The 72089-nt window shown below is 32.9% G+C and overlaps 5 protein-coding genes, 1 long non-coding RNA gene and 1 pseudogene across 11 annotated transcripts; 2 read left to right on the forward strand and 5 right to left on the reverse strand.

The window, feature by feature from the left end:
* Nucleotides 1–17149: 17149 nt before the first annotated feature.
* LOC146950916 (uncharacterized) lies at nt 17150–27984 on the reverse strand (annotated as a pseudogene). The gene is made up of 12 exons (XR_015028086.1): nt 27726–27984; nt 27444–27611; nt 27037–27099; nt 25841–25957; nt 24960–25061; nt 24407–24685; nt 24258–24308; nt 20151–20345; nt 18953–19075; nt 17843–17992; nt 17451–17576; nt 17150–17378 (listed from the first exon to the last, which is right to left on the reverse strand). The product of XR_015028086.1 is annotated as an uncharacterized LOC146950916 (transcript).
* A 770-nt stretch (nt 27985–28754) lies between these two features.
* Nucleotides 28755–33369, reverse strand: LOC146950917 (uncharacterized). Of its 2 annotated transcripts, none has more exons than XM_085746865.1 (14): nt 33224–33369; nt 32758–32856; nt 32208–32367; nt 31844–32101; nt 31475–31649; nt 31161–31222; nt 30875–31038; nt 30604–30701; nt 30448–30506; nt 30206–30340; nt 29859–30109; nt 29606–29765; nt 29430–29505; nt 28755–29283 (listed from the first exon to the last, which is right to left on the reverse strand). In XM_085746865.1, exons 1-14 carry the CDS (start codon nt 33268–33270, stop codon nt 29018–29020), a joined length of 2010 nt encoding a protein of 669 aa, XP_085602991.1. In that variant the 5' UTR covers nt 33271–33369; the 3' UTR covers nt 28755–29017. The 2 variants fall into 2 exon arrangements, with proteins under 2 accessions (XP_085602991.1, XP_085602992.1); XM_085746866.1 differs by lacking the exon at nt 33224–33369 and adding an exon at nt 33058–33170.
* A 1975-nt stretch (nt 33370–35344) lies between these two features.
* On the forward strand, nt 35345–35734 carry LOC146950918 (uncharacterized). Its single transcript, XM_085748689.1, has one exon. The coding sequence runs from the start codon at nt 35345–35347 to the stop codon at nt 35732–35734; it is 390 nt and encodes a 129-aa protein (XP_085604815.1).
* Nucleotides 35735–35987: 253 nt separating this feature from the next.
* On the reverse strand, nt 35988–39938 carry LOC146950919 (uncharacterized). Of its 3 annotated transcripts, XR_015027739.1 has the most exons (7): nt 39523–39938; nt 38833–38917; nt 38491–38522; nt 37802–37906; nt 36719–36806; nt 36306–36382; nt 35988–36214 (listed from the first exon to the last, which is right to left on the reverse strand). It is a non-coding gene; the product is annotated as an uncharacterized LOC146950919 (long non-coding RNA). The 3 variants fall into 3 exon arrangements; XR_015027738.1 differs by lacking the exon at nt 36306–36382 and having other exon boundaries at nt 36637–36806; nt 39523–39937; XR_015027737.1 differs by lacking the exon at nt 36306–36382 and having other exon boundaries at nt 39523–39928.
* An 846-nt stretch (nt 39939–40784) lies between these two features.
* Nucleotides 40785–44202, reverse strand: LOC146950920 (ras-related protein RABE1c-like). Of its 2 annotated transcripts, none has more exons than XM_085746868.1 (9): nt 44122–44202; nt 43666–43783; nt 42846–42918; nt 42656–42756; nt 42385–42450; nt 42204–42304; nt 41412–41474; nt 41225–41311; nt 40785–41126 (listed from the first exon to the last, which is right to left on the reverse strand). In XM_085746868.1, the coding sequence occupies exons 2-9, from the start codon at nt 43736–43738 to the stop codon at nt 41049–41051; spliced, it is 642 nt and encodes a 213-aa protein (XP_085602994.1). In that variant the 5' UTR covers nt 43739–43783; nt 44122–44202; the 3' UTR covers nt 40785–41048. The 2 variants fall into 2 exon arrangements, with proteins under 2 accessions (XP_085602994.1, XP_085602993.1); XM_085746867.1 differs by lacking the exon at nt 44122–44202 and adding an exon at nt 43962–43981.
* Nucleotides 44203–45491: 1289 nt separating this feature from the next.
* LOC146950921 (small RNA-binding protein 11, chloroplastic-like) lies at nt 45492–48044 on the forward strand. Its single transcript, XM_085746870.1, has 4 exons — nt 45492–45699; nt 45795–45863; nt 45950–46056; nt 47706–48044. The coding sequence occupies exons 1-4, from the start codon at nt 45663–45665 to the stop codon at nt 47757–47759; spliced, it is 267 nt and encodes an 88-aa protein (XP_085602996.1). The 5' UTR covers nt 45492–45662; the 3' UTR covers nt 47760–48044.
* A 1547-nt stretch (nt 48045–49591) lies between these two features.
* On the reverse strand, nt 49592–50407 carry LOC146950922 (putative histone H2A.2). Its single transcript, XM_085746869.1, has 2 exons — nt 50109–50407; nt 49592–50015 (listed from the first exon to the last, which is right to left on the reverse strand). Exons 1-2 carry the CDS (start codon nt 50316–50318, stop codon nt 49764–49766), a joined length of 462 nt encoding a protein of 153 aa, XP_085602995.1. The 5' UTR covers nt 50319–50407; the 3' UTR covers nt 49592–49763.
* Nucleotides 50408–72089: the final 21682 nt, after the last annotated feature.

Raw genomic sequence — 72089 nt, forward strand, 5'->3', positions numbered from 1 at the left:
TATTTTAATTTTATTTTCTTTATATATAGTATATATTTTAGGGTTAATTAAGTTTTTAGTCCCTATAAATATTCACACTTCTGCAAAATAAAATCACACTTTTTAGTCCCTGTGTCATTTTTCTTAAGTATTTTAGGGACCAAAAATGTTGATGAAAATTTTTTATAGGGACTAAAAATACTGATGGAAAATTTTTATAGGGACGAAAAATGTTGATGAAAAATTTTATATGAACTAAAAAGTGTGATTTTATTTTGTAGGGACTAAAAACAAAATTCTAAATATTTATAGGGACCATTTACTTAATTAACCCTATATTTTAATGCTTTCAACACTTTTCAAAACATTTTCAAGGTAAAATTTGAGAGGGTGTACTTTTTTATAATGACTTAATGCACTTCTCAAAGTCAAAGGGTTTATTTTTTATTTTTATTTTTATCTTTCTTACACGTATAAGACCATTATTTTTATATTTTAATAAAGAATTTTTAAATAATTAAAGTAACACTAATAATCATTTTACGATTGTCTATAAAGAAATTTAAAAGTAACCAAAAAATAAATAAAGAAATTTAAAGTTTGTTTTCTTTCAAAAAAAACTTTAAAGTTAATTAATAGTATAGAAAAAATTTGTACCGTCTCTTTCACACACGCATATACACTTGTTAAACAACACAATGTGGACTATGATAAAAAAGGTCACTTGTTTTATTTATTCTTTTGTTAAAGAAAAAATAGAATAAAGAGAAGGTGTCTTAGACCAAAGGTAGAGGGACAACTTTTTAACTCACAAAAACACTTATAAATATTACATTTACCTCTTCGAAAACACTTATCTAATTTTAAGCGAATTATGTGTACCTCAATTTTGATGTAGAGAGAATTCATATCCTATATTGAGCCCGTTGTGCGTAGACAAACTCAAGCATTAAAAACTATAAAGTTATATTAGAAGATTTATAAGCATTAACAAAAATCATGACGACTGGATTTATATGCACCAACATAGAATTGCTACAACTATGGTTATGTAATTTGGTTGCGCGTCCGCATCTCCAAACACATCATGTGAACCCATGCTTTTACCGCGGTTTTACATAAGCTACAAAACCGAACTTCTACTTATAAAGTTTATTGTTGTTTTGACAAAACGTAGGAAACCATGAAACACGTTGAATCAAACACTCGTTAAAGGTCGGATGACTCATATTTCAAATTCTTACTCTATTGTTAGAATATGAACCACGATTGAAATATAAACCATGCAAACAAAGGTGTTGTCCACGACCCGTGTGTCTCTGAGTAGTCGGTGGGTAAGTTACGTTTACCCATGGTAAAGTTGTGGATAATGTAACAAATAGTTATAGATTTTCTTGTAGTGATCATCGACGAAGTATCAATAAAATTATCTGACCATTCCCATTCGATTTATTATTGTAGACTAATTTGATCTATTTCTAATCTCATAGAAAAATCACTCTTTCTTTAATGAAATAATGATTAGTTTTCTAATTTAATTATACAAATATAATGATTTAAATTAATTTTATGCTAGTTATTGTTTTTTGAAAGATTATTTTATAATAATAAAATTGTGATTGGTATACACATAATTGAATTGATTGTGGTCTATAAATACAATTTACTATCCTGTAAATTTATGAAAAGAAAACCACTATTTTACTCATGAATAAAAAATTCTATGGGAAAGCTCAAAGTGAATCTATGAAGCCTGGATATGGATACGAGTGCGGGTACGATACGATATGGATACGCAGATACGTGAATTTTTCAAAATTTAGGATACGATACGGCTAAGATTCGTTAACAACAAATTTATACTAAAACTTATATGTATGTAAAATACTTGAAAAAATAAACTTTGATTTTATCTAATGTTGAATAAGTGAATCACCTATCTCTCTCTCTCTCTCTCTCTCTCTCTCTCTCTCTCTCTCTCTCTCTCTCTCTCTCTCTCTCTCTCTCTCTCTCTCTCTCTCTCTCTCTCTCTCTCTCTCTCGTTATCTTCATCCACAAGAAGTATAATTTGAAGTGGTTCATCGAGAAACTATTCTAGTGATGCGTATCTAAAATTGAATCATATAATTTTCTAGTGAATGTTTACAACATTGTCTCACATTTTTACTCTTCATCTTTTTCTAAGACACGTATATGTGAAGTATCTTATAAGTATCCTTGTGTATCTGTGGAGTATCGTATAAGTATCTGTTAAAATATTTTTTAAAAATTCAAATAATTAATTCCGATACTTCGTGGGTGCGTATCCGTGAGTATCGGTGAAGTATCGGTATCCGATACGGGTAAGTCTCCGTTTTGGAGTATCCGGGCTTCATAGAAGTGAATCAAGCAGAAGAGATATCTCTAAGCTACGAATCTGTCTCTCTCTATTGACATGCTTTGATACTCTTTTCCTTCTACATAAGGTACACACACCCATATCATATCATATATTAATATCTCCCTCATCACTTCACATTGTCTTAAACCAACCCAACATAACATGTCTTAATGTTGTTATTGTTGCTGTTTCTTAAATTTTTCATCACTTACCTCATAACCTTAACCTTGTTGTTTTTTCCTTTTTTTTTTTTTCTCACTATAGTTATCTCCTTATTTGCATGCTACCATTGCTCTTATTGTTGTAACATCAAACATATATGTAACTAATGTCCATCATTCTCTAAGGTTTGTGCTGTTGACTTATAACTGTTGTGTTATTACTCTCTATATATGTATATATATTATGAATTTATGATAGTGATGAATCTTGTTTTGATTTTCTTTTGTCTTTGACCCTTTGAATTCTTTCTTGCAGATTTTGTTGCCCCTTCAAAACTTCTGATTCAATTAAGTTGTTGTGAATTGTGATGGGTCCTGTGAGAGGAATCAAAAAGAGAAGAAAGACAGAGAAGAGTTATGACAATAATAATGATTCTGCTTCTGGGTCATCTGAGAAAGAGGGTGTTGTAGATTGGTGGGATGAATTCTCAAAGAAGATAAATGGTATTTATTTTTCTTTTAAGAATTTCATTATCACTGTATTCAATTTATATAATTGATAAACTTTTCATGTCTGATATTTGATTTTTTGCTGATGAATCATGGTTTGCTATGATGAATGTGTTGGTTTTCAATTTTCATATTTATTTTACATTAAGATAAAGACCCCTTATTTGACTTTCAAGTTGATTGTCATTCTGATGTGTTATCTTACCAATCATGGAATATTTAATCAAATTGCATTTTGATTAACCTTGAACATAACTGTCAAAAAAAAAAGTTGAACATGTCTGTGTATCACATAGTACATTGTTTTTCTTATCAGCTAATGTTAATAGCTAGACTTTGAACCCTAAACCTCATTCTTAAACTCCTGCGGGTATCCTGAATTAACCACTTAAGTTACGCCATGGGGACTACATAGTACATTGTTGACAGTGTATGTTAAATTTCTATGGAGATAGAAGCTTTTTTCTTGGTTGTAATCTGTCTGTGATTTCTGGTTTATATGAGGAGCAATAGCGCGTCTATATTTCTAGAGTATCCAAATGTTTTCATACTAAATAACTCCAATTTCTTGTTTTAAAATAAAGAAAAGAAAGCACGTATATATATATATATATATATATATATATATATATATATATATATATATATATAGTTCAGTTAATCTATATTTATCTGATCACATTTTTTTACATATTTTATGAACTAGTTAATCTAAATTAATTGAATTGATATACTAGTTCAGTTTTTTGGCTCAAATCATTTTAGCCTACATATTCTGTATTGCTCAAGTGGTTAATTTAAGCCTAGGTATATCAGCCTGATGGTAGCAATTAGTATGCTTGTAGAAGGAAGCATGACAGAACAGATTTTAGTTTCATTGTATTTGATATTATATGCTTTGCATTTGTTTTATCTTTGAGGAATTTAGTCGGTTCCCGGTTTTGTTGGACGAATCAAAATGAGGAACTATTAGTTAATTATCACATCATGTCCTGTGGAGGAAATAGAATTCATACTAATTAGATTTCTTGAGAAAATAAGTTTCTAGAAAATTTATGTTATCAAGTCCAAGGAAAAAAGGTGCAGTCAACAAGCAATTCTTGTGTGATCGCAATATTTATAGACATAACCAATTTAAATTTTAATTACGATTAAAAAAAATCAGCACAATAGATTGTTCAAAACTGAGTTTGATGCAAACCTTGATTTTACAACATTGTTGTTCATTGGACAAAAGTCTTGACACTAAATTTGCATAGCGCTAAATCATACATTATTATTTAGGTTAATGACAAATCGACAATGAACCAAGGCTTTCAATTCTTGGTTCATTTTGTACGCTTGTATCATTGAAATTTTTCAGGGTGTTCTGTTTATCTGTACCAACTTGATGTTTTTTTGTAGATTTTAATTGACTATGCTATATTTATGAGCTCTTCCTTGTGACATATGATCATCATGGTGGCTTTAATCAAACCCTTAACTGAAACCAGACCATGTTTACTGAAAACCTTTTTCAGTAGAATTACTTGATATTTACTTCAACTTCTGCTGCTTGAGTTAGTCACACCCAGTATTCAGTTTTCAAATCTTGTCATTTAATCTAATAGCGTTAAGTGTAATTTTAGATGATTGATAGCTCGTATTTTAATAAATTTTGATTGGCTGCATGAATAATTGCAAAATTCATTTGAAAGAACTTTGAGAAATTTACCAGTTTGCAAGTAATTTGCTTTTTTTTTTTTTTTTTTTTTTTAACTGAATAAACCAAAAGGTTTAACAACTTACAATTCAAAACAGCATCAGCCGCTATACATGTTTATAGGTTATACAAAACAAATTGTACTACTGTGTAGGTTGGTTGTAGAAAACATGAAACTTGTTTAATAACCTTTTAGGACTAGCCATTCACATTTTTAGAAATTTTTTGGGATAAAAGTCAAACAAAAATACAAGGTAATACCATTTTATGCAGGTTTATGTTATGCTATTTAAGAACTCACATATTTAGTAATCTTTGGTGTTTTTCTGTTGTGTGATCATTAGTGATGTCGGTTGGTACATTTTTCAAGGATCATGTTATTTCTAGGAACAGGAATTGGATATAATACAATTTTAGAAGGCCGTCAGATGAGGTTTTCTCACAGTCGCTTTCTAATCTTATAATCTAAATGATTTTAGTATCATCGTTATGCATTGCTGCAACTCAGGCATGTTATTATTGTCTTAAACTATGATAATAACTTAGTTGTATGCTTGTTTTTCTCTTACTGTATTTTCTTCAGATTCGTGTATAAATAGTTTCCTCAAACCTTAGAACTTGTGTTGATTGGCAGGTCTTCAGAAGTCACCACCAATGATATCGAGAAAGACGTTTGAGTACATATGTTCACTTGTCAAGGACGATATGACAACAAAATCCGCGCATTTGACTTTTACAAACGGAAAGCCAATGTCTTTATTTGATCAAGTAGCCGTGGCACTGAGAAGATTAGGATCTGGCGACTCGCTTGTCACAGTGGGCGATTCATTTGGGCTAACCTACTCAACTGTTTCACAAGTAACATGGCGATTTGTGGAATCCATGGAGGACAGAGGGCTTCATCACCTTCAATGGCCTTCAACACAAGAGGAAATGAATGCAATCAAGTCAAAATTTGAGAAAATACAAGGCTTCCCGAATTGCTGTGGCGCTGTTGATGCTACTCACATCACAATGTGTTTACCTGCAACTGATCATTCGAGTGATGTGTGGCTTGATCATAGAAACAACCACAGCATGGTTTTGCAAGCAATAGTTGATCCTGACATGAAGTTCCGTGACATAGTCACCGGTTGGCCTGGTAAATTGGAGGACTGGTCAATATTCGAGAGTTCAAATTTCAACAAACTTTGTGATAAAGGAGAAAGACTAAATGGAAAGAAATTAAAATTATCTGAAGGATCAGAAATAAGGGAATATATAATTGGTGATTCAGGTTATCCTCTATTGCCTTATCTTGTTGTTCCTTACAAAGAGAAAGAACTCTTGGAGTCAGAGGCAAAAACTCATTTTAACAAGCTGCATTTGGCAACAAGGATGGTGGCACAAAGAGCATTGACAAGGCTTAAGGAGATGTGGAGAATCATTCGTGGAAATATGTGGCGGCCGGACAAACATCGGTTGCCAAGGATTATTCTTGTTTGTTGCTTACTTCACAACATTGTCATTGATATGCAAGATGAAGTGAAGGATGAATTGCTCTATTTGTATCATAATAATCATGACTCAGGGTACCATCAACTTATTTGTGAAGGTGTTGATGAGAAGGGAGTGGCACTAAGAGAAAGTTTGTCTCACTACTTGAATGGAAGGTTGCATCCATGATTTCTTTTACTTAGTCAACAAGTAAAGTTAGCCCCCAAATAGAAACCTTGGTCACCAAGATTATCTCCTCGACCGTATGTGCCTAATAGAAGGTATACGGATTATATGTTGTTTTTAGATGTGAAGGTGAGAAAAACACAATAGCGGGGTTGAGTTGTGTTACTAATTTTGCTATTTATAAGGTTTGAACATATTTAGTTAGGGTTTGAATTTTCTAAACAAAAGTAATGATAAAAACTTGAAGTAATTTACTAGAAGGTAAAAGATAAAGTAAAGAAAGAGGAGATATAAATGACATAGTATAGTATAGTATGTTTATATTGGTTTATTATCCAACGATAGCTCGTCCAGTCCACCCCTGGCAAATGCCACATGTCAGTTTTCCTAGAAGTCACTTGGTTGAAAATTAGATTTTCAACCATGGTGATATGGGTTCATGACCGGCACACCACAGAAAAAGACAAGTGCCATGTAGATTTTTTTTGTGACGTAACATTGTTGAGACTTTAAATATTATTAATTTAATATCATTTAATTTAACAATTAAATTTTTAACAATTTATCCTTAGTTTCAAATTAAGAATTATATAGTTAAATTATTAAGTTAATGATATTTTAAGGTATAAACAACGGTCACGTTAGTAAAAAAGCTATGTGGAGCTTATCATGGAACTCTTGTTAGACATATGTCATAATAGTTAATAGTGATGGCTAAATTTGGTAAATAAAAATCCAAGGACGAAAGTTTGTAGCAAACTTTTGTCAAGACTAAAAATGAAATTATGAGAAATGGAGAGCGTGAAGGTGACCTTTTATAATGTTAGGAATTTGGATTTAAACAACGTAGACCGTCAGATTAAAATTTATCTATGGTTCAATATCACTTATTTGACGATCCGTGTCTCCTAAAATGGACCAATAGGAGCCAAGTTCTAGATGATAATTAATTGAGTCAACAAATTTTGTGAAAGACAACAACAACAAGAACAACAACAATAACAACAATAATCAAATAATAACAAAGGTAATGGTATATATATTTGGAATTTTCAACTTAAAGAAAATATGTTCAAACTCTCGGATTAATGGTGAAATATTAGTAATTGGGTACAAAAAGTTTTTTTGTTACTATTTTATATAGCTTTTAAAAAAATGGGAATGGAAAATGATTACAACTAATGTGACTCTAAATACAATTTTGCAACTGTGTTCGAATATTGATAATGATTTCATTTTGGTTCAATTGATTTAGTTGAAACATGATTCCAATGTCTCTCAATTTGATATTCATTTAACTTTTTAAAACATATCTTTGTAGCATATTAAGTTGGAATATGAAAAACCGAATGTAAAAAACTTGTAATTGGCAAAAAATTGTTGTATCAAATATTTTTTTTATTTAATGAAAGGCTATGAATAAAAAAACTAATGAAAATTTGTTGACATTGAAATAAACACATTTTTTATGCAAATATTTTTTGTTGACATTGAAATATTTTTTATGCAAATATTTGAAAGTTCAAAGACACCGACTTACCAACATTTCAACTATATATTACTCCAAAAAAAAAAAAAACATTTCAACTATATTGGCATCCATAGTAAAAACAATAGTCATTTTTCATTTTCAATATATTTGACTTTTGCAACAAAAAAAACTTATAATAACATTTAAATATTTTTATTGATTCAACGATTATAATTGATTAATAATACTTAATTAATATGTGAAATTTGCTTATTGTCATGCTTAACAACACGATGCGGACTGTCAAGAGTTTCACTAAAAGAGACACTTGTTTAATTTTTATCAAAGAAAAATTAGAATAAGGAAGTGGTGCCTTAGTCCAAAAGAAGAGACAACTTTTAGACTCAAAAACACTTGTACAAATTTACATAAAAAATGTTAATGAATAATGAGTGTTATTGGTTAAAAATAAGTTAGTTTATATCAGAAAGTAGTGTAAAATTATTGCTAAGACAAAAATAAAAATTTATATTTTTAAGATAAAGTTTTTTATTAGTGAATTCCTTAAACAATGCATTTTAGACTTTAGTTTACCTCTTCAAAATATTTGTCTATTTTAAATAAACTAATGTGCACCTCAATTTTGAACGGTAGAGAGAATTCAAAGGCTATTTTTTTTTTACCCTATTCATTTCACGTGCGTCCTATTTTTCTTTATGAAAATGTCTATGAGATTTTTAAATTGTATAATTCGAATTGAGTTTTCCTTTTGTTTTAGGATGGAAAAAAAATGAGTTTTTCACCAATTCGGATTTTATAATCCAAACACCTCAAAAAATAGGGCGTTCCTTGTTTTTTTCTCTCTTCAAATTATTGAATTCGAGCACCCTTTAAACACTACTATTCAGAGGAAAAATAATTCGGATTATATAATATTAATGCTACACCGCTCAATATCATTTTATTCAACTCAGATTTTCTAAATTTGACTGTTGGATTGTAAGTTTATATCGTATAGATCATCCATGTAAATTTTTTTACACAAATCTAAAATTATTTGATATGATATTAAGATCCAACAAGATTAACGATGTTCAATAAAAGCACATAAACCCTTAATCTTGATGGATCTCAATAACACTTCAAATGATTTTAGATTTGTTTAAAGATTTGCAAGGATGATCTATATAATATAAACTTACAATCCAACTATTAAATTTAAAAAATATAAATCAATTAAAATGATATTAAGTGGTGTAGCATTACATTGATGTAGTTTTGATCCCTCCTCATTGATGTAAAATGATATGATTTTTATCCTTACTTTACCCTCTCATTTTGTTAAAAAAAAAAAAACGTAATTAAGAGAGAGTAAGATTAAGATAACGAGAGAGATGTGGAGAAGAATATATGAGAATATTTGATGTCTTCGATCAACATACATTGTGGAATAATGATCATATGGCCCACATTTCAAGTTCTTGTTATTGTTAGAACATAAAGTTGTCTCTGTGAGTATAAATCAGTTGGTAGGAACATCATATTATATATGCAAGGATCGATGTTCGATCTCCAAATTCCTCACTTGTTTATTTTAAAGGGTGAATTTCTTACCATTATTCTACTTGACTAAAAAGAGAATATAAGTCAGTTCTTTAAAAAAAAGTCATGGTTGAAATATATTTGTCTGATCTTCGTCAATAACATCCCATTCGTCATAGATTAAATTTACATATTCCCCCTCTCATTGAAAAATCACCCCTTTTTTTTTTTGTGAAAAGAAAAATTGAACATAACACTCAGTTTTATCTTTTGTAAAAAAATATGGTGTCAACCTCGATTGAGTTTGAGTTTGAGTGTGAGTGATTAGTTTTACATCGAATATGAATTGCATCAATGTTGGATATACAATAGAAGTAACTTATTCCTTTCAAAAGAAGAAGAAGAAAATAAGTAGATCATGTATCTCATGTTTTAAGATTTGGGATGTAAATATAGCGTTTGATCTCTTGGTGGTCTTGGACCATTGGTTCATTGTTAATCCCGACGCTGCTTCGGACCAGGGCCGACTCAAGGGTAAGGTGGTTCAAACCCCCACTTTAAGCATAAAAAATATAATACTTTAAATAAACGCGCTTTGGCCTCCAAATTTAAAAAAAAAAAAAAAAAAAGATTACCATTAATACAGGTATTTATATAGGTCGATTTATGTATTTATATAAATTCTCATACATTATTTTCTTAGATAGACACAATGACAAATAACTATTAAAACTAACAGAGGTGGGGTCCGAACCCATTCACGACGTCTGACCTAACACTTTCGATATTTGTACACGTTGAGTTGGGACTTTTGTGCATATACATATATTGTTCTTGTTATTGTTATATACATAATTAAATTGAATGATGTCGATATATGTATCTATAAATATTTACTTATGATAACTAAATCACTATTCTACTCATCAAAAAATAAAATTCTGTGGGAAAGCAGAAGAGAAGTCTCTAAGGTACGCATCTCTCTCTATTGACATGGTTTGATACTCTTTCTCTCCTCACCCGTATGATATATATTAATATGTCCCTCATCACTTCACTTGTTAACACATTGTGTTAAACCAATCTAACATATCTTAATGTTGTTATTGTTGTTGCTGCTTGAATTTTTCATCACTTACCTTATAACCTTAACCTCGTTCTTTCTTCCTCTTTTTTTTACTTCCAATAAGGCTGTCTCGTTTCTTGCATGCTACCATTGTTCTTATTATATGTAACTGTCCATCATTCTCTGAGGTTTGTGTTGTTGACTTATAAGTGTTGTGTTATTATTACTCTATATATATGTGTGTGGATATTATGAATTTATCATAGTGATGAATCTTGTTTTGGTTTTCTTTTGTCTTTGACCCTTTGAATTCTTTCTTGCAGATTTTCTTTCCCCTTCAAAATTCTTGCTTCAATTAACTTGTTGTGATGGGTCCTGTGAGAGGCACCAAGAAGAGAAGAAAGACAGAGAAGACACATGACAATAATAACGGTTCTGGTTCTGCTTCTGGGTCATCTGAGAAAGAGGGTCTTGTAGATTGGTGGGATGAATTGTCAAAGAAGATCAACGGTATATTTCTTGGTTTTGTTGATGTATCATTGTTTGCTATGATGAATGTGTTGGTTTTCAATTTCATCTCTATTTTACAGATTCTTGGTTTTGTTTCTTTTGTCATTGAAATTCTTTATCACTGTATCACACAAATGTATAAGATAAGGACGCCTAATTTATTTGACTTTCAATTTGATTGTCATTTTGATCCTGTTATCTTATCAAGAATGGAATATTTAATCAAATATATAATTGCACTATTATTAATCTTGAACAAGTTTCTGTATCACATAGTACATTTTTTTTATAGCCAAAATTTCGTGGTTAGTTAGTAGTCAGGGTTTGAACCCGGAACCTCATTCTCAAACTCCTTCGGGTGTCCTGAATAAACCACTTGAGTTCTACATTGGGGACCACATAGTACATTGTTGATGGTGTACCTTCAATTTCAATAGAGATCGATGTTTTGTTCTTTATTGTGATCTGTCTGTGTTTTGTACTTTATATGAGGTCTAGTATCGATTTTATATTTCTAGAGTATAATTTCGGGTTTATATTTCTGTTGATGTTTAGTAGATAATTTGTGCATTGCTTTATTGCACTTCTGCTTTCCAATCATTAGGGTTCTAACTTATAGAGAAGGAAACTAAATTTTGTTATCTGATAGCATGCTTTTTTTTACATATCTTGTGAGCTAGTTAATCTAGATTAATTGAATTGATATAATACCCTTCAATATTTTGGCTCAAAGTATTTTAGCCTACACATTATGTTCCGTTCAAGTATAACAGTTAGATGATTGCAATTAGTATGCATATAGCAGAAAGCATAACAAAACATATTTTAGCATCATTGTATTAGTTGTTATATTTTAGCATCATTGCCTTTGTTTGAGGATCAAAAGAATTTATATTCATTAGACTTCTTAAAAATATATGATTCTAGAAAATTTCTGTTATAAAGTCGAAAAAGGAAAAATATGCATCAACAAGCAACTCATGAAATATGCTCTTAGAACAATTCTTGTGTGTGCACAGTTTTTATAGACACAACCAATTAAAAGTTACAGATAAGATTAAAATAAACTCGACATAGTATATGATCCTAATGTTTATACACAGAATATTTTCAGTGGAGAGGCAAAGTTCTTTTTTATTTTGCATACCCTCAATAGATTGTTCAAAACTGAGTTTGATAAAGAATCATGTTTTTACAACTTTGTTCATGATTTGATTGGCTTGTTTCAAGATGTAGGGATTGGTATATAGTTTTTATTCACTAATTTGCATAGTGCTAAATGCATTATTTTTTAAGTTAATGATAACGAACCAGGGCTTTCAATTCTTGGCTCAATTTGTATGCTTCTGCCAGTGATTTTTTCATCTTCTGCCAGTGATTTTTTCATCTGTTTCTATACCAGCTTATAGATTTTACTTGACTGTGCTATATTTAAGCGGTTTTTGTCCGGTGCTCTTAGATAAACTACATCTATTCATCGTCTGGTTTTTCCTTGTGATATAGATCATCGACCATGTTTACTAGAAACTTTTTTTAGTAGAATTACTTGATATATAGTTCAATTTTTGCTGCTTGAGTTAGTCACAAACAATATTCAATTTTCAAAGCTTGCCAGTTTTGCAAGTAATTTGTTTTTCTTTTTGAACTGAACGCGCTAAAAGGTTTAACAACTTACATTTCAAAATAGGACCAACCACCATACATGATTATCTAGGTTATAGAAAATATGGAACTTGTTAAATAACCTTTTAGGACTAGCCATTCGTATATTTTGAAATTTTTTGGGATAAAAGTCAAACAAAAATACAGGCTGATGCCTTTTATGCTATTGTTTAAATCAAATTCAGATATCTCGCAAACTTTGGTGATTCTCGGTTGTGTGATCATTTGGCGATGTTAGTTTGTCTTGTTTTTTGTTATAAGTTAAAGATCATATTAGGAGACTTGTATATAACACAATTTTAAAAGTTTAGGATCATGTTACTTCTAGGAACATGACTTGGATATAACACAATTTAAAAGTCTAGGTTCAGACAATTTTTTCTTCACAGCCACTCTAATCATATAGTCTAAATGATTACAATATCATTGTAATGCATTGCTGCAACTCAAGCATGTTACTGTCATAAACTATTTAGTTCTTAAGTTTGTTAATATTAACATTAAGAACTTGTGTTGATTTGCAGGTCTTCAGAAGGCACCACAAAAGATCTCACGAAAGACGTTTGAGTACATATGCTCACTTGTCAAGGATGATATCGCAAAAAAATCCTCTCATTTCTCGTTTTCAAACGGAAAGCCAATGTCTTTAATTGATCAAGTGGCCGTGGCACTGAGAAGATTAGGATCCGGAGACTCGTTTGTCGCAATTGGTGATTCATTTGGTCTAAGCCACTCAACCGTTTCGCAAGTAACATGGCGATTCGTTGAATCTATGGAAGAGAGAGGGCTTCATCACCTGCAATGGCCTTCAACACAAGAGGAAGTGAATTCAATCAAGTCAAAATTTGAGAAAATACAAGGCTTCCCAAATTGCTGTGGCGCTGTTGATGTTACTCACATCACAATGTTGTTACCTGCAACCGAACAATCGAGTGATGTGTGGCTTGATCATAAAAACAATCACAGCATGGTTTTGCAAGCAATAGTTGATCCTGACATGAAGTTCCGCGACATAGTCACTGGATGGCCTGGTAAAATGGAGGATTGGTCGATATTCGAGAGCTCAAATTTCAACAAACTTTGCGATAAAGGAGAAAGACTAAACGGAAAGAAATTAAAATTATCTGAAGGATCCGAAATAAGGGAATATATAATTGGTGATTCAGGTTATCCTCTATTGCCTTACCTTGTTGTCCCTTATGAAGAGAAAGAAATCTTAGAATCAGAACCAAAAGCTAAGTTTAATAAGCTGCATTTAGAAACTAGGATGGTGGCACAAAGAGCATTGACAAGGCTTAAGGAGATGTGGAGAATCATTCGTGGAAAAATGTGGCGGCCGGACAAACATCGGCTGCCGAGGATTATTCTTGTTTGTTGCATACTTCACAACATTGTTATTGACATGCAAGATGAAGAGAAGGATGAGTTACTATGTTTCTATCGTAATAATCATGATTCAGGTTACCATCAACTTGTTTGTGAAGGTGTTGATGAGAAGGGAGTGGCACTAAGAGAAAGTTTGTCTCACTACTTGACTGGAAGGTTGCATCCATGATTTTTTTGTCCATCATTGCTAGCATTTGGTATAGCTTAAAAAATTTAAGTGGAATTGAATCATGAAAGATTATAAGAAAAGATAGTATAGTATGATATCGTTTCTCCTCTTTGATTTCTAGACTAAATAATTTGGATGATGCATGTTTTCATTTTACCAAATTATAATTTTGAGGATAAGGGGAGTGGTAAACTCACATTATAACACCGATCAGAGATTTCTTTCTGGAGTAAAGGTTGTCCATCATTACTGCTTATTATGTTAATTGCAAATTATTATGAATATTTCTGTGTTAAACCTTTTTTTTCAATAGGGTGTCCTTTTGCGTGCAAGACTAGTTTCAAGAGCCAAATAGTATAACAATGGGCAGGCAGTAAATTTCTCCCTCAAAAGTTTTAAGGTGAATGCATTTTAAAATTGAATTTGAATCGACGATCTTTATTAAGTTTGAAGCGATATGAACCGTCTCATCTAAGTACAGTTTTGATCATTTAAAACATTTTGATAAACAAGTAACCCCTCCATTTTTATATTTATTTTAAAACTCGGTTCATGAACTAAAAATCCACTGATCCGAGAGGTCCAAACTTTATTAGTATTCTTTAATTGAAATACATAAATAAGTAAACCGTGCTAAGTGTTGTTTAGATTTTGATTTTGTTTGAAATGTTAATTAATTAATTGGTACTTTTTAGTACTAGAATTTTTTGTGACACGTGATTAAACAATAGGAACTGTCAAAAGTTACCAACAATCATTGTACTGATTACCAATATCCAAAAGATTTTAGTTTGTTTGTGTGTAAGCATCCTATCATATTTAATCATTGAGTCATTTTTATTTATTTATTTTTTAATATCTTCCAAAGTATATATTATTTTTTAGACTAACTAAACCTTGTATTTTTCGGTGAGAAAAGGGGATAGAAGCCAATTAAACCTTATCTGAAAGTCAACAACAACAATATATATCTTCCGTCAAATAAAAACAATATATATCTTAAAAAAAAAAGTGTGTGTGTATACACACACATATAGATGTGTGTATATATATATATATATATATATATATATATATATATATATATACACACACACACACACATACACACACGTGAGTGTAAACTAATGGTTTAAGTGGGTGTAAATTAGTAAGGTGGTGTAAACAATTTGATAAAATTTATAAAAGTGAGTGTAAATAATCAAGTGGATGTAGATTGTTAACTTACTCTTCACTAGTTTTAGGTGGGTGTATGTTGCTAATTTACTTCTTAGGAATTTTAGGTGGGTTTAAATTAAAATATGGTCCTTCTTTAAAAAAAAAAGTAATATGCTACTTGCTACATAAAGTACATAAAACTAAAAAAATATAAAACAAATGCAAAGAATAGTAATATGTAGTAATCTATATGATAATATTTTTTCATGTGAAATATTCAGCCATATGTATAATTTTTTCTAAGTATTAATAAATTTGCATAGACATATAATACGTTTTCATGCATGTATACTTCAATGAAAAGAAGAAAAAATATCAACACCAATTTTCTCCGGTGATCGTATAAGAATTTAGTTAAAATCTAAATAAAAATCCTACTCAAACCATCAGTTCCACTTCCACGTACCACACATGAAAATGGAGCAAATCAATTGCTATGACCAGTAAATTTGATGACCAATTTTATACCACTCAAGAAAGGACTTCGTTTCAGCTTCAGGTACATTTGATATTCTAGCAAGTCTTATTTATTCACAAACATAAATTAAAAATATTTTAACACACATTCATAAATGGAAAAAAAAAATTAAAAGAGAAATAAATTAGTTGCATCATTTCATTATATTTTTCTTATCTATGTATGCATGTTCAAATGATTTCGATTTGTGTTTGTAACCAAGTGAGAATTACGACAAAGAAGAATTATTCAGTTTTTCTATCAGAAATTTAACACTTTGAACTTATTAGGATACATTGTGCTCCTAACATGTCACGACAAACACAAATGGTTTATAATCAACTTTAGACTTATCTATTGAGACTTATATGTTTTTTTTTTTAACAACAAAATTATTTTATTAGAAGAAGGCGTGAAAAGTGCAATAGATACTCAATCCACATGTCGGGTTTAAATATAAGGGGTACTTAAGCCACAAAAACAACCACTCTGCACTAATTGTTGGGGCAAAACAATGATTTGAACACGCATTATTCATAATACAAACAAGCACCCCACTTTTTTCTTAGCTAAAATTATTCTCCAAGAGACTGTTTTAATCTCATCCACTAGAAGAAAAAATAATCTCATTTCACGCTTCTCAAATCTTCCAAATACTAGCGTATAATGAAAATAAACTTTATTTATCTATTTATTTCAATAAGCACTCTAAAATAGTTTATAAAATCAACTTATATAAAAATAATTTAACCGCATTTTTCTTTAATTATTTATTATAGAATATCTTTCCCAAACACTGTTTTATAGCACACACTGTGTTTTTTTATGCTAAACGTGACAGCATGAGAGACAAAACCACAATATAAGACATTGGATAATTATTCATCTCTCTGTACAAAAGTTTTTTCAATCAAGCTAAACAAGCACTGGTCCCAGTCTTAAGACTGAAATTCAACGATAATGTTGAAACTTCAAACCTTTACCAGTTTGCCCCCCTTACAAGGTACTTGAAGGTGCAACCCAAAAATAAAATATTATTCCTAGAACCAATGTGACACAAAATCCCATTGAAATAGAATGATCTCACATGTATGCTACAATCAAAGCAACATGGTAACATCACTTGGTCACCAATATATCATGTCTTCTCCATTGTGAATCCTGCAAAGGTTGGGTGAAATCAAGTAACAATTGATATCAGTGCTTCTAACAGCACCAAATTACATGAAAACAGATATATATAACTTGGTTCAAGGTTACCTCAACTACTAAGTCTAGTATCCATTAATAACTCCTTCATTGAAGGATATTGAAAAATGTTTCGTTCCATTTCGTCTTTTCAGATGTTGGTACAATAGAATCATCTAGGAAAGGGCTCCAGAAGCCACCAGGACCAGACAAAACCCAGCTTACTTTTGTTGGTGGTTTTGTTAAGTTATGGATAGAACCTCTGTCGTCTTCCCCCGTTTTGATTTTCTTCTGAGAATCGGTTATTTTGGAATCCTTCAAAAGAAATTTAATTAGTTATAATGTAAGGTCAGTTATTGTAAAGTCTATTGCAGTTTTGAAACTCACCGTAGATTGAATAGAAGGTTCTGGAGTTGTTTGATCGTCGGCATCTGAAAAGCTTTTTTCGATAGGAATTTCATAACTTTTCATACTAGAAGCACTTCGCTTTCCAGAGCCACGTTTAAAAACTAACTGAAATGGAAGCGCAAGTTAGATAGTGGTGATCCATGCAAATAAGAGTTTAAAGACAATGCACTTAAAGTGTAAAACCTTTTTACACATTCATCCAATCAGACCTATCCGCATAGATATTTGTTGAGATATTTTATGAATTAGTACAATAGTGACATTATTGTGAAATCTGATTGATTGGTTGACCGAGTAAAATAAATTTACACTGTCAAGTACATAGTGTTAATTGTCAAATTGAAAGTAATTTGTTTGGTTGGTTTAGGCACCTTGGGTGTAGCTCTACATGTATTTTCTCCATTGCTTGGTTTAGGCACCTTCGGTGTAGCTCTACTTGCATTTTTTCCTGTTAAACCTCGGCCCTCAAAATCGCTTGTAGGACAACGAAATTTTTGCCTATTGCTAGACTTGATGAAAGTCTGCAGAAAATATAGCACAGATCAAGTCATTGAAAGACTAGTAAATTAGAAACAAAGGCATTTTTATTGCCAAAAAAAACTAAGGCATTTTTCAAAAACTGGTCAGAGGATAGTTTGCTACTATTGCACGTGTAAATTTTAGCTAATTAAATCAAAGACAAGTAAATTAAAAATACAATATAATTTTTTTAATTAAAAGCTTGCCCATTTGTCTGCAGTCTTACAAAGAGCTTATATTTCAGGGAATTGATTGTTATAGCGAAGCATATCTTCGCGAGGATTTCACGACTGTCTATTTCCTAGATACCTTTCCTAATATATACACCTGTCCTCCCTTGATTTCCAGCAAAAAAAAAAAAATTTAATTGGCTAAAAACTGTTCGTCATCAGCTCGGGATGATATCTGTCTAGATATATAGCAAACGCTCTATATTTCACCCGTATCCCAAATCCAAATCAAAAAAATGCAGAGACCTTAAAATTCAGATATTAAGATGTGAGAGCCTCCAGTATTGAAGAGAGGAAAGAGTGGTTCATCCAGAGAAAGTAGAGAACTTCTAATGCCTAGCCAATAATTATAGCATAAATGGGAGTCCTATTTTTCATTTTTAGAAACTATAGTATATACCTATGAGTCGAAGTAACAGAATCACAGACGGTAGTTTCTTATTGACTTTTGCTATTTACTTTTGCATTGACTATTTCATTATTTCATATCAAGAATGAATGTAATTTCCATCATATACACTAAAGAAAACACTGCACCATAAACTAATCAAGCAGAAAAACAATTTATATTTGGCTTATTGTCAAGAAACAGCTGAATAATTAAGAAAAACTTTTAGCTTCCTAGAATCTTATAATCCAAATTTATCCTTCTTTTTATATACCACTATGTTCCTCCTGCTACTGACTAAAGAGACATACTAGAAACTGACGTAAACATGAAATTGAACTCACAGTGTTCTTGTTTTCTGATATCATTCTCTCAGTAGGAAGATAGTCTCTTGTTTCTGCATTTAGATATCTATGAACAGATACCAAAGAACGGAATTTCTGTCCAGTGTGTGGCTCTATGTAACACTGAAAGATGAAAAAACAAATTCATAAACAATCAAATGCAAGGGGGAGGGGAAGAATATCCAAATGGTTATAGAAACAAATGAGTTGAAAGCAATAAGATGATGAAACGTTAAATAATAACAGAGAATCCAAACCTAAATAATGTGCTAAATGTAGAAATGAAGCATATATCAAGGGATCAAAACTTGATTTCTTAGCTTTTGTGTGTTAATTATTACATGGTTGAATCAAGACTAACTTCAACTAGTTCATATTGAATTATCTTATGTTGTTTTGACATATTGAATTATGTTATTCATCATGTGTCAAAACACCGACATTTCTCTGTTTGAGGATGAAAACAAACACTTACAACAGAATGCCATTTTAAACGCATATCAGAAATATATCATCCAAACTTTGATTTTATATTTTCATACTCTCACATATGGGTTCACATTTTCAAACATTGATGTAATGGAACTAAAGGGTCTGCACTTTCAGTGTAAAACAGTCTTGCAAATCAAATTGCGTGACTGGGAAAAATCGTGGCCTCCCATTGACATTGTACAACCATTAAACTCTTGTGCATTTATGTATAATAATTTCAGTTTAATGGAGGTGCATTACTGGTGTAAAACGATTTTACACCGACATCCAATGACAATTGGTCATAGTCAATTTTAAAAACGAGTTTAATGGGCATACACTTGATAGTGTGAAATAGTTTTACTGTCGTCCAATAAGGAGCCATCAATCTACCATAACATACAACTAACTTCAAAATATTTTTGTGATTTGACGGAATACAAGATGGTCATATTTAATGTCGGTGTAAAACTATTTTACAGCGACAATGCATCTTCTATGTTACACCAACATAATTAACAGAAAGGGTCTCAAAACACAATCAAAAGCAACAACAAATAGTAACACACTGTACGTACGTACGTACCCAACAAACACAAATTATATATGTGTGCATAGGGTGCATGTATGATATGATCGTATGATACATTACTATAAGCATTGAAAAGAAAGATGCATGCATGAATGAATGAATAATTAAATTAAGTGAAAGAAAAAAGAAGATTACCCTGTCAACAATGTCAGCGTGATTAGGGTTACGGTTAGGGCGGCTTCGTTGTTCAACCAGCCAACCATCAGGAACCTTTAACGGTGACCGGATCACAATCTGCAATTCTTTTTCACCTGAATTCGTCGGATTGTGAATGAGATGCTTCTTTTCAATATTCATTTCTGTTTTCGGCGACATGCTGTTACTTGGGACTCACTCACTCTCTCTCTCTCTCTCTCTCTCAGAGTCACACTCACAGTCACACACCTAGCTGAAACGTGCGTTGTTCACTGCAAACGGGATTTCATAGCATTTTAAGGATGTTTGGCAGCCAGTTAGAAAGAAACGTGATTCTTCCTTTCAAAATCGATTCCAGTTGAAGCTACCATGTGTAGCTTTTGCGTCTGGCTACAATCAATTTTATGGAAGTCTCATGATATTTTACAGCTTTACCCTTTTCATGTTGCGCTGATTTCTATCTGTTATGTGCTACGGTGCCATTGTCCAGAGGTTAGGGACGAGGAAAATAATGGACTTTTTTTTGGTAGTAATAAAAAATAAATGGCCCATTATTATGTTGATTGCCCTCAGATTTTTTTCTTTCTTTCTTTCTATTATTACCTTTTACTTTATCAACATATTTTTTATTTTTACTTACTACCCAATCAACGTATTTGACAGTATTTTATTTAATCAATTAACATAAAAAATAATCAAAGATGATGAAACAAGAAAAATGTCCCAAATGTATCAATTTACTCAATTAAATATGAGTAGTAATATACTCCCTCCGTCTCGCATAATGGTTGTTCAAGGTTTGTGCACGATTTGTAAAGAAATGATTAATCAGGTTGATTTCAATGATAAAATTAGTACTATCTCTGTTGCTTTTTAATTGTCACTTTTTGATATTTTACATAATTCAATACAATTAATAAATGTTACTACTTTTGATACAGTAATTTATCATTTTCTAATAATAGTCTCATTCATTTAATATCTTGTTTCATATACTTCTCTCTTTGTAATAAATAACTAAGGGTAATATTGGTAAAACAACATTTAATATTGCATTGAACTTTGAAAGTGGCAATTAAATAAAAACAAAAGTTTTCTACAAGAGACACTTAAAAAGGAACAAAGGGAGTATCATTTATTAAAATATATTTATTAATTGTAGTTAGTGGAGTAGTTAAGTTGGATGAAGTTCGATAAATAAGGGTATAATAGTGGAAAAAAAATAATAAATGTTGTATTTTTATTATAAAGTGATAATTATTTTGAGATAGAGAAAAAAATTCTAAGACAATTATTTTGAGACAAAGTGAGTATTAAATCTATGCTTCGAATGAAATTATAATTTTATTTACTTTTTCATAAATTTAAGGTGTGTTTGACTGGCACAACGTTAAGTATATTAAAATACAGGAAAGAACAGTGCATGGCATAAGAGAATTGCACCAGAGATAGATAATACTCTTTCGGGACACATTTATAAGTAAAAAACAACTTTTTAGATTCATTTAATAATTAATGTATCTAACTTTTATATAGACCGGATACATTAGCTATTCAAATGAACTTAAAAACTTATTTTTTACTTATAAATGCGACTGGATAGAGTATTTTTTATGTTAGAAAATAAAAAGAGTATTTTGGTTTTTTTATGGTACTTTCGACAAAAAGTTGTCTCGTGGTTTAGTTTAGTCGGGGACAAAAATCCTGGTTTTGTTCAATCTCATCGTATCTATTTTGTCCCGTCTCATGACACACGTTTCTAAATCAAAGAGAGTATTATAATTTAATAATGACAATGATTAATAAATTAATATTATAATTGTTATTGTTATACTCATTAAGATATTTATTTAAAAAAAATTGGTGACGCATGATTAAATCATAGAAATTTTCAAAAGTTACAAAAAATAGTGTACAAATGTATTACCAATATCCAAATAATTTAATTTTTTTATTCACGTAAAAAAAAAAATGTGCATCTAATCTTTTTTTTTAAATGTGCATCTAATCATATTTAATGATTATACTAATTTACTGTATTAGTTCCTAAAATGTCTTAACATATCTTTAAAAAATGATGTATGAAATACAACTTACTAGTATTTTTCTTTCAAAAAAAAAAAAAAATACTTACTAGTATTTAGCTATTATATTATAATAAAAATATATTTTTTTATTAGGAAATTATACTAAAAATAATTAAAAAATATGTTTTTTTGATTAAATCTGGTTGAACCTCTAAGCCTTAAACTCATACCTAGGGGTGGCAAAAAAATCCGTACCCGCGGGTATCCGCGGATAAAATCCGTCATGGGGACGGGGCGGGTAGCTAAACGGGTATCCGCGGGTATAATAAACGGGTATTTAACTACCCGTTAGTATATGGACACGGACACGGATTTGATGATACCCGTGCCCGCGGGTATCCGTTAATAAATTACGTAAATTACTAAAATATTCATGTGTGTGTCTATATATATATATATATATATATATATATATATATATATATAAGAGTGTGCTGTCTAAACAAAAACCCTAGTTTACTGTACGACTTAGTTTTCTCTATTATTTATCTCAAGAGCGTCAAAAAATTCTCTTCCTCTCCTCTACTTTTGCGGCTAGGTTATCATCTTCTCCTTCATCTCTTTTTTTTTCTTCTTCTTTTCCTTAGAATGATTATTTGTTTATGATTTTAGAATTTAGGGCATTCTAATTTTAGAGGGTATCTTATTTGGAGATTTCTACATTTTTTGGATGTTTATTTGGATTTTGGATGTTTTTATATTTTATTTTACTTCAAAAATTTGCATGGATTGTGTAAGAATCATATCTATTATGGTATGATGAATTTGCTTGGGATTATGTAAGAATCTTGATTTTTGATTGGATTATGGTATGGATTATGAAATTTGAATGGAATATGTTATGTATAGATCTTTAGAAGTTGAATTTTGTAGGTAATTAAAAGTTGAATTTTTCTTTGTACAAAAAAAAAATCAAAAATTCATGGCTACCCGAGGATATCTGTGGGTATCTAAATACCCGTGGATTACCCGTATAGAGATACCCGCACGGATATGGGGACAGTACGGGTACCATATTTATCCAACGGGGCGGGACGGATATCATACTACCCGTACCCGCGGATACCCATTGACATCCTTACTCATACCTACACTGATTTAATGTTCAGTCCGGTTTTGATTATTTAGGCAAATAGTTACTCCAATGATATGATTTTGCAACAACCATGACAAAATCTCCTTATGTTCTCACAAATCCTAGTCAAACCATCAATACCAATTTTACAGCTATCACAAAAAGAATAACTCGATCCATCAAAAAAAAAAAGGACAAAATCCTCTGAGTCTATCGGATACATTTGACATTGTATGGATAGATTTCTCATATGCACCTGACACATGAGAATAGAGATTCTCTCAATTGAAATCCTCTCATTCTTATTCTTTCTCAATTGTCACATCTCAACCATAAAATTCAATCTCTCAATTGGTTCTTTTCAATGTAGTTCGGTTTTGTTTTTGGTTCTTTCAAACATCCTAATATTAGATTTGGTTCAAATTTTTCTTTTCTTTCAACAGTCCTAATATTCGATTTAGTTCATGTTTAGTTTTTTTTTTCAATTACAATTTGGGTTTTGAAACTATAGTTCCTATTCGGTTTGAAGCCACATAACCTACACCAAACCTCTATCAATTCGGTTCAGAGCGAATAATTAACGGTTCAGTTCAGTTTTATCAAACTGTTGTGAGTTGTAACAGTTCAATTTGATTTTCCTCCTGAAACGAACCATTAACGGTCCTAGTTTTAGATATTAAGCATGACACTGATGACAGCGTGAAACATAGTCATATTAACACCAACCACGCAATAAAAGACACTACAAGATAGTTATTTATCTCTGTACAAAAGTTTTTTCAACATAGCTAAATCACTAATGGTCTAGTCTTAACACTGAAATTTGACAATGAGTTGAAACTTCAACCCAAAAATTATAGTTCCTAGAACCAGTATGACACAACATACACTACTGTAACCAGTGAAATAGAACGATCTCTACATATATGCTACAACATAAGCTACATCGTAACACGACATAGTCACCAATATGTCATGTCTTCTCCATGTTGAATCCTGCAAAGTTGGATGAAATCAAATAACAAGTGATATCAGTGCTTCTAAAAGCATCAAATTACATTCAAACATATTTAACTAGGTTCAAGCTTACCTCAATTATTTTCTCCACTAGTAGCTCCTTCATTGATGGATATTGAAAATGCTTCGGACCATTTCCTCTTTTCAGATGCCGGTACAACAGAATCATCGAGGAAAGCGTTCCAGAAGCCTCTAGGACTAGACAAAACCCAGCTTACCTTTGTTGGTGGTCTTGCTAAGTTATGGATGGAACCTCTATCGTCTTCCCCCATTTTGATTTGCTTCTGAGAATCATTTTTTTCGTAACTTTTCATACTAGGAGCACTTTGCTTTCCAGAGCCACATTTGAAAACTAACTGAAAAGGTAGCACAAATTAGATAGTGGCAATCCATACAAATAAGAGTTTAAATACTAAGCACTTAAAGTATAAAACATTTTTACACAATCATCCAATAAGATCTTGCCGCATAGATATTTGTTGAGATGATTTATGAATTAATAAAACAGTAACATCATTATTGAAATCCGATTGGATGACCATGTAAAAAACTTACACTATAAGTACATATTATTTAAACTCCATTGTTAATTGTCAAATTGAAAGTAATTTGTTTGTTTGGTTCAGGCACCTTGGGCGTAGCTCTGCATGCATTTTCTGCAGAAAAACTTAAACGTCCCTCAAAATCTTTTGCAGGACGAAGCTTTTGTGCAGTCCTAGACTTGATGCACGTCTACATTAAATATTGCACAGATCAAGTCATCGAAAGAACTTTGATTCATATGCGAACAGGAGAGTGTAAAAAAACTTAAACATAAATGTTCACTTAAAATTGTGAAAGGAAACTACACAGAACTAAAATAAAGAAACTGTACAAAAGAGAACAAAAAAAATGATATCTTGTATGTAAAAAAATTGAATTAGAAAACAAGGCTTTTTTTTGACATAAAGAACCAAGGATTTTTTCAAAAACTAATTAGAGGATAATTTAACTTGTAAATTGTAATAGTGGTTCATCCACTCTAGAATGGAGTGAAAAAAACCAGGCTCTAATACCGCAGAATATGGATGACTCGCTTCTAAAGCCTAGCTCATAAGAAAGCTAGCTTATAGCATAAATGGGAATCCCATTTTCCATTTCTAGTAGAACTGAGTCGAAGTAACAGAATCAATGACATTTATTATCTACTTTTACAAGTGATTATTTCATATCAAGGAGTTTAATTTCCATCATATACACTAAAGCAAAAACAACACCATAACCTGATAATGCAGTAAAACAATATATACTTGGCTTATTGCAAGGAAACAGCTGAATAATTAAGAAAAACTTTTATGCTTCATACAATCTTATAAACCAAATGTATCCAATTCTTCTTTACAAAATGCCATGTTGAGTATCTAGACATATTTCGTTATCTTTTCAAAATAAAGATTGATTCCACTATGTTTCTCTTGTTACTGACAAAAGAGACATACTACAAACTGATGTAACATGAAATTGTTACTCACAGCATTTTCTGATATCATTCTTTCAGTAGGAAGATAGTCTCTTGCTTCTGCCGTAAGATATCTCTGAACAGATGTCAAAGAACGGAACTTCTGTCCAGTGCGTGGCTCTATGTAATACTGAAAATCAAATAAAAATCAAATCCATGAAGGAGGGGAAATTTTTTCAAATGGTTTTAGAAATGACTAGTGGAGTTTCAACAAATGACATGAGAACAATACTGTGATATACCAAAAAATAGTAACAGAGAACTCAAGCCTAAATGTGCTACCTGTAGAAATGAAGCATAGAAAGGGATTATAACTTTCTTTCCTAGCTTGTGTGTGTTAATTGTTACATGGTTCAATCAAGTGTAAATTTGCCTAACCAAGAAAATTATATTATCAGCAACGCTGTTTAGCTATTTAGGTTCAATTTAGAATGAATTTTGTTCATACTGAATTATCTTATTTATGTTGTTTTGTCAGTTTGTCAAAGAAATGCCTATATTCATCATGTGTGAGAGACCACCATTACTAGTGTTCAGAATTAAAACACTTATTGGATGCCATTTGTAACCCTTATCAGAAATTTCTTATACAAACTTTGATTTACTTCATAGTTTCATACTTTCACATATTTGTTCACACTTTCGATTATTTATTTATAAAAATTTGAGTTTATTGGAGCTGCACTGTTTTTTTACCAACATCCAATAACAATTCATCGTGTTGTCACATAATCCTATTTTAGAACCGTGTTTTGAAATAACTGCCAAATGCTTGATTTTATGAATGGTCACTGTAAAACTAGTTTACAATGACGGTGCATATCGCTTTTTATACATAATAACCCTAAGTCAGCAACCTCTACACAATTGTCGCACTGTACCCAACAAACACAAACTATATATGTGTGTGTGTGCGCGCGCGTGCATGGGTGTATGATATGATTGTATGGTACTAAGCAGTGCAAAGATGCATGCATAAATAATTAAAGGGAAATGTTAACTAGTGCCCCCGGGGAACTAGTTAAGGAGACTAAATTAGAAATTTTGCATTGGAAATTGTTAAAAAGTGGTATGTTCAACTTTTTAAAAGTCAAAAGTTTGTTGTTTTCAAGTAAACATTTCTATTTTTTACTTTCTTAACTGGTGCCCCAGGGGCACTAGTTAACACAACCCCATAATTAAATTAACTGGAGGAGAAAAGAAGGTTACCCGATCGACGCGGTCACAGTTAGACAAACGGGGCCGATGCTCAACCAACCAACCATCAGGAAGCTTGAACGACAGCCAAACCAGAAAGAAAAAAAAACTCATCAGCCAAAACAGGATTCACCGATACTTCCAAAGATCAGTGACCACCATAAAAAACAAAATCCAAACAAGCACTGACACAGGGTACTCTGCTATTGCCACTAGTGTTCCACCATTGAAACAAACACACAAACAAACAATAAAAATAGTATTAAAAAATAGCTTAATCACTTCAATTCTCTTACATTCAACCTTATTTCAGAACAGATTTCCATTTACAAACGAGTAAGAAAAATGCAATTAATGATTTCCATTTGCAATTCTCTTAATTATCATCATATAAATTAAAGTAAAAACAGGACTATAACCTGATAATGCAGCAAAACATAAAAGTTGGAACTGACATTGTTATTGTTTTCTGATATGGTTCTCTGACTCTGAGTAGGAAGATAGTCTATTGTATCTCCTCCATTTAGATATCGCTGAACAGATACCAAAGAACGGAACTTCTGTCCAGTGTGTGGCTCTATGTAATACTGAAGAAGAAGAAGAAGAAAAAAGATTTATCGTTAAGCTGTCAGTGTAAAACTAGTTAATGAATAGAAAGGGGTTAGCTAAAGATGCATGCAGAAAAGAAGGGTTACCCTTACCCTGTCAATGTGGTTGGGGTTAGAGGGACGGGGTCGTTGTTCAACCATCCAACCATCGGGAACCTCAACCTTGGACGACGGTGACTGGACCACAATTTGCAATTCTTTTTCCCTTAAATTCATTAGATTGCGATTTAGATGATGTTCCATTCCAACATCCATGCTTCTTTCTATTCGGTGCTCGAGTTAATTAAGGACATGATCAGATCATGATGATGATGATGATGTTCTTGCTTGGGACTCACTGATCACTCCACACAGTCAGCATATTAACAAGTGTCATATTTATTGTTAATTCGGTTTCGGTGCTCCATTTGTGTGACTCACTCATTTCATTATTTTATTTTACAAATTATTTAATTTTTTAAAAAAATGTATAAATTCCCTAAAAAAAGAAAATGTATAAATGACTTAACAAGTGTTTTAAGGGCACTTGTTAAATATTCAAAAGAAGAAATTATTTGTAAATCTTATGTAAAAAATGTTCTTTTTTAAAGTTTTAATATGTTAAATACATAATTTTCAAAAAAATGTTTCTTCTTTAAAGTTACACAATTACAGGGGGTTACCATTTCCCTTAACTAGATTATTGTATCTAGTTTATCATGTAGGGTTTTTCTATCATGTATTAGTGTGATGATGGCTTGTTGAGATAATGAGTAAAGAAGTTGAAGATTCATGTTACATAACAATTAATATATTTGACATTCAATCCTTAAAAAAAAAAAAAAAAAAAAACATTTGTCATTAAAATAAATATCATGTATCGGTGTAATCACTAATGTCATAAATGCATAGTGAAATGTGATGACCGAGAGTGGTGAAAGTATAATTAATTAGAGAATAGAATTGAAAAATGAGATCCACATCAGCTTAGTTTAGTTGAAATAGGAATTACTGCAGTTCGATTCAATTTGAGAGATAACTCTTGATAGATACTATTTTCATTTTAGAAGTAAGGGTTTTACTTTGGAGTACGGATTAGGATCTGTTTATGGAATGATAAAGGAGAAATTGTTCAAGCCAAAATAGTGTTCAACACTGGAATTTTATCTCCTAAACAGGCTGACGCTTTTGGTTTAGTAGAGGCTATTTAACACAAGTATACAACGATAGTTACCTACATTTGTCTATAACATGGTGGGATTCAACACTTGTATATGCATCACACCACATTAACATCGCAAAATAAAAATAAAAATAAAAATAAAAATGAAGGCTTAGCAATGAAGTTCTATTTCTCTTTTGCTTTCCTTTGTTAGTACATAATAAATAAGTAATTTGATGCCAAATTAGTCGCAATACAGAACAAATAGCGCGCATCCATGAACTTCCACGTCCATTGATATTGTCCCTTGCATTGTTACAACGTTCTTTCCACTCCACATTTCTTTACCTTGACAGGAATTGATGCGTCTGCCAGGGAAAACCTTAGCCAAATATGACATCTTTGCATATATTCGTGTCTTCTGTTCATTTAGATTGAAGAAAGCCATATATACTTCTCCTTTTCTTCCCGTTGCAATCCAGGAGCGAATGCCACCCGAATCAACATTAGCTGCACGAGTGTCCAATTTACATTATGAATAATAAACACAGGGAAGACAAATTATATTTCCTCTTGTCTTAAATATAAACAAAAAGGGGACATCTATATGTAAAAGTAATTTGTTCAAAAAAAAATTATGTACTAGTAAAATTCACCTTGGATATACTTCACTGTTACACAAAGACCAGAGTAACTATTTACCAGGGTCCCATTGGAGTTTAGCTCCCAAATCTGTTAAAGAAAGTATTCATCGTCTTCCAATTGATTCCACAAATAGCAATAATATATGCCTAGCTAGGGGTACTTACATCAAATATGAACTGCAACATACCTGCTTTGAATCCAAACTGCAGGGAGAAAATGCGCCTCTCTTGAACTCTTTGGAAGTAACTTTTCGTTTTGGAGAACCATCGAAGCAAAGTCTCATTTGGTTGGTTGCAACTAATTGATGTTTCCCGCGATAGTCCTCTTGATACATACTCTCTTTGTCTCTAACAACATCAATTAAACAATTTATGTTGTTAACAACAAAAATAATCAACTAAGTTATATAAATAGAACATAGAAAGATGAAGTGTGATTACAATCTGAATTGAAGTTCTCTCTTGTGTACACAGAAAGGGTTCTGATGCTTGTTTTCTGCATTCCCTTTCCAACAGATTCTTTCAAGATCTTGGTTAATATTTTCAATAGTCCAACCAATTGCCTTTGATTCGCTGCAGCTAGTAAGGCCTAATGAATGTATGGGTTTCTTTCCTTTCTTAGATCTTCTCATTTTCTGTATATGATGCTGATATTCGTTTTTCGAGTTCTTCGAGCTTGTGACATAAGGAAACTGTCATTGCAGTAAAAATGATATGATTTTTATATATTTATCCCTCACATGTAAACTATTTTCCTCCAAAAAAAAAAAGTAAGATGGCTCACATGCCTCCATGTTATTAGAGCTGAAATAATTAATCTCTAGCACGGTAGGATTCGTGATAATTTCATATGTGGCAGGGTCGATCTTCCGCATGTCGCCTCCATACATAAGGGGAGACTTTGCCAGAGCCCATAAAGTCATCTATGAGATAACAATGAATTCATTCAGAATCTATCATAATGCATGCAATCACATCAAAACATGAAATATATAAGAAAGTTACTCAGTTATTTAGTATTTATCAATACCTGTGTCCTTTTCTCATCTAGAGTCAAGTTACTATACTTGTGTGGCTCTTCTTTTGAATCTATAAATTAAAAAAAAAAAAGTTCAAAAATCCATATTTCAGTAAGCCTTTTAATCAAGAGAGAATGCTTCACTGTCTAGCAGGCGAGCCTCATCACCTTTGTCAGTTAGCCATCCAAATGGTAGCATGTCCAAATCAGGCCATGACCTTCCCTTTAAACCTTTTGCTCCTATCATATTAGCCGTAGCTAAGTCCCTGATTCAGAATTTAATGAACTGAGGTTATGTAATATGGTGAAATATTGGTGGTAAAATAACAGAACATAAACAGATAAGCAGCATCATGATAGCAACATATATACTTCGAATCTAGAGACTGATAAAAGTATCTTAGACCGTGATATAATGTATTAAAAAAAACTTAATCACCTTGATATATCAAAATGAGCCTTGACATCATCCCATTTATCAAAGTCATCTCCTGTTATGCGATACATGTTGACTAGTCCACTTACATCCTTGGCCATGGCTGGTGTCACATATTTTCCGGGAGACACAGAATACACAATGGGACGATTAAGTTGGCTCAGAACCTGGCATGACATGTCACATTAAAAGTTTGCAAATAATAGTAGCAAAAATATTAAGATCTTGAATGTTGACACAAGAACAAGTAGCAGTGAAAGAAGGTAAGAAAGAGGAAACTGAAGAATACCCCGGATACATAGGTTATCTCATTTAAATCCAAGTCCTCGCCGAACACGCAGTCATGTTTCACTGCAAGAAAGGCAGAAAATCTATCAATATTAGTACCAAAGCATAGGCATAACTGTGTATATATACTCTCCTACATGATAATGCTAGTCCAAATTAACACATGAATGTATAATCAATCAATAATTTGTAAGTTTAATCACTTATAGAGGTTTGGAAATAATGGAAATTAAATTATTTAAAGTCATCGTGATTCTTGTCAATGACATGATAAATGTTGTAAACAGAACACTTAGAAATTAGAAGTATCGGTACCAAGATCAACACCCCAAGCAGCATACTGCTCATAAAGGGATCTCAGAAAAGCCCTCCCTGCCCCTAACGTTGTATCTACACTCATGAAACCATCCGGCATCCATCCACAAGCCCTTTTTGGGATTGCTATGTCTTTTGCATGCCACACACGACCAGATTCTTGATAAGCACCGCCCTAGTAAAAAATCACAAGAAGAGGACATCAAAAGTCAATATGAAATTTTGTTTTAGATTAAGTGCATATTTTGAACTGGCTTATTTTGAATTTGCTTATTTGTGCTTATCTACCGACATAAGCATAAGCAGTGGTGAGTTCATAATACAGAAATAAATAGAATATCAAGTTAAATAAAAAATGCAAACCAATACCTTTGTTGTATCTAGGATAGGGGTATTTGCATCCACAGCTTGTGTGCTTATCCCTCTCATAACATGAATTCCAAACTTTAAACCTAAGCTATGTACTTTCTTAGCTACTTCACTTAATCCATTCCCACCATGGGAAGAAGGCCACCTTCCTGGATCAGGGACCATCCTTCCCCATTCATCAATCACGTCAAATCCACGAGAATCAGCATTAGCACCTGCGACGTTCTTCCTATACCAGAGGAAATCCACCACAACAAACTACAAGGGTAGAAACAAAGAAATCAATCTATATCTATAACCTAAACACTACTAATGCAGTAAAGTAAAATCATTCATACACTACAGTTCATTTCAGTGTTTATACCTCATATCCATGAGCATGAAGACGCTGAGAAACAATTTCAGCATTCTGTAAGAATTCTTGTTCAGATACTATCCAGGAAAATGCGTCATAGGAATTCCACCCTCTTGGTGGCAAAGCAGCTTGTTGTAGGTCACTCTCAGATAAATTTCTTGATGACACACTGAAATGACACACTCAAATATAAATAAAATTATCAAAAGTTAAATTGAGCTGGGTTCTAACCAGTTAAACATTTAACTACCATAAACTATATTTATAGTAACTAACAAAACAACCTTTGAAAAATATGTTTAGAAAATCTCCCAGCAATACCAAATGCACAACACAAGACATAACATCCAGTGGCAACCAATGACAATGTAAATGCAAAAGCAAAAAAAAAAAAAAAAAAAAAAAAAAAACATGTTGGGTTTTGGATCCAACCACCTTTCAGTTTACTATAAATAGTAATATTTCACAGAATGTAGGTTAAAAGAAGAACCAAGTAAAGCTGAAAATAGAAAAAAGAATGAGAAGAAGATTGTATGGTTGCATTGCATTTACTACATACCTCTGAAAGTAGCAGGAACCAAAGAGAAGCCAAAAAGAGACTAAGCAGCACAGTGTGAAACGCCTCATACTCATAAATGTCCAACTCTTTTGTAAAATACTATTAAATTAAATTTAGACAAAGGAAAAAAAAAAACCAGAGAAATTAGTAGGAAAAACACACAGTATGAAGAAATTAGTAACTAAACATAAACAAGATGAGAAGAAGATGGGGGTGAGGGGATTTTACAAAACTGCCCCAACTTTATGGTTGAACTGTGTGTTAAGTTATCATTAGTACTATTTACAGTAACATTTTTACTTGGAAACAATCATATCATTGAAACTCTTGCATCATCATGGTAAAGCGCCAGGAAATTAAAATGGACTCTAGTTCAAGATTGGAGTGGAGTAATGACACGAAATTAATAAAATTATTTGGACTTTGATTGAGCAGAATGTGAACAATACATGAGAAAGGAATTTACTTTTGTTGACTTGAGTCTCCACGACACACGTTTGCTTGTGTAATCATCCTAAGCAACAACACAAACACACTGCAATCACCAAATTCTCCTAGCTAGGCCCACACGTAACGGTTCACATCACAAGGCATATAGTACTTTAATTTGTTGATTTAATTATAGTCTTGGTCCCCTATTTTCATATATTAATGGGATTATTTGGCTTATAATATTATTTTTTTTTGAGCAAATTTGGCTTATAATATTGTTCTTATGGAAATTGATCAATATATGTATCAATGTACTCTATTTATGGAGAAAAGGTAGTTTTTTTTTTTTTTTTGAAGGAGGAGAAAAGGTAGTTTAGCACGTAAAGAAATGCAACTAAAATTTTTTCCTTTATTTTATTTGTTTGGTACAATACTTATTTATGAATTTCGCTTTTGTATACTCTCTTCCAATTTTCTCCATACCGTGTGTGGTTTTTTTACATGAAAACTTCGTCCTTTTTCTCTAGTGGTTCAATAAAATAGCGATGTCACTTAATTTTTTGAAACTGACCATGATTTCAAATCACAGCATATAATGAGAAGTTGCATTGCATAGTTACATGCGTAATTTCAGCTAGATTCTTCAATACTCTTCAACTATAGACGGGTCCCTACGATACGCGGTATACTTAGCTAGCAACTCCATAAGAGTCCCACATCGGTTAGGAGTTGGCCTGACAATTTGTTTATAAGTGGGGGCAATCCTCACCTCACAAGCCGGTTTTGTGGGGTTGTGTTAGGCCCAACCACGATTTCTAATATGGTATCAGAGCCTCTTCACGATTATGGGCCACCTGTTGTCAGGTTTCCGTTATCGGGCCACCCGTCATTTATGTTCACGCTTCAGATGTGTAATCCTGAGCGTAGGGGGGTGTGTTAAGAGTCCCACATTGGTTAGGAGTTGGCCTGACAATTTGTTTATAAGTGGGGGCAATCCTCACCTCACAAGCCGGTTTTGTGGGGTTGTGTTAGGCCCAACTCCATATGGTCTTTAGATTTGATTTTTTAACTAAACTTAGCTATCACGGGAAAATATGCTAATTAGTTACTACCATCCATAATAGATACTGAGAGTGCTAGCTGCTAAGATAAGCATTTGAATAGATACTGAGAGTGCTAGCTGCTAAGATAAGCATTTGAAGCTAAATTTGGGATTCATTCGATCCTTTCAATTGTTTCTTTTCTTATGTCTCTCAATTATTATCAATTTCATTATTAAACTTTTTTCTCTCTTATTTTTTATATTAAAAACCAATTTCACCTTTTTTTTCATTCAATGATAAAATTGACAATGATCGAGTGACATGAAAGAAAATCAATTGAGAGGATTCATTCCATTACTCTATTTGAACGTAAAAGTGTACATCGTATGGGTTGAATATTGCGTAAAATACATCCAAAGAGAAGAAAATACAAAGAGTAAAATATATATAAAGGGTTAAATATATATAAAAGTTGAAGGAAAATTTTAGGAGACAAAAATGAAAAGTTGGTATATTTATAGGAACCAAAAACATATTTAACCCATATATAAATGATAGGTACATACCTTCAAAAAAAAATGATAGGTACATACATAATCCACTTAAAAAAAAGTAAAAAACTTATAAACCTTAATGAGAGTGGCCAATTAGAGATTTTCTAGGGGATTAAAAAATTGAAAACGCCACTAATTTGCTCGTCATTTCGTCAATAAATTTAGCGAGATACTGAGAAGTTACTCAAAATTTTCATACATATTTTTCATCTATATCCTTTGTTGACTGAATTTCCCAACTTTTTTTATACTAATCCAATACTCCTGTTTCCTAACTTCAAAACAAAAAAATAATAGACTAATATATTTCCTTAATTGCTAAGAAAAAACACAGTATTATTTCTTTCTGCCACTGTAACCGCGTAACGAGAGTCGTACTCAGAGCAACTATCTGTACGCACCTTCCTCACATATGCTGAGAACCTATCTATAATCTATATAATATATAAGTGTGTAATGCTCTCAAATTCTCATTATTAATTTCTACAATAGTATATACTAAGCCAGTTCCATAAAAAATCTCAACAATATTCTTGTACTTTTTGTTTGTGCCTAGACATGAAGAGAGGCAGAGAAGATAAGAGTGAGTTAAATTGTTTGATGCTACTATCCAAAGTTGGTGAAACAAAAGAGCCTAATACATTGAAAGAATGTGGTTTTAAGTGCAAAACATGCAACAAGGAATTCTCTTCTTTTCAAGCCTTAGGTGGCCATAGAGCAAGTCACAAGAGACCGAAAGTACTCATGTACAAGTTACCAAACATGAAACCAAAGATGCATCCATGCCCTATTTGTGGACTTGAGTTTTCCATTGGACAAGCTCTTGGTGGCCATATGAGAAAGCATAATAGTAGTTTTTCCATCTTCAAGAAATCAAAAGATCATTGTGAAAAGTTTAATTTTGTGTTAGACTTGAACTTGACGCCGTTAGAGAATGGCATTGCTTGAACACGAACTTGACACTGATAGTTGCAGATAGTTGTGGTTGCAGTTACGTGCGTACTTTGATACTAGGATTTCCACCCGTGCAACGCACGGGGAAATAGCTCTATAGTGACATTACAAAAATAAGGTGTTTTCATCATATAATGCACTATTATGCTAAATAAGGTGTTTTCATCATCAAAATTTGCATTTCATCATCTGACATATGTTTAGAAAATAAGACTAAAATTACGACCAAAATAAACACATATTGGACTTCTTAGACAAATAACATGTTGTCATAACCAAAATAAATATTCCAACATTTGACAAATAGTTCGATTTAATTTAAAGAGATTACATAACCCTGAACAATAATGTTCAAATAACTAAATAAATCAAAAGTAACACCAAACTCTTTTCAACTGTTGGAAACACCAATTAACTCGCAAAAAACTTTTATCCCACAACGGTGCATCGATGGTATACCGCTCCAAAAGTAAACTACAACAACAAACAAAGGTTTTTTCATTTTATTAATGTGTGTTGTATAATAAAAAATAAACATGAAACTTAATTCTAAAAATATTCATACCTGATATGCTAATTCCTACAAATTATCAAAAACCTCCGGAAAAACAACATTGATTGTAGAGGTACATGGATTGCCATCTTCATCCAAAATAGATTTAAGGTTTTAGCAAATCAGGTATGAATTAGCAATGCATAGTATAACAAAACAAAAGTTTACTCTGAAATTATCACAAAATTAAAAATATATAATGCAATTCTTAGACAAATCAAATGCTATTGTCATCATAAAAATAAAGATGTCAACCAAAGACATATAGTTCATTTAATTTAAAGCAATTACATAACTTTGGCCAATATATTAAATACAAATGTTAATAAAAATATGATTATACCTTCATTATAAATAGAAACATAAATTAAATATTTGTAGCCCCATGTTTGAGGAATATAAAGCTTTGACGTTAAATCAAATACCTATAGCCTCCCGTGTTCGAATCATAGTGTTTGAATCAAATACCTATTTCTTTTTGTGGCTATGGATATATTTTCAAGCCTTTATATCCTGTCATTGAAATGGTAAAATCATAACTAATAGTGGTAATATTTATTCAGTCATATGTTGCATATGAAATTGATCCCAAAGAAATAGTACTTAAATATACTAATATGCTTTATTATAAAAAAAAACTTTGAACCCTAAAAGTAACTTCATAGTGCTTATAAGAAGCTGATTTTTCCCTTGGCGCACTTCACAAAAGAAGCTAATCGGGTGAGAAAACTCATCCTTTGCCAAAGAGAGAAATATAAGGACCAAAAAGAAAATGACAAAATCTAGTCTCAAAGATAATTGACTTCATTGACCAAAAAGAAAATGACAAAATCTAGTCTCAAAGATAATTGACTTCATTGACCAAAAAGAAATTGACAAATCTAGTCTTATAGATAATTGACAAAGTCTAGTCTAATAATCTAATATATAATTGATAAAATATTGGCATACTTCTCAAAGCCTTGTAAGGATTAAGGTGAGAGTATTTCAGATTCAACCAATTCCACTAATTCAACTAATGAACAACATATTTTATCAATTATATATTAGATTATCATAAGGTGAGAGTTATTTATGATTAGTTTTAAGTTATTTATGATTAATTTTAATTTTGATAATGAGAAGTCATCTACATCACCAAAATTGATTTTTTTGCAAACATAAAGGAAAAAGAAAAACATAACGGAATGTAATTAAGAATGATCCTGTTTTCCATCGAATCTATTGTAAAAATGTAGGAAGCAATCAGTAGTCAAAGGTTAATTACTTGTCTAATGCCTCTAATTAAGATTGATGCCTCTAATTACTTGTTTAATGCCTCTAATCAGTACTCAAAGGTTAATTAAGATTGATGCCTCTAATTACTTGTTTTGTGTATCTAGCATTATATTCATGAAGAGAAACCCAAAAAACCAGGAACAAATGAACTGAACAGAAATGGTTTTATTAATCAAAAGGTTAATTCTGAAATAAAATGAAAAAATGAAAATTGAGACATGGAACACTACCTGTTGCAAAATGCAATTTCTTAAACTCATGTGATCTTCTCGAGACATGAATCAACATCCAAGGTGTAAATTGTCTCGCATGTTCTTGTTCACTCATCTTAATCTCTACACAAACAAAAAAACATCAATAGTTATGTAGGAGCCCAACCAAGTAAACTTATAGAAATGAAGTAAAATTATATAGGAGCTTTATTACTCAATCTTTTGAATTAGTAGTATTAAAACTACTATGCATAGATCTGTCAGATGTCAAACAAAACCTAGCAGCTATAGTAGTATTAAAACTAAAAAAAAAAAAAAGCATTTTCAATTACAAAAAATTACACACTAATAATATTTTGTAATGTCAAATATATGCTTCATAGCTTCGTGCACCAGTCTATCTTAAACACATTAAACACAATTTGACAATGTGGCGCTTAAGTAAACAAATATTTGAGCATGTAACAAAGAGAAAAAAAATACATGGAGTACCATTTTTCAAATAAAGTACTTTGACATGAAATCCCTTTTCAACCTCAAATCAAGTTGTAGAGATGAAGCAACTAATAAATATGATACTTGGTAATGAAATAGTAGTAAGGATACAATAGAAACAATAAAACAAATTTAGAAAAGCCAACTTAGCAAAATTCAGAACACAATTCAATCTTAATTTACACACAGTAGCAACATATAAAATATATTACCTTTCCATTACAATTGAAAAGAAGTAATGAACCTGTAACAAAAAAAAAATCAACATAGTGTTAGATCATTGTTATGAAAAATCAAAATGCAAATTCGGGCACATTCAAAAAAATAAAGAAAGAAGTAACCCTCAAAAAGAGACTTACGTTTTCAAAAAGTGACTGCATTATAATTTTGTTAAAATTTTAGATTACATTGTCATCCCCTGAATTTGAAGTCCCATAAAAAATAAACAATTTCAAACAAAAACATTATAAAATGTAGGCTCCAAAAACATTAAAATTTATTTAGTCAAATACCATCAAATGGTAAACTGAATCTGAAACTATTAAATGCCATACCTATATCCTCAAACTAATCAACAACAATTTATGATGCAAAGAACTGCTCCAACTCTTGAGATATTCAAAATTTGTTCATCTTTTACTGCAAAAAAAAAAATACAACAAAAATTGTTCTATATCAATATCAAAACTAACATTATCATCAATTTTCTTATTGAGACATTTTCTCAAACATTTTGTGAGTGCTCAAAATAAGACAAATTGAATAAAACATAAATACTCTTGTTAATCTAAACACAAAACTAAGACAAATTCATAACCAATTCAACAATTTATGAAAAGCATAAAAATAATCTTGTTAACAACAATCTTGCTTGAATAAACTCTAACAATATCATTGGTTTTCTTATTTGAGACATTTCCCCAAACACCTAGTGAGTTCTCAATTTCACAATAAAAAACATCAAGTCAAATAAAAAAAATCAAATGAAATGCAAACAATTTTGTTTATCTAAACACAAAAATAAGATAAATTCAACACAAAAGGACCAAAACAGCAAAATTTGCATTTCATCAAAATTTGATAAAATCAACAAAATACTAATTACAACAATTTCATCAATTCATGATTTAGAGCATACAATAAAAAGGTTGCATTTCAAATTTATAATCAAGAATCAATATCTAGGGTGTATTGATTTATTGATATAAAAAAAGCTTACTGAAGTGTATCTAGTAGGAGAGAACCTGGTTATACTCCGGAAAGTAGGAGAGCGAATTCCGACGCGGTGGTCTCAAATTCCGATGCGGTGGTCTCAAAATTCAACTTGGTAGAATGGATAAATGAATGAGGTGGTTTTGTAGAGGATGAAGAGATGAAGATGATGATGACTTACTTTTAGCGGGATGAGGCCGAAATTGAACGGAAATGAAGAAAGAAGGTAGAGGAAAAAATGGGTTGTGTTTTTCTTTCTTTCTGTTTTACGTGTGAGAGAGAGAGAGTGTGAGGGAAGAGGGAGTGGCTGGTGGTAGGTTTGAGTGTGAGATAAAAAATGAGGAGAAAAGGGAAAGAAGTTTGAAATTAGTGAGAGAGAAAGAAAATAGAAAATGGTGTTGATTAAGATGTGAGAAAAAGTATGAGGAAAATGAAGATTTGAATTTTGAATTGAAGAGGGAAAATAAGATAAATGATATTTTAATGTTTGGATTGTGTGAATGTTTAAAATGGCAAAAGATAAAGAAGAGTAGAAAGTGATGTTGGTTGAGATAGAGATAAAAAGTAGGAGGTGGGAAATAAAGATTCCAAAAATTTTGAAATTTGAATTTTGAATTGAAGAGGGAAAATGTGAGATTATTATATTTTATTGTTTGTAGTGTGTGAAAGCTTAAAATGGCAAAAATAAAATTAGTTTTTAATGATGATGTGGCATTAAGGGGTTGAGAGGTTGACACATTGGATTGGTGGTCTATAACATGTTTCATGTTTGTATATTATTAAGATTATGTCAAAATACAGGACTGCAAATGCAGAACTCCGAATATTGTTTCATTTTATTGGAATTTTTTTACTCGTGATATTTTTTGCTTAGTTATGTATTATTATTATTTTTTGTAATACTTCTCTATAACAACCTCAAGATCACAACCTTAGAGAAACTATTCTAGAGTTGAACCTTAAATAACAACCTCCAAGCAAGTTATATGCTTCTTATGAAGCTACTCTTGGTTGTTCGCAGTGAATCTCAGCTATTTTTGGTTGTTCTACTCATATGAAGCTAATGTTTGAATCTTGAGGATGGCACAAGTTATGCTCGTAACTTGGAACGTGACTCTTAGCTAGTAATTTTGGCTTTTCCGTCGATTAATATTGTTCCTTGGCGGTTAAGGACTATGTGGGAAATATGATATTTAATGATTTGTTGTTCAGAGAAAATACATGTATTGGAAAAGGTATATAAATTATTGGTAAAAAAAAATTAAAATAAAATAAACTATAAGTACATCAATAATTCATAAACAAGAATAAGGTCAATAGTTTTATCAAATTCTAAAGAATGTCAATGAAATAAACCCCTTCAAAATATCAAAGACTAGTGGATTGTGTCGCAACCAAATAACATAGAGGAAATGACACGATCACATTATCATTTAAATTTGAATTAATTTACTCCTAGAAAACAAAGAAATTCTGGAAGAATGATAAGGTTAAACACAAAAGAGCCATCATCATACATGTATTTTCCTCCTTGATCTTGAACAATAATTCTGCTTCCTCAACCACAGCATGCCGACTTCTGTGAACCACGTGTTGCAGTTGCATTGTTGTGTTTGTTGATTCTAATTCTTGTCGGCTGCAATGTAAAAACAGACATTCAACTTCATGGACAACGAGCTACTAATTAACACTATAAACTTGTAAATGAATTCAAGGAAGAGGAAGTTTAAATACCGTTTTCTTAGAGTCAGGAAGCCTTTGTTTTATATCCCTTGCAATTGAGAAGAAAGCTTCATCCACATTTAGATTTGTCTTTGCACTCTGCAACAGAAAATCTTCAATTTGCAATAACAGCAGCAACAACAACAAAAAAAAAAAAACTTAAGGAAGTTTCCACATTTTAAGTATATACACCACTTACTGTTTCAAAGAATTTGATTCCATACTTATTGGCTAGTGCTTGGCCCTTGGAGAAAGGCACGGCCTAGAGAGAAATACAAAACTTCATAAATGTTTTTGTAGCATCGTGAAACATGTATGTTCAAGATTAAGGATTGGCAAACAAACATTGAGTTAGAAGAGAAAAAACAAATAACTTCAACTAATGTGGTTGGGGGAAGCATAAAGGAAAATGTGCAAGTGTACGTGTATAGTTTTGTATACATATATGATCGTAGTATGAATCAAGGCTGTCAAAATCAAGAGTTTAAAAACTCGCGGTTTCTCTATAACGAGAGTTTACTTGATATTAAAAATAATACATACATGACAATGACATATATACTTATATAATACTGAAAGTACATCTACAATTCAAAATTTCAACTTGCTTATAAACAAAAGAGTAACATGAACAAAATCAAAGTACCAAAGAAGAAAAGGAACTCGATCAAAAAGATTGAGATGAAAAAATGATCATAAGCTGTGTTAAAAATCTTCCGTAACTTTACTCGAGTTCACTGCAAGAAAACTCGACTTCATCGTATCGAAACTGATACTTAGACTCAAAATTTAGTTCGCTGCGAGTTTACCAAAGTTTACTAAAATTTGAGTTTACAGTTAGATCAACTTGAAATAGATACTTAGACTCATGGAATCGTAGTTAATTTGTGGTTTTAACAATTATTCGTGTGTATCCGTGTTATGAGAATATGAAACATAAATTCAAGTTTTATAGCACTAGTGACAGGAAATGTCCTAAATGTTTGCATACCCTTTTGCTTTCGCCCATGTCAACTTTGTTACCAACCAGTATTTTGTTGACAGTATTGTCTGAAGAATGTTGCTCAATGCTACGAATCCAATTCGTGATATCTGAAATTAGCATATGGTTGGTGAATATTGCATACGAGAAAAAACCTTTGAAGAAAATAATACAAGATGGAAAACTTTACTGTTAAATGAAGATTCATCTGTAACATCATAGACCAGCAATATGCCCATAGCACCACGATAGTAAGCTGAAGTAGAAAAAGAAAGTTAGTTTATAAGGTTTGACTCAAAATAAACTGCTCCATCGTATCGTTTTAAGGTTATTTATACATATAGAGAAAACTAAATAATTTTGTTTCTTTTGGTAGAATTATTTGTCTTTTCAGTACAAAAGCGACAAGTAAAAGTCACAGAGGGGAGTACTAGAAAACCACTCTCCTTTAAAAATCTTACCGGTTGTAATTGTGCGGAACCGCTCCTGACCTGCAGTGTCCCAAACTTGGAGCATGATCTTTTTTCCATCCAGCTCAATGGCTCTATTCTTATAATCAATGCTACATCAGGAAGAAGACATTGTGTGATTTAGGGAAACTTCTCACATACAAGGTTATGCAGCTCTACACCAAAATCATGAAAAACTCACCCTAGTGTTGAAATATAACTATTTGTGAAATAACTATCAGAGAAACGTAGAAGAAGAGAACTCTTTCCAACACCTGCAATCAAGAATAACATACAGGAATCATGAAAAATTAAGGAATTTTTACACCACAGCACCCTTGTACACTTAAAAGTTTGGATAACTAATATACTGTTGGGTCTACTCTTATCATAGGCGATCATGTTCGAGGGGTTACCATGTTCTAAATGCGGCTGTCTCTTCCAGCAAGAATTTGAACTTAGGTTCGTCACATTGTCAAGAACTAGTTCATTTTGCTAGGCCCGACTACTACCATTAGTTCCATTTATTTATAGTTTACAATTTATCTTTTATCACATTCATCCACTAACAAAAAATTACACAAAGGGGTGGTGGAAGGAAGGAACTACGACATATATCATGTTTAAGTGAGTAACATTTTCAAACCAGTATCAGAGGAAATTCCCAATTCAGACCCTTGACAACTTAATTGCGTTTTATAGTTTTTCATAGTACAATCATTTTGAATCCATTCCCAATAGATTTGATGTGGAAGTGATTTGAAACACGCATGGTCTGCCACATCATCGTTTAATGTTGCACGTCATCAACGTCAACGACTATTGTGCTGTATCAAAAAAAATCAGGGGGACTAAATGTATAGGTGTACAAATTCAGGGAATAGATTGATCAATGTAGCCTTGACAACATAATTGCATTTATAATTTATCAAAGTACATGATTGAAAAATTGAATTCTAAAACTAAAGTACATTTGTCTCACTATGAGAAAACAAGATAGAAGCGGCAGAGGAGTAACTTACCACTATCTCCGATCAAAAGAAGCTTTATGAGGTGATCATAATTCTTCTCACTTGCAAATTTCAGAGGAGCCATCAACTTGCAATCAATCAATGAAATTGCAACAAATTATATTGATACCTATCACCATGAAAAATAAAAAATAAAACAGTATTGCACGTTAATTCCTCATATTTTTTGGGAGGGAAATTCAATATGCTTAATTTTTATATCTTTTTAAATAAATAAACAATATTCTAAATTTTAAATTGGCTAGAACATCAACAAAAAAACACGGTACAAAGTATGAACATCATACACATGTGTCGCTACTAATATGTCTAGCGTGAAAAGAGTAGAAAAACATAAATCAAAGACAGTAATCTAAAAAGGGTGCATGAAAAGCACCAGATAATAAAAAAAATAACAAAGACCGAAAATCGACACCTCAATGAGAAATTTCAAAGAAAAGCGCATACCTATTTCTCAAACTTTTTTCAGCCTTGTTTTCCAGTCTCAAAGATTTGTTAAATAGTGATAAGTTAAATCTAAGATTTTAGAAAATAATCGCATCTATTCTTAATGATTAAGGTAAATCACATTGGATTGGATTCCTATAACTCACTTTAGAGTGTAAAATAACAAATTAAAGGTGGATAATATAGGTAGATCGTAATAAATCACGTAAATATTGAGTTTGTTACAAACAATCTTTGATTTTCTCACTTTTTGTCTAAATCAAAAATAGTTTCTACTTTTTTAAAATTTGCCTTAATGTGGTTAAAAAATTATCATATGTAAAAGAATTTCAGTTACAAATATTCAAATAAAAAACGCCTATAATCAAAAAGATTTAAAACAGTCTAAATAAAATATATTTTTAATAATAAATCGAATTTAAATTATAGCCTTTAGTCAACAAAATATTTGAATTATTACCAAACTTTTATGAGTTTTATCAAACAAAATAATTACCAAACTTAAAGATATGACCCACGTTTTATTACTTTTATTATTATATATTGACTTTTCTTTTTTTAGGGGTATTATATATTCACTTAAAAAATTGCAATTCAAATTGATCGAATATATCCAAAAAAAACACAAAGTTAAGATCTGTAAAAAAAAAAAAAAAAAAAGTGATGAATCTATAATTGATAATAAAAGTTTATATGTCAATCTGAATTAAAAGAACATCATAATAAAACGAGAAATCAAACAAACAAACATAACAATAATGCCCTAAAATGAAGAAATCACAAACAAAAAACACGAAAAATAAAATAAATTGGATCTATGTGAAAACCATTATTTAGATCAAGAGATATGAAAGTGAAGTATATGAATGAAATAGATGAGTTCAACATATACGAGCATACTCTTTTCTCTTTAAAATTTCTTTTGGACGATGATTATAGTAGATATCTTTCACCGTTGTCCCTTAACTTTTGGTGTATTTTCCTTTTTACATATAGAAAATGTTATAATCTTAGTATATTATTATTTGTTCAAAAAAAATCTTAGTATATTAAATTATGATTCTTGCACCCAAAAAAATTATTAAATTGCCAATTTTTTATTTATTTATTTTTAAATTGTCAATTCTTCCCCTAAAATTATAAGTGTCAAAACCTTTACACTCCTAAATTTATGAAAAGGCAATCAAGATTTTGGTTTCGAATTATTCCCCATCACAAAATTCATTTTAAAGTTAATTGAATAACTAATATTTTTGGTTCTTATGAGTGAATGTTCAAAAATCTAAAAAAGAAAACTAAATCATACCGATACATTGAACCGAACTACACCAAAATAAGTCGAACTGAACTGAACCACTTCGGTTTGATTCGGTTTAGTTCGTAAACTATGGGTTGAATTGAACCGAATCAAACCGTCAAAGCAACCCCCAAAATAAGTCGAACTGAACTGAACCACATTTTTAGGTTGTTGAACTTGTTACGAAGTACCTGCCTTCGTGCAAACAAGTCAAATCAACCCCCAAATCTGAAAGTAGACAAACATGTCTCAACGAATCGGGAAAAAGCTATTTGTCAGCAGTTAGTTTTTTTTTTTTTTTTTCTCATTCATTTTCGTCGAATTCATCAATTTTCCCAACCTTTTCAACATTGTTTCATTTCATTTCATTTTCCAGGATTATCGTTTTACACTACACAGCAACAATTAGAGTCATTGTTCTCACCATTCGGAGTACTTACTGAAGGTGTGTGTGTATGTGTGTTGTGTACCTCTCTTCTTTCTCTTCTCACCCCCCACTGCTATGTCGGTTCTGATTTTCTTCTTTCGCAGCTTCACTTATTATCGATCAAAAAACTCGAAGGCCTAAAGGTTTTGGTTTTGTCACATACAAATCTGAAATTGAAGCTGAAAAGGCTAGGAAAGCGTTGAATGGAAGGGTAATTATCACTTTCTCATATCTATATGTTGAATTGGAATATTATGCCATGAATGTGTTTGTTAAAATGCCTGACTGATTAGTGATTTAGAACCTATTTCGATTTATTTATTTGAGCTTATCTACTCGCATAAGCATTTGTGGAACTGTTCCGGCTAGCTTATGAAGGTAGTTTACGGAACATCCATAAGTTATTTTCAGCTTGTTTACATAAGAACATCTTATAGTTTATATGAAAAAAATTTGACTTTTGTTTTGTAACGGAAAATAGTTTGACTTTATTTTATATTTTGTTATAGGAATAGTTTATAGTATACATAACCACTTACATGATAAACGCTTATGTTATAACTTATAAGCACTTAGGGCTTGTTTGGATTGGTTCATTTTAGCTTAACTACTGGCATAAGTTTTGTAAGACTTTTGCGAGAACTTATGAAAAGAGCATATAACACTTTTCATAGGTTTTTTTTAGCTTAATTTCATAAGTTCTCCAAGATAGCTTATGAAAATAACTTATAGCATATACAAAAACATTTTAACTTCATTTTATATTTTCCTGTAGAAATAGCTTATGTAAGCTTATCCACATGTGCTTATCATGATAAGCACATGTGCTATAAGCTGTTTATCCAATTATGGCTTTAATGCTTTACTTCGGTTTCTAGTTTAGCTTTCCTTTTTTTTGGTTCTGTAATCTCTTATATGACGTGAACAAGCATTCTGTTGTTGGTCAATGGAAACAAGATTATTAGTGTGTTATCAAAGGAAGTTGTGGGGAATCTATTTTCACTTCTGCTACAATGATGGGGTAGACTTGATGGGTTTTTGAATACTGAAATCAATGGTTTTGTTATATACACATCTTTAATATCTTCCTTAAGTTACATAGTTGTTCCACCAATTGTTGAGAATCCATGGATCAAGGGAGGAAGATCACAGGCATAGGAAAGATACAGAGCATATTGATACTCATGGAGCTGCATATTGATCAACATTTTGAATTGATTTAAAAAAATTATTGAATTGAATACATCATGCTTTATATATATAAAGCTTGTCCAGGATTAGCTACTTATTAACTATGAAGCACGGATACGGACACGGACACCAAACACGATACGGACACTGACACGCCGACACAGCTAATAATTTGAAAAAAATCGCATAATTCAATGTAATTACAAGTGTCGGTGTCGGGCACGACACGTGTCCGACACTGGGACACGTCTAATCCGAGGAGTGTCCGTGCTTCATAGCTTATTAACAACCGCTAACCAACTCCTAAGAGAGTTGTAACTAACTAACGCAATCAATTAATTAATCTTGGATTTCTATTACCAATAAAAAAGAATCTTAGACTTAGACATAGAGCATCAATAGTTGGATTTGGGTTCATTACAGTCAATAGTTCTTATAGCCATTGCAGTCAGCCAATATAAGTTGTTGGATAGAGGTCAAGACCTTACTATCTCAATTGTACTTGGTCAACGGTTGATATCATTGACTGCAATGAATGATGCAACAAATCCATTTTCCTTAGACAAAGCTAGGAATCTGACAAAGTAAATTCCATATCATCTATATGTTGTTCTTTGTAAATGATCTATAAATACCTTCAATACAGTAATATCCCCCTACATGGTGCAGATAGTTGATGGAAGGCTGATTTTCGTTGAACATGCAAAACCGAAGGATACATGATTTTTATCCATGCTCAAATCTTCTGTGTATTTCCGATCAACTTATTCAGATGTCAAGTCAGTCTTGATCAAAGCACTTTAGCTTTGTGTTCTTGCTTAAAGCATCACTGTTTTATTCTTCAATAATCTAATTTGGGACTATATTGTACAAATATGAGTATCCATTTTGGAAATTATGATGCAAGATATTTGCAAAAATTGATTGTAGTTGGTTTGGAAGTTGGAATTGTAGATCCTTTTTTTCTTCACTTTTATAGTACAAGATGGCATGATTGTGAACTCACAAGTTAATTGGCTATGTTTCTGCGTGAGAAAATTAGACCAAGCTATCAGAGTTTGTTTGTGATCAAACTTGGGCGTTGTACTTGCAAACACTTCCAACACTCAATTCTATTTTTGAGTGTTTAATATAATTGAATGTGTACATTTCTTAATGCATGTGTCTTTTTATAAGTGAAATTTCAGGAAAATTAGGGTAAATTATGTTGAGACTATTGAGAGATTCTCGGCGTGATTCGCAGATCAATGTCTAAAGTTGATCAAAGTTGTTAAAAAATATTTGTTCATTTCACAGTGAAGTATCAACGTTAATTAATTAAACGAATTTCAATACTTGAGATTTCAACTGCACTTGATGCAAGTCTCTTCTTTTTTCAAGGTAAACAATTGCATTCGAGAAACATAACCAACAGAATTACGCATGGCAGCATTGAGCTGATGTGGGATGTGACCTATTCAAATTTTAGAGTCTACACTCTTAGACAACCTTGCAAGGCTATAGTTACACAATTCAAATGTCTCATAAGAGGAATGACAGACACAAACTAGTTGGTTCACTAACATCTTACAGTTTCGGATAATTGGATCAATAGCAGCAAAACAAGTAGTAAAAGAAATTGCCAATGTTTTGTCATAAACAATCATCTCCCACCCTTCTCACCTGCAAAACTTTGTTATCCTAGGTTCTACTAGGCTTTTCTGGATACCACAACCAATGTTGCACATGTGGTTGGTTATGATTGAGGTCCCTAGCTCAATTTACTGCCCAGAAAACACAGCCTATTGAGGATTCTAATGATCTGCTATGAGGATTGTGTTTATGTCTGCTTTTGTGGTGGGTTCATAGAATCCGCAGTGAAAAAGCATGTTGCCGCGGAAGCTTAGTTCTGGAGTTTCTGTTAAATTATAGTGAATGCAGCCATAGACATACAAATGACAACGACAACGGAAACATGCAACCAAATATATGCTGCTAAAACAAGAAAATATCAGGTCCCCTTTTCATTGCTTTGTGTACAAAATAATATAATATGTTCACAAAGCAGAAAATGGTACTCTAGGTCATGGAAAGGAATGCAAATCATGAAGTGAGTTTGTAACTGATTTGGAGGCCAACTATCATACCTAATCTTTACTTACTGTCCATTACCACTTCTCCTTTCCAGTTTCCACAACAGATTTAGGCTTTTTAATGCAAAACTAGGCTAGCATCCTGGTAGGCTTCCATCAATAAACTTCAAAGATAATATTATTTTCTAGACCCTTCGCATCAAACATCAAAACACAATGTTTTCCCTATTGTTTAAATGAGTTTAAAATGAGTTCTAATACTTCCCAGCTCAACCAATGGATCGTGCAGTTATCATCTTCAAATTTCAACAAAACTTCACTAACATTTACACAATTGTCTTACATCAACACTCATTGAACTTGTAACATCTAATCGTGTAAGGATAGCACACTAGCTTTAATCAAAATCTATTATTCTTCAACTTTATTTAACAAAGTGAAAGAAAGCTACACAAACATCATACACAGTGTAATCAAACTCCATAGACAATTTAAGGCAAATATTATTTCTACTGAAAGTTCACATTAATACTAAAAAGAAGCCAGAGACTTCCAAATTACATCATTTCAAACGCATTACACCTTCCAGTTACAAAACACCAACCTAAAGCGCAATTATACACACAAAATAAACATCAACCATAAGAAACCTAATCTAAGCCTTCTTTGGAGACTTTCCAGCCTTAGGCTTAGGAGACTTTGGTTCCTTGCTAGCATTAGTAGACCTTTCAGTCTTCTTAGGCAAAAGAACAGGGTTAATGTTTGGAAGAACACCACCATGTGCAATTGTTACACCAGCTAACAATTTTCCCAGCTCTTCATCATTTCTCACAGCCAACAACACGTGCCTTGGAATTATCCTATTCTTCTTGTTATCACGTGCAGCATTTCCAGCCAATTCAAGAACCTAAACATAAAAATAAAATTAGGGTTACAAATTCAAAATTAGGGTTACAAAATTGGAAATCAAAGATCATACGAAAGAGGATTTGAAATTCACCTCAGCAGCGAGATATTCAAGAACAGCGGCGAGGTAAACAGGAGCACCAGTACCAACACGTTGAGCGTATCTTCCTTTCTTCAAGTAACGGCCGATTCTTCCAACTGGAAATTGAAGACCAGCTCTGATGGATCTGGTCACAGACTTCTTCCTTGGTCCTCCACCTTTCCTTCCACCAGCTCCTTTCTTCGTCTTGGTGCTTGCGTCCATTTCCGAGATTGGAATTTGGAACCCTAACTTTTTTGCTACGAATTCGGTGTGAAATGAAATGGAAGATTTTGAGTGGTGATAATTGTTGTGAGTTGAAGAATCGTTTACACGTTTATATAGCGTTTAGGATCTTTATCGATAAAATTGTGTTTATGACAGCGTGGCGATCCGTGCGTGATGTTGCAATGGAGGAGATTGTGAGCGTTGGATTTGGATGTTATCGACGGTTGAGGTTTGTTTACTTGGCGATCCGTGTGTTTTGAAATGAGCCAATAAAAGCGTTGATTCTATGACACGTACATTTTGTTTGTATATTTAGATTTAGATAAATATTGAAATAATTCCTGACAAAAAAAAAAAAAAAGATAAATATTGAAATAATTATCTGAATCTTAAAATTTTATAAATAACAGAAAATACTATAAAAAATTAAATTAAAATTAAATAATTCTATATGATTTAGTAAAATTTATTTACACAACTAACTGAACAATTTCAATTTTATAATATATATATATATATATATATATATATATATATATATATAATTGATAGTTGGCACATAGGGATATTGATATCAACAACATATCTAATGGAAAATCATTTAGTTAATATGGACATCAACTTATTAAGGACCCTGATCCTCATTGAAAGAAGAAAAGAGTGAGTTTACGGGTAACTATATAAGGATTATCTTTCACTTCAACAATTAACGAGTCTCACGCTTAAAATAGGAAACAAAGTATATAAAAGTTGGTCCCACCATCTCAAATTCATAGAATTCTTTCTCATTTGAATTTCTTTTTATTTATTTTCTAAATACAGATGTTAAATTACATATTAATGGATCTATTTAAGGACTTTTTTTAGCTTAGTATCATTGGAGTCATTAACTCCTTAATAGATATTTTTATTTAAAAACTATAAATAAATTATGTGTAAACATGGGACCCCTTTAAGGACTTTTGTTTGTTTACCGTCATTGTGGATGCTCCAATGAATCTTAACTGGAATATTATTCTTACTTTATTATCAGCAAACTCAATTGGCAGTTGACATATGTGGATAACGATGGATCTACCACTCATATTATATGTTATGTACCGAGCAAATGCTCAAAGACCCATTTACATAGGCCCAATACAAAATAATTCAAATCCAGCATTTGGGTAAATTACTCGCAACACACCTCCTCCCTGCAAGGGGGTGCTTGGAGTAACAGAGAATCGTTCAAACTGAACAGTAACGTCTCCCCCTAGTTCCCGCAAATCTCGCTCGACAGTTACAATTTCTACGAATCCGTTCCGCCGAGCCCTACGTGTGTCATACAACGTCTCCTGCATTCCTCCACCTTCTATATAAAGGGGACCCTCGGCAGTCCCCCAAGGTTAGAATATCCATACACTTTATTTTAATATTTGAACTCACTATTATTTATTTGTTATATATGTTGTTTGTATTGAAAGTTTAGGGTAATTTTGGAAAGATCAAAAGTCAATCCAAAAGAGACAAAACATGTTATTTTCTTTATATATAGTATAGATAATTGAAAATTTCTCAACTCCCCGCCATATACACAACCAGCATTCAATTTCATAAAAAATTGTATGGTATTTCTTATTCGTTTAATCGTTATTCTCCTCCTTATTTGATGGTGTAAACTGATCCTAGTTTTTTTTTTTTTTTTTTGACAATGGAATCAGAAGAAGAAAAAATAGTACTTAAAATCGAAGGATGTTTAGATGATAAACATATGAAACCAACCAAACAACAACACTAAACCACAAATACACAGTCGTGGGTGAGTACACTCGGTGTTTGAAATCTTCGCCGTTCATTGGATTAAATTGAGACAACTTCCAATTATTTCACCTAGCAAAAGAAAACTCTTTCATATTTTGTATTTCTTCAATTCAATTCCCCATTTACACATATATTCCAAGTATGTGCAGTTACAAGGAGCAATGTTTCAAAGATTAAGATTCTGGTATTTTGTGTGTTTGCGTGCGTGCAAGCGCAGGCGCATGTATGCGTGTGTGTTTAATAGATTTTTTATGAAATTAAATTTCGAATGTTGATGTCATGATGATGGTGGTGGTGAAAAATGATATTGTTGATAATGATGGGGAGAGTTTAAAAATTTTCACTTATTAATAATATATAGACATAACCATTGTTAATTATACTGAGTCTATGATATTTCTTGAGGAATTCCTCATGGAAATATCTCTATATATGCTCTTCATTACCCTGCATTTTTGTCTCTGTTTTTTCATATTTCTTTGTCAATGAATCGCTAAGATGGCTTCTCATGCAGGGAAAAGAAAAATAACTATTTGCCATGTTGAAAAGAGGTAACCTTGAAGTAAGATTTTCTCGTAGTGTAACAAACTTGCCACTTGCAGCAGCCCAAGAACAAGTCTCCTTTTTCCAACTTTTGACATTTGTTAGGGATCTTTTTAAGGATAAATGGACCTTAAAAAGGTTCGCCTTAGTTATGTTCCTTGGCGTCGATATTGGGGGTGTTTATTATGGAATTCCACTCGATGTTGGAACCCTAGGTTTCAATATATATTTGGCCTTTTTGCTTACAACAAGCATGGAAATCCCTTCGTTCATTGCTACATATATTAGGGGGGGGGGGGGGGGGGGGGGGGGTTTAAACCCAAAAAAAAAGGGACCAAAATCATGCATAATGGACTAAATGTAGTGAAAAGAATCGGACCTTTGGTTTTCATCACTACACCTGATAATTAGTAATCAATCCCCGAGCAGAACACTCCCTATATGTGAATAAATTAGTTTATTATAGGATGATGATAAAATAGATTAAACATAAAGTAAAAGAGGACATATAGGGACGTGTTTACATTACCGTGTAAATAGCAAATAGTAATCGTGCATCCCACTGTATAGACCAATCCGAAAAGTTGCGGTCTTCCATACAAAAGCAACTATTGCACCCTCCACGGTGCCTAACAAAAAAATCAAGGATGAAAGTGAAAGCGGTCTATCGTATGTCTTGAGGATTATAGGGGTAGCACTTGGGTGCCATTGGCTTTTGGTGTCATTGGTGTCATTGTCTTTATCTCTCTTTTAATCACTCATTCTCTCTCATCTAAATAGTTTATTTTAATAATTCATTCATCATTCTCTCTCATCTAAAATGAACCAATGTCACCAATGACACCAAATGTCTATGGCACACAAGTATTTCCCGGTTTATAGCATGCAAAAAGAAGAAGAGAAAGAAAGAAAGAACGAAAGAAAAGATGAAGTGTTTTTTGTGTGATGTGGCTAAAATTTTAACTGGAGTTTCAAAATAATTACTAAAATTATTAGGGAAATTTAAAAACTGTCTATGTAAAATATCTAACGTGTGTACCAAATGTTGAAGGCTTGAAGCATTCTAGAGCATCCACAGTGGTAGCCTTTAATAGGGACTCTTTAAATGGACCCTACATGTACACATTACTTATTTATAATTTTTTAATAAAAGTGTCTATTAATGACTCAATGATTTTAATGACAATATACTAACAAGGACTAACATGAAAAGTATTTAAATAGGTCCCACTAATTTTACATCATTAAACAAAAATAATTTATTTATATTGCAAGTGGGACCAATTCTTAAAATATTACTTCTTTTGCAAGTGAGACCAAATACTACATATATTATTATTCCCTTTAAACGTGTGACTCGTTAATTACCCGAGAGAGAGAGAGAGAGAGAGAGAGAGAGAGAGAGAGAGAGAGAGAGAGAGAGAGAGAGAGAGAGAGAGAGAGAGAGAGAGAGAGAGAGAGAGAGAGAGAGAGAGAGAGAGAGAGAGAGAGAGAGAGAGAGAGAGAGACCTTATATAGTGACCCGTTACTTAATAAGGACTCATTTTCTTCCTCCAATGAAGGGTCCTTAACCAGGAGTGGTCCTTGTTAAGTAAGGACCCCCCATTGAAGATGTTCTTATATTTCTAATATGACAAATGTTAATTTGTGCCCTCAAGGGCAAATATTAAGGAACTTATTAAAGAAATATACGCATAAAAAGTCGTGCATTCAACTTCTTAAAAGTTAATATATTATGTTTTCCAATGCAAAATTGCAATTTTTAGGTTGCTTAACATGTGCCCTTAGGACACAAGTTAACATGACCCTTCTAATATGTATCACCTCAGGCCTAATTAAGCACAAACAAATAAAAAAATGTTTAATTAAACTAAGAGAAATGTTAATGAGTTCCCCCGGTGCACTCTTTAAGCACATAGCAATTTTTTTACGAAAATCCGTGTAATCAGTGCATTGGAATTAATAACATTTGACTTTTTTAAGAAATATTTTCTAAATTTGGGATCCTTAAATAATGCCCCGGGGGCACTCGTTAACAAGACCCTTAAACTAACCATTAAAAAAATGTTTATTTTTTGGAAAATGTTAACTTGTGCCCTCAAGATACAAGTTAAGAAACCAAAAATAGAAACATTGTGTTGAAAATTGTGCATTCAATATTCTAGTGTCGCGTCATTTTTCGGAGATCAAGGCTATTTGATTAGCTTTTGACTCACTAACTTATTTCACGACCGAACATTTTAATTTTTAAGAAAAGGGGAAAAAGTTCAAACACCCCACATTTTGAAAGGATTTAGGGTTCGGGGGTTAGTTACATAAAGGGAAGGTGTTAGCACCCTTTATGTCCGTAGTACTCTACGGGAACTTCTTGGTTTTATTTAATTAGTGCGCTATAACTTGCTTATTTTTTTGAAAAAAAGAAAGGAACTTGAAATGAAAAAAAAAAAAAGGAAGACCTAATTATCTACATTTTATTGATTTGGAAGGGCATGGTCCTCTGCCTACGTACCCGTGAGGGATCAAAATCACGTAGTTCGTGGTAAAAATTGACGTTTGATTGGTTGAGTGTTTTTTTAATGTTTTTGAAAAAGGTTTTTAAAATGAAAGAAAGCCAAAGTGGCAAAAGAATATTTGTTTGTGTTTTTTAATATTAAAAAAAATGGACTCGAAATAAATTAGATGGATTGATATTTGATTAAGAAAAGAAAATAAAAAGGCGTCACTTGATTTAGGATCAAGGTTTATTTAAGAAAATATTTTTGTGATTTTTTTGATCTATTTGCATGTTTTTGTTTTTTTGAATAATAATTAAACTAAGTTAAAACTAACGGAGCGAGAAAATAAAATGTAGGTATTTCGTTGGTGACGTTGGATCACCACGAAAACCTCTAACCTAAACTAAAGCATAAAAATAGAGCACACACACACACACATGTACCTAAGCTATTACAAAAAAACCTATTAATACATTCTAAGGTCTGCGGAAGGTAAATGACGAAAATAAATAAATTACATCTTCACCTAATTTACACTCTAAGCTCCGTGCAATAGACTATAAATTAAATAAAAATGGGAAATATTAAAGCTAAACTAAAATGCATGAATTATTGTGATAAAATAAATAACAATAAGTTAAGTATGCATGATTATAAACCTAAACTAAAGATACATGAATGATAATAAATAATAAATCTAAACTAAAAAATGTATGAGGTGAAATTAAAACCTAGATAAACTAAAGTAAACTAAACAAATGCATGAAGTAAAGTTAAAACCCTAGATAAACTAAACAAATGCGTGAGATAAAATTAAAACCTAAATGAACTAAAATAATTTAAAATAGACTAAATAAATGTATGAAGTAAGGTTAAAACCATAGATAAACTACACGAATGCATGAACAAATAAGCAAAATAAAAGGATGAATGCAGGAGGGGGTGTGCAAGCAGTATGCATGTGGTGTAGAAAATAAAAGAAATTGGAATTGGGCTTAGATGGATGCAGGCACGTTGGGCTGTCTGGATTGGCTAGGGACCGGTTCGGTTGAGACCCGGGTCGGGTCCAAAAGAACCGAACCGGTTAGAGAAATATATATGGGTTGTAAACCCATTTTCCTTCACTTTTGAACATTAATTTCTCTCTCTTCACATCCTCTCCATCGGTCTCTCTCTTTGTTCTCTCCTTCACTCTTTCACATTTTTTTTTACGATTCTTGCTCTTATCCTTTCTACTTCTTTTTTTTTTTTATTCTTCTTCTACACCTATTCTCTACAATTCTCTTAACCCAAAAAATCAATGAAAGGAAAACATATCCCCTAGATTTAAACAAACAGCAAACCAACAAAAACGATAAATTACTACCTTTATCTCGGATTCGTCTGTGCTACGACTGGATTCGCATTTGAACGGCTGGCTGCGGCGTTTGAACGGGAGCCGGGCTTGTATGAACGGGCGGCGGAGTGTTGTGCGAATCGGCTACTGCTGCGTGCGTTGTGGTTTCGTCCTGTGTGTGTGATTCAGACTGCTGCAGTTTGATGGTGTTGCGTCTGTGTTGTTGAAGGGCTGTTGTTAATGACGATATGCGTCCTGCTGTGCGTTACCGTCAGTGTACGATTCTGTTGAAATTTCGAATGGTTTGGGTTACGTGGAAAAGGGTTTCTGAGTTGTTGTTTTGATGGCTTGTGATACTGATATTGGGTTTTGATTGATGTTTTGTGCGTCTGTGTAATTTATGGGTTGATTGAAATTGTGTTTGAAATTGGGTGAATGGTGTATCGCAATTCTGCTAGTTTTTTTTGTGCAGGTTTATGTGTTGTGATTGGCCGTGAAAATTGTCGGTTTCTATGTGAATTTCGGCCTCCCCGAATGTGTGTTTTGCAGGTTCTATTTATAGTGTTAGGATTTTGGCTAAGGTTTGTTGGAGAAGTGCAGAGAATTGGTGACTTGGAGAAGGGAACAAGCAAATGTTGTTGCTGCAGATCAGTATGAGCTAGACTGGATTGGAATGGCATGCGTGTGATAGCTGTCGTTGGGAACTTGGACTGTTTTCTAGACTTAATACTCAAAAATATATACAATATATAAAAAATAGAAATAAGCAAAGGATAAACACATACCTAATTTTGATTTTGTCTCCTAGTTTAGTAAATAAATAAAAAGAAAATAAAATTTGGATTTATAACAAAAGAATTAGAAAATAAAACTTGGATTTATTTAAAAAGAAAAATAACAAAAGAATTAAAAGAAATAATGACTATTTTTTAAAAAAACTAAAACTAAAATTAATTAATTAAATAAAAAATTAAAAAAACAAAATAATAATTAAAAAAAAATGGAAGGGAAGTTGGCCCGACTCGGAACGAAAATATGAGGTATTTTAAAATACCTCTCTATTGAAATTTTCACCGAAATGTCTGGGACTGATCAGGGTCAGGTGACGCGTGTCAGTGGGACCTTAGGTCAAAAATTGGGGTATGACAGATGCCCCTATTTAAGTTTCTTCGTCCGGAGATTTGAAGATGGAATCTTTGAATCGATCGAAACGAAGAGACTTAAATACAAAGTACACCAATTTTGGACCTAAGATGCTATGAATGCTTGTGATGCAATTATGAATGCAAGACGACAAAGATGATTTGACTTGAATGAGAAACAACAACGGGTTACCCAAATTCGATGAAGAAAAAGGGATCCGACTCTGCTAGAGGGAATGTAGTTTCACTGGGGAAAATGATTGCCTACTACCGTATTGACAGTTGTGTGAAGACAACAACTTTGGGGTGACATCTCTTGAACGATAAACTGGGGACGACACAGAAGAAAATAAAATGTGATTCCAAACTGAAACATGATGAAAGGTGGACTCAAGCTGTCCGTTGTTTAGGACTTGCCACTTGAAACAAGATAAAGGTAGACTCAAGCTGTCCGTTGTTTAGGACTTGCCACTTGAAACAAGATAAAGGTAGACTCAAGCTGTCCGTTGTTTAGGACTTGCCACTTGACACAAGATAAAGTGTAGACTCAAGTTGTCCGCTGTTAGGACTTGCCACTTGAAACAAGATAAAGTGTAGACTCAAGCTGTCCGTTGTTTAGGACTTGCCACTTGAAACAAGATAAGGGTAGACTCAAGTTGTCCGTTGTTTAGGACTTGCCACTCGAAATAAGATAAAATGTAGACTCAAGCTGTCCGTTGTTTAGGACTTGCCACTTGAAACAAGATAAGGGTAGACTCAAGCTGTCCGTTGTTTAGGACTTGCCACTTGAAACAAGATAAAGGTAAACTCAAGTTGTCCGTTGTTTAGGACTTGCCACTCGAAATAAGATAAAATGTAGACTCAAGTTGTCCGTTGTTTAGGACTTGCCACTTGAAACAAGATAAGGGTAGACTCAAGCTGTCCGTTGTTTAGGACATGCCACTCGAAATAAGATAAAATGTAGACTCAAGTTGTCCGTTGTTTAGGACTTGCCACTTGACACTGACGGGTGACATCTCTTGACCAGACACACTGGGGATGACACTTTTGATGATGAGAAGGTAAATGTCAGATGTTCATGTGTATAAACTTGCGGCTTGACACAATGATAAGTAGAGACTAAATTGAAGAGACACGACCGAAACAAGATTTTGGTGACTAATGCGATCATGTGTGAATGATACTGTGTATATGTTGTGTATGCATGAGTGTATGAATATGTGAAAGTATTAATGTATGAATGTACGATTGTATAAATGGATGTATGAATGTATGGATGTAACTTGTACGACTGTATAAACTGTATATGACGGGTAACTCGATGAAACGAGACAAGACGGGTAAGATGAGAGGCGGACTGACATCGCAGTACGAACACTCGGCAAACTTCCTTGGAGATGATATTATTGTGAACAAATTGAGCCATTGATGGGGTGAAGCCACGGCACAAGGTAGCAACTGATGCCTCCTGGGATAGAGCCCATTGTTGACCAAAAGTCTTGAAGAAGTCGCCATTTGTAAACCGGCGTAGAGTGTTTTTCTCCTGGCATGCTTCAACAGTCATGTTTTTTTATGTTTTTTGTAACTATTTTTTTTTGAAAATCCCTAACTTTTGCCTGGACCGCCCTTTCGGGTTTTCAGTCCACCGGGAATATATTCTTTTTTTATGCCTCTAATTTTTGCCTGGACCGCCCTTTCGGGTTTTCAGTCCACCGGGTCGCTCTCTATTGCCTAAGTCGCCTTTTCAGGTTTTCAACTTAGCGAGCTTTTATTTTTGTATTTCTTTTTTGTATTTTTGGACTGTGACAACATCTTGTTCGAAGCAGAGGTCCTCTCCATAGTGCTTAGCCATGTTTCTCTTCCGGAATGTTACCGTTCTCGAGGCGCATGCTAATGTACGCTTCAAATACTCACAAGTTCAGATAGAGTGTGTTTGTTGTTCACACTTTTCAAAAAAAAGGTTTTTATTTTGAAATTTTTTTGCTTCGAGTATTGCCATCAAAAATAGAAGAAATTTTGCAAATAGAATAAATGAGAGTTCCAAATAATTGGACACAGGCTCAAATTTGATGAATTGAGTGGGGACCTGCCAATGGCATGGCTCCACGGATCTTTGAAAAATTTGGAAAATGGTAAATATATTGGAAGGTACATTGAACACAATAACCGTTATACTCCCTGACAACTTTGAATGCCCCAGTTTCGAGTCTTTGATCTGCAGATGCTTCGAATCAGAGGTCTTTTGATAGCTGGATGCCCCCAAGTGGATGGTGCTTGACTGGATGCAGTTACTTTGTCATGATCCTTAACTTTTGCATAGATCGCCCTTTTTGGGTTTCAACCTATCAGGATAATCATCATTTTTTGTTCATGTCTCTAATTTTTGCCTGGACCGCCCTTTCGGGTTTTCAGTCCACCGAGACGCTCATTTTTGCCTAAGCCGCTTTTTATGATTTGCGACTTATCGAGCTTTTATTTTTTTGACAGAGTGTTTCTTGACTGCACCGGCATTCATGGGACGCGTGAGTTTGTCACCATCCGTAATTGCAAAAGTCATTGTATATGGGCCTTCATAGTTAAGCATCCATTTGCCCCTGGAGTCTGATTGAAAAGTATTACCTTTTTAGGCATGAAGTCTCCTTCTTGAAATTCATGGGGACGAACCTTTTTGTTAGAAGCTTGTTTCAAACCTCTTTTGATATGTTTGCACAACGTCGTCATGTGTTTAAATTCGATCAAGCTTGGACTTTAGCAGAAATCCTATTGACGGGACTTCGACCTTCACGGAAAGCACGACCTCCATGTTGCATATTGGGGAAGGAGGGGGGCTGCCCCTGTTGAAATGTGTACTGAAGTACGATATTTGAGCAAAGCGAATGGTAGCACGCCGAGCCAGTCTTTGTAATTGAATGTCATCTTCTGGACAATCTCCTTGATATTTTGTTTGCAGCTTCAATGGCTAAGATGCCCCAATATGTGAGAGATCTCGTCGGGAATCTCTTCATTTTCCTTCTTCAGCTTCGGACACAGGGAACTCAAAGTTGGAAGAGAGTACATGGTTAACGTGTTCAACGGGTTTATTAATGCATGATTTGATTATTGATTTTGACAAGTGTAAGTTATGATTATGCAGATATTTGAGAATGATTATTTTTTTGGTTTTTTGTATTACCATTTTTCCAGAACAAAACACAAAATAAAAAACAAAGTCGGGATCAAAACGACCTTTTTATTAATGATGAAAATGCTTAAAGCAAAAAGCCCTACACCAATTCACTTTCGTCTCGGGCAGAACGAAAGGGTTTTTTTTTCGAAAAGCAGCAAACAACAAACCAACGCATTATTTGAACAGATAAGTAGTAGAAGGAACATCAAAAACGACCCAAATGTGGCTTGCAAGTCCGAATTCAATCTTCGAAGAGCAATATATTGGCTTCAATCAGCTTCTGGACTTCAATCTTCAAAGAGAGACAGTGCTCAATGTCATGGTCGGGTGCTCCTTGATGAAAGGCGCAGGAGAGGTCAGGTTGATACCCAACCGGCAACTCGTTGGGCACTCGAGGAGGCTTTCTAGTTTTGACAAGGTTCTTCATGAGCAAGATGGTAAGCAGCTCCGCATACGTCATTGGGATTGGGTCAAACTGCATCTTTGGAGCCTGTTGTCGAGGCTGTTGTTGATGTTGGCATTTGTGCCCCTGCTGGAACTGCGGCTTCTTTGACTCGCCCTAGAGCATTGTGATCTCTTGTCCACACTTCTCCCTTTTTGTTTGCACGAGTGTCGTAGGTGCGAGTTGGCCTTGGGCGAGGACAGTCGGACCACTTTTGAAACAGATTGACCTCTATGGAAAAGAAATTTTGTGAGACTCAGAATTGAGACTATGAAATGCAAAATGATGCATGATGCTTATGCAAAAATAGACACTTTTTTTTTCCGAAGGACTTATAAAAGCAAATTTGTAAACATCATAATTGAAAATTTCATTGACTAATTAAAATACTACAAGATAATTCCCTTTTAACAAAACTGAGCCAAGGGATGGACTCCAAAGTACATCACAAAAAGCTAGAAAATAACATAAAGTGGTGAAACATCTGGGAAACTCTTGAGCTCTTGTAGTGGACTACTCCTCAAAATCCGGGTGTGCCCCTGCGAAGAAATCCATGCGCTCCTTCTTGCTGATAAATTGTGCGAGCCTCGCACTTTGAGCTTGAATCTGAGCGTCCTTTTTAGCTATCTGCACCTTTCGCTCGAGGAGCTCATGCTCCTGCTGTTCTATTTTACCACTCATAGTTTCCATCTTGAGCATAGCTTCATCATACTTCCTTTTCAAGGTGGCATTTTCAAGGATTAACACAGCTTCCCGCTCTCGGTTTTCCTCCTGAGTTTTTGGGGGTAAAGGTAAGGGCATGGACGGAATAGTCGAGGTTGTGAGCCTTCGTTGAGGGTAAGGCATCTTCAGTTTGTTTGCTCGATCAATGACCCATTTGACATAAGCTTCATGGGCGGTATTCGACTTCCTTCCTAATTGGTTCCTATCCATCCTGATAATGGATTGCCAAGCTTTCACAAATTGAGCTTTTTGGTTCGCACCATCCTCCTTGTAGAGGAAGAAATCTCTGTCTAGGATGCGGTACAGAGGCTTCATCTTCATAGGGTATCCAAATTGACGTCTAGCAAGAACTGGGCTATAGCTGATTCCTCCACGTATACCTAGGAGGGGTACGTTGTTGGATTCTCATCACCTGTCGATGATAACTTCTGGGTCACAAGCTGGGTTGAACCAAGTTATGTCATTAGGGGTAAGGGTCATGAACTTTTGGGACCATGGAACATATTCTGGCCTAAACTTGGGACGGGGTAAGTGTGAGGTGATCCACATGTGGAGTAAAGGTGCACAACAAATGATGGTTCCTTTCCCTTTACTGGTTCGCTCATGGATAGAAACATAGGTGTCAGCAAGCAGAGTGGGAACTGGGTTCTGAGTTAGGAAGATTTGAATGGCGTTCATGTCAACAAAGTCGTTAACATTTGGGAAGAGCACAATACCATAAATGAGCAAGGCAAGGATAGACTCAAAGGCATCAATCTTTGATTTATTAAGACAAGTGGTGGCTTTTTGGTAGAGGAAGTTATAGGATAGGCACTGATGACCGGCTCTAGGGACGAACTTGTTTTTTATATCTGCTATTTCAAGGTGAAGGGCTTCTGCGAGAGCTCAGATTTTAGGGGTGAGTTCAAGGCTATGAAAGGGCACTTGGTTGAGTACAGGTAAACCAACCCAATGAGAATACTCCTCTAATGTGGGAAAAAGCTGAAAATCTGGGAATGTAAAGCCATGGCAGATCGGATCATAAAACTAGATCAAAGTATTGAGGAGTCCCTCATCCACCTTTGTCATGAGCATGTCGACCAAGCAACCGTACCGCCCTCGAAAATGATCTGGATCCTCCAATCTTCTTGCTAATTTCCTTAAGCTCTCCAAGTCTGGTTTCTTGAATTCATACCTATGAGTCCTCCTTACATTCTCCATTTCCTATGATGTTTACAAAAAACCTACATAAGTCCTTCGATATTTTATGGATGAGAGAAAAGAAAAAAAAAACTATTTATGAATGGATGCATGTATGTATGATTATGCATGGAAAACATGATGAGGTTTAAGGTATACAATGTTGGAGTCAAGGGTAACAACGCCATTTGGTAAGGACTATGGTTTTATTTGTACTTGTAACAAGGGTTCTACCAAAGTTCCCGAATTCCAACCGCCTTTGAACTTTATCGGATACCGAGACAACACCCAGTCCAACATCGTTCATAGGAAAGTCTAATTCGAGTGTAGTATCGCGTGTCGACTAATACCGAGACAACACCCGGTTAGCCACCGCACTACGTCCTAAAAAGGCCAAGATGGGTTAAGGGTTACTAAAGGTCCTTAGCGTTCAACGGAAACTTAAGAGTAATAAAGTCTAAGCGTGACAACACCCGCCGACATATATCACTTCAAGCTCCTCCGCTAAGTGCGGTTATATCACGTGTGACAAGACCCGAGAATACTCTCGGTATGCCATTATGAGTCTACCACTCCTATCTTATGTTTCACTCAAGTCCGGGTTAGGACTCATCTCACCACTCACGTTAAAAGAAAGAAGAAAGAGAAAGGAGAGAATATACATACACATATTTCCATCTTTTATTTTTATTTTTTTAGCAAGTAATAGCACAAAAATTTAGATAAAACCAAGTTAGGTTCAACCCTCTTAGGGGGCTCCCCAGTGAAGTCGCCATTTCTGTCGCGTCATTTTTCGGAGATCAAGGCTATTTGATTAGCTTTTGACTCACTAACTTATTTCACGACCGAACATTTTAATTTTTAAGAAAAGGGGAAAAAGTTCAAACACCCCACATTTTGAAAGGATTTAGGGTTCGGGGGTTAGTTACATAAAGGGAAGGTGTTAGCACCCTTTATGTCCGTAGTACTCTACGGGAACCTCTTGGTTTTATTTAATTAGTGCGCTATAACTTGATTATTTTTTTGAAAAAAAAGAAAGGAACTTGAAATGAAAAAAAAAAAGGAAGACCAAATTATCTACATTTTATTGATTTGGAAGGACATGGTCCTCTGCCTACGTACCCGTGAGGGATCAAAATCACGTAGTTCGTGGTAAAAATTGACGTTTGATTGGTTGAGTGTTTTTTTAATGTTTTTGAAAAAGGTTTTTAAAATGAAAGAAAGCCAAAGTGGCAAAAGAATATTTGTTTGTGTTTTTTAATATTAAAAAAAATGGACTCGAAATAAATTAGATGGATTGATATTTGATTAAGAAAAGAAAATAAAAAGACGTCACTTGATTTAGGATCAAGGTTTATTTAAGAAAATATTTTTGTGATTTTTTTGATCTATTTGCATGTTTTTGTTTTTTTGAATAATAATTAAACTAAGTTAAAACTAACGGAGCGAGAAGACGTTGGATCACCACGAAAACCTCTAACCTAAACTAAAGCATAAAAATAGAGCATACACACACACACACACGCACACATGTACCTAAGCTATTACAAAAAAAACTATTAATACATTCTAAGGTCTGCGGAAGGCAAATGACGAAAATAAATAAATTACATCTTCACCTAATTTACACTCTAAGCTCCGTGCAATAGACTATAAATTAAATAAAAATGGGAAATATTAAAGCTAAACTAAAATGCATGAATTATTGTGATAAAATAAATAACAATAAGTTAAGTATGCATGATTATAAACCTAAACTAAAGATACATGAATGATAATAAATAATAAATCTAAACTAAAAAATGTATGAGGTGAAATTAAAACCTAGATAAACTAAAGTAAACTAAACAAATGCATGAAGTAAAGTTAAAACCCTAGATAAACTAAACAAATGCGTGAGATAAAATTAAAACCTAAATGAACTAAAATAAATTAAAATAGACTAAATAAATGTATGAAGTAAGGTTAAAACCATAGATAAACTACACGAATGCATGAACAAATAAGCAAAATAAAAGGATGAATGCAGGAGGGGGTGTGCAAGCAGTAAGCATGTGGTGTAGAAAATAAAAGAAATTGGAATTGGGCTTAGATGGATGCAGGCACGTTGGGGTGTCTGGATTGGCTAGGGACCGGTTCGGTTGAGACCCGGGTCGGGTCCAAAAGAACCGAACCGGTTAGAGAAATATATATGGGTTGTAAACCCATTTTCCTTCACTTTTGAACATTAATTTCTCTCTCTTCACATCCTCTCCATCGGTCTCTCTCTCTGTTCTCTCCTTCACTCTTTCACATTTTTTTTTTACGATTCTTGCTCTTATCCTTTCTACTTCTTTTTTTTTATTCTTCTTCTACTCCTATTCTCTACAATTCTCTTAACCCAAAAAATCAATGAAAGGAAAACATATCCCCTAGATTTAAACAAACAGCAAACCAACAAAAACGATAAATTACTACCTTTATCTCGGATTCGTCTGTGCTACGGCTGGATTCGCATTTGAACGCCTGGCTGCGGCGTTTGAACGGGAGCCGGGCTTGTATGAACGGGAGCCGAGCTTGTATGAACGGGCGGCAGAGTGTTGTGCGAATCGGCTACTGCTGCGAGCGTTGTGGTTTCGTCCTGTGTGTGTGATTCAGACTGCTGCAGTTTGATGGTGTTGTGTCTGTGTTGTTGAAGGGCTGTTGTTGATGACGATATGCGTCCTGCTGTGCGTTACCGTCAGTGTACGATTCTGTTGAAATTTCAAATGGTTTGGGTTACGTGGAAAAGGGTTTCTGAGTTGTTGTTTTGATGGCTTGTGATACTGATATTGGGTTTTGATTGATGTTTTGTGCGTCTGTGTAATTTATGGGTTGATTGAAATTGTGTTTGAAATTGGGTGAATGGTGTATCGCAATTCTGGTAGTTGTTTTTGTGCAGGTTTATGTGTTGTGATTGGCCGTGAAAATTGTCGGTTTCTATGTGAATTTCGGCCTCCCCGAATGTGTGTTTTGCAGGTTCTATTTATAGTGTTAGGATTTTGGCTAAGGTTTGTTGGAGAAGTGCAGAGAATTGGTGGCTTGGAGAAGGGAACAAGCAAATGTTGTTGCTGCAGATCAGTATGAGCTAGACTGGATTGGAATGGCATGCGTGTGATAGCTGTCGTTGGGAACTTGGACTGTTTTCTAGACTTAATACTCAAAAATATATACAATATATAAAAAATAGAAATAAGCAAAGGATAAACACATACCTAATTTTGATTTTGTCTCCTAGTTTAGTAAATAAATAAAAAGAAAATAAAATTTGTATTTATAACAAAAGGATTAGAAAATAAAACTTGGATTTATTTAAAAAGAAAAATAACAAAAGAATTAAAAGAAATAATGACTATTTTTTTAAAAAACTAAAACTAAAATTAATTAATTAAATAAAAAATTAAAAAAACAAAATAATAATTAAAAAAATGGAAGGGAAGTTGGCCCGACTCGGAACGAAAATATGAGGTATTTTAAAATACCTCTCTATTGAAATTTTCACCGAAATGTCTGGGACTGATCAAGGTCAGGTGACGCGTGTCAGTGGGACCTTAGGTCAAAAATTGGGGTATGACATCTAGAAATTTAAAATCTTATTTTTTTCAAGACAAAATTTATGATTTAATTCCATTTTTAGATTCTTAACTAAGGGCACAAGTTAACATTAACCATATTTTTTTATTAGGGGAAAATGCTTATTAGTTACCTAAGCATGCAAGCATATACAAAAGTTAGCGCCATAATCATGTTGTTCATGGCCGTTACAAATGCGGCAATGGTATACTTCATGATAGGGCTGGACATCGGTCGGACTCAGATGATTTTCGGGTGAAAAATCCAAATCCGAGTTAACCTACGGGCTAGAAAATCCAACCCATCTCCGTCCATATATTGCTCTCGGATTGATCGGTTCGGGCTGTGCGGTTTGTCGGATGCGTCGGGCGAGTTAAATCGATACATTGAAATTCCAATTCAAAAAAATACGAAGAATAACAAAGATGAAGAAGAATTGATGATAAAGGTTCCTTGGTCAGAGAAAGAGATCTTAGAAAAGGAAACAAATTGATCGTTGTTATTGTGATTTTTTATGGATATTTGAAGGTTATGAATGATGAATGTTAGGGATGATGAAGGTTAATGGAAGAGGAAAACGAAAATAAAGGAAACAATTTCAACAAATCGATCTGCTTTTATGATATTTAAAGGTTATGAATGATGAATGTTAAGGATGATGAAGGTTGAAATTGTTGTTGTGACTTGTGACTTTGTTTGATATTTGAAGGTGATGAACTTTCTGGAAAAAGAACACAGATCGATTGAAGGTTTGAAGTGAATTTTCTGGAAAAAGCAGCAGCGCATGATGCTGTTGGCTGAAAGAATTTGGGTTTCCACCACTTTCCTTGTAACTTATGCTTATGTATTATTGGGCTTTGGCTAAATTGGGCTTCAATTCATTTTGGGCCAGTGTAGGATAGGCTTGGTTGCATCTCTGTATCTAGCATTGGGCGGGTATGGATTTCGATGGGCTGAAACTACCAACCTGTAATCAACCCTGACGAACCAAATGAACCCACAATTGTGTACCCTATTCACCCGGTTTAACCGGGTAACCCGCTCGACTCGGTACTGTCCAAACAGATAGGGCAGTTTGGGACTGTTTGTCAGTTTTTTGTCCAGCCCTACTTCATGAGCAAGAAATATAGATTATGATCTATAATTGTCCTGATATGTTAAACATAGAATAGAAGGAGATATACTTGTTTGGTCACAAGTTCAAATAAATATTATCACAAAACCAAAAGAAAAATAAAGAGAATACTCCCTCCGGTCCTTTATACAAGAAACAAAAGACATAAAACATCAAGACCAAAGGAATACATTGAAAATAGTCATCTTCATTTAATACACCTCTACATTTTAAAAAATTCCACGAATACCCTTAAATTAAGTACTCTTTATTCCACACTTACTTACTTTTAATATTCTCTCTCATAATAAATAAGGGCGCAAATGAAATTTAACTTCAAACATACTTGAAACTTGGTCAATATTTCTTATAAAAAGGACCAAATAAATTCTCACTTTTGTTTCTAATAAAAAGGCGCAGAGGGAGTACCATTGTATAATGTCAATCGATATGACTAAATAATTTTGCTTTATTTTTTCATTTCATGTGTGAGCACCTAGATAATACTCCATTTCAGACCGGAGGGAGTATTAATATGTTGTTGTGCTCATGAAAGATTTTCTCATAATAGAAGATAGATAAAAAATATTCCATTATGTTTAGAGCTTTTATATGGCACAAATTTTGAGGCCTAAAGCAAGTTTGAAACTTGGTAGCCGCCGTAAATGCTGCTTCTTCTTTTTAATTTTTTTTAAGGCTTTAAGGAAATACAAATTTAGATCTAAATTTGCTCTATTGTTGACAAATAAAACGTAAAAGTTAAGTAAAAATACATTTATTAATCAATTAGACAATATATTTAATTAGCATTAGTAGTAGGGGGTTTCTTCTATTTGTATGTGTAAGTTAGTGTAACAAAGTGAAGAATGAGGAGAAAGTACTAATGAAGTCAAATTTGTCCTTGAGATTTTGGATTCTCTATGTGAATTAATTTTCCTATATTTTGTCTATGTTTGCGTGCACGTGTGTGTGCTCGTTTAATGCATTTTTTATGAAGATTTTGGGTGTCGATACTCGATATCATGGTGAGAAATGATAATGTAGATGATGATGGCTTAGTTTACAAATTTTCACTTATTAATAAAATATATACACAACCATTATTAATTTGTTTTAAATATATATATATATATATATATATATATATATATATATATATATATATACACACACACACACACATTAAATTATTAATATATTTAATTAAAATATTGATATGGCATCCACATCAATAATTCACATCATAATAAAAGTGTTGAGTCCAATTTCAAAAATTCAAAAAATAGAGGATTACAGTTGCAAAATTGGAAATGTAGGAATTAGCTGAAAAAAATCATACTTTAAAGTTTGTTTAAATTTAATTAGTGAAAATGTTCCCTTATTTATTAACTTGGATAAACTTGAAATGTAAGAAATTTCTTGTAAAAAAAGAAACAAATGATTTCACGTTCCACTAAAATAATTAACTAAATAAGTTAAGTAAACTTATCGTGTAAGCAACAGATAACAATATCCAAGGTCTGGGGTATGTCTTCATTAACTTAACTCAGTTAGTATAGACAATGCATAAAATATGTAAGGTCTGAGGTTCGTCACGTACGGAAGTATAATGTTATACAGATACTAGATCCAACTATCATATGTGCATCACCATGCTTGTTGTGGCTACCTCCAACCGTCCCAAAAATAACCGAGCCTTTGACAAACAATATTACTATAGCACCTAAAATTGTAGCTATGGTTTCCAATATCTTTGCTTGGCTTCTTCGACTTCTTATGTTATCTCTTCGAGCCTAAGCACAAAAAAGATATGACATTTTTACCGAATAATTACCATTTTTCTTTTCTTTTTAAATTAGCTTATCATTTTCCACAAACGGAACTAAGGGCGTGTGCAAAATGCATTGGGTCGTTTCGTGATCAAAACATTGTTGCACCAAATTATGATTCTGTACGTGACGATCATGATCTATAAGAGTATGTACTCCATCCTGCTGAAACACCCTATGGTGGCTCCATCTCGCAGCCACGGATCATAAGAGAATAGTAAGCACCTTTACATCTCTTTCTTCGTTTAATAGACACTTGCTACTCCATGAATTAATTTTCTGCAATACTCGATCTTCGATGAAACTGAAAGTTGCTTTCTTGCTTCTGCTAACCATAAACGGTAACCCAAGGTATTTTCCTATGCTTAATACCGCATGAACACCCAATGTCGTGGTGATGGAATTTTTTAGCGATTGCTCAACAAAATAGCTTGCAGAGACACCCTACAAAATAGAAAACAATCATCATTAAACAAAAGAGAGTAATTATCAGTAAAAATAAAGGGAAATACTAAAAAGATCCCATAAGAATTTAACATCATTTTACATTGTCCTTCCTTCAACAAAAAAGTTGTCCTCTAAAAAAAATTCATTTAAAAGTGCTAAAATTGCGGAACCCAGTCCCATTGGTCCGTTTTAGGGAACATGGATTGTCAAGTAAATGAAAAGAGAAATGATATTTGTACAACTATTTTTTGATAATTTTGTGACAACTTTCTCTCTCATACTCACATTGTATGTTTTTACTTTCTCTCTTTATTGCTTTGGTTTCTGTGTCAATACCTCATTTTCTTTGTAAATTAATGGTTATCATAAAAGTTATCATCAAAATGATTGTTCAAATAACACAAACTCAATTGAAAATGAGTCATCGATAAGTTCTAATCCAATGATGTACATGTTTTCAATCCAAGTCCTTAGAAACTACCTTTCCGGTATAAAACCTTGCCAACACAATCATCATCATCATCATCATCATCATCATCATCATCATCACATTCTCCATTTCTCACAATTTCAAAGCGAAATCGTAGCTAGAATCAAATCGAATTTCGAAATGGAAGCAAGCACAAAAACGAAGAAGGGAGTTTAATTCATCAATGGATACATCCTTGTTTTTAATAAAAATTTCAATGCTGTTATTTTGGTTTTATAATAAGATCATAATGTTTGATATATATATATATATATATATATATATATATATATATATATATGGGGTTTGCTACAATAGACCCACATTTTTTCATGAAGGTCTATTTTAGCAAGGTGCACCTTTTACTTTAGACATAAATACCCATATTTTGTTTTTTGGAAAAGAGAAAGGCAAGGGACAAATGTGTAATTATTCTTTAGTCATTAATGTTTTTTATTTGTTTGATTGAAATCATTAATATTTTTTATTTTCTTTTTCTTCTTCATCTCTCTTTTTCATTCTCTCTCTCGTCCCTTTTTCTATTCTTCTTCCGTTCTTCTTTCATGAACATTCCAATCCCCATGAAAACCTTCTACATAATTTTATCCTTGAAACCCAATTGAATCCATGACAAAAATTTCGAAACATTATTATACCTTGTTCCAATTTTTTGAATTAAACTCTCAAGTAAAAAAAAAAGGGGAAAATGTTGTTGTGGCTTTTTTGAAAAAGTGATTATTCTCTGTTCATGTTTGAAGCTACCATCGATGTTTTCCCCGGTTCCGAACACGCAACATCGAAGAATCTAAGATTCAATTTCCTAGCCAAATGTTGTTGTGGCTTTTTACAGCTTCTTGATTCGATAGGGATTCATTTTGGTGAATTTAGATTTAACTGATTCTCTAACTTGTTGTTGTTCCATTTGGTTTGCTCACATAGTTGTGGTGGTTCAATTTTGTTTAATCTTAACCAACAAAAGAGGAAGAAAAAAAAGAAAGAAAAAAGAAAGATCAATATTAGGCTGAAGTTGATATCAATTAAGCACCGTTCTCCCCTTTCTCGTTTTCTATTTCAATGAGAAGCTTCCCACTGCATCTCTTCTTTTCTTATTTTTGTTGGAGGAAAAAAAAAAATTAAACAACAAATGTTGCAGGTGGCTTAGAAATTGAATGAGAAGAAGAAAACGTGGAAAGAGAAAGGAGATCAGTAGTTAAAATAATTAAGAAAGAGAATTAGTGGGACCAGAAAAGTAGGTAATAAAGAATTAAAAATAAATATTTAATTGGCAATTACAAGTTTGTCCCTTAGTTTTCTCTTTTTTCAAAAAACAAAATTAGGGTCTTTTTGTCCAAATAGAAAAGGTGCACCTTGCTAAAATAGACCTTCATGAAAAAGAGTAGGTCTATTGTAGCAAACCCCTATATATATATATATATATATATATATGGGATTTGCTAGAACACACCCACTAGTTTTTATGTGGGAGTGTTTT

This window comes from Medicago sativa, chromosome 2 (assembly GCF_051527215.1).
Source record: "Medicago sativa cultivar Bolivia chromosome 2, Bolivia_mono, whole genome shotgun sequence".
Lineage (NCBI taxonomy): Eukaryota > Viridiplantae > Streptophyta > Magnoliopsida > Fabales > Fabaceae > Medicago > Medicago sativa.

Bases quoted from the DNA above. Each gene is read 5' to 3' on its own strand.
- LOC146950917 (XM_085746865.1), bottom strand. From the start codon at position 33,270: ATGATTACACAAGCAAACGTGTGTCGTGGAGACTCAAGTCAACAAAA. The intron at 32,857-33,223 runs GTAAATTCCTTT...TTAATTTAATAG, and splicing joins GGAGACTCAAGTCAACAAAA to TATTTTACAAAAGAGTTGGA. The intron at 32,102-32,207 runs GTATAAACACTG...CTACCCTTGTAG, and splicing joins TTCATGCTCATGGATATGAG to TTTGTTGTGGTGGATTTCCT.
- LOC146950918 (XM_085748689.1), top strand. From the start codon at position 35,345: ATGAAGAGAGGCAGAGAAGATAAGAGTGAGTTAAATTGTTTGATGCTA.
- LOC146950920 (XM_085746868.1), bottom strand. From the start codon at position 43,738: ATGGCTCCTCTGAAATTTGCAAGTGAGAAGAATTATGATCACCTCATA. The intron at 42,451-42,655 runs GTAAGATTTTTA...TTTCTACTTCAG, and splicing joins GTTCCGCACAATTACAACCG to CTTACTATCGTGGTGCTATG. The intron at 42,305-42,384 runs GTAAAGTTTTCC...TGCTAATTTCAG, and splicing joins AGATGAATCTTCATTTAACA to ATATCACGAATTGGATTCGT.
- LOC146950921 (XM_085746870.1), top strand. From the start codon at position 45,663: ATGTCTCAACGAATCGGGAAAAAGCTATTTGTCAGCA. The intron at 45,864-45,949 runs GTGTGTGTGTAT...CTTCTTTCGCAG, and splicing joins ATTCGGAGTACTTACTGAAG to CTTCACTTATTATCGATCAA. The intron at 46,057-47,705 runs GTAATTATCACT...TACATGGTGCAG, and splicing joins GGAAAGCGTTGAATGGAAGG to ATAGTTGATGGAAGGCTGAT.
- LOC146950922 (XM_085746869.1), bottom strand. From the start codon at position 50,318: ATGGACGCAAGCACCAAGACGAAGAAAGGAGCTGGTGGAAGGAAAGGT. The intron at 50,016-50,108 runs GTGAATTTCAAA...TTTTATGTTTAG, and splicing joins TTGAATATCTCGCTGCTGAG to GTTCTTGAATTGGCTGGAAA.